Genomic DNA, 72,089 nt, shown 5'->3' on the forward strand with positions numbered 1-72,089 from the left:
TTTTGATTATTGGAAAATATTTGGATTGTTGAGAAAACATGTTGGAAGTTCAAGACTTCTGCTCGACACATGTAGAAAGTATTAGATCTCTTTTAACCTAAAGAAGTGCATATTTTGTGTACCTTTCGGCATATTTTTGGGACATATTTTCTGTGAGTAAGGACTAATGGTGGAACCTGCTAATGTTGCTATCATTGTGAACTTCCCTCCAGCTAAGATAGTAAGACAGCTTCGCACTATGTTGGGAAATACTAGGTATTACAGGAATTTAATCAAGAGGTATGCTAAGATCATTTGTGCTTATGGAGAAATTATTGAAGAAGGATGTAACTTTTCAGTGGAATGAAGAATGTAAGACAAGCCTCGACATATTGAAAGAAAAAATGGTAGATGCACCTATACTAGTGTTCCCTGATTGGAATAAGGAATTCCATGTCCATGTGGATGCCTCTTGTATAGATTTGGGAGTCATACTGGCACAACCTGGTGCAGAAGAGATTGATCATCCTATAGATTTTGCAAGTAGAAAGCTATCTAAAGCAGAAAAGAATTACACCACCACAAAAAGGGAAGGATTGGTCATGGTATGTGATTTTCAGAAGTTTAAACACTATTTGCTTTAAAATGTTTACAAATCATTCTGCACTTAAGTATTTGGTTAATAATCCTATCTTAGGAGGAAATATTTGCTAATGGTTACTGTTATTATAAGAATATGACTATGAGATCTTTTTTTAACTAGCGAGACTAAATGCAAGACCTAACTATATGTCAAGGCTGGAAATAGGGGAAAAACCAACTAGCATAGAGGATAATCTCCTTGGTGCACAATTATTTGCAATCAGAGTGGAAGATGAACATTTCACAGATATCATTCAGTTTTTTACCACAAGAATGGCTCCTGCAAAGTATAGTATGAAACAAAAGAAAGAATTAGTGGTTAAGGAAGTTGACTTTTCATTAATAGCAGGACAGCTATATAAGATGGGACTATATGAGATATTGTGCACATATGTTCCCGAACATGAAAGACATATGATTCTAGTAGAGGCTCATGTGGGCATAGATGGTGGACACTATTCAGGAAAATCTATTATGCAAAAGAGTTGGAGAGCAGGATTGTGGTGGCCTACACTACATAAATATGTGAATGAGTACTATTCAGCATGTGATGTGTGTCAAAGCATAGGGAGGCCTTCTAGAAGAGATGGGATGCCATTAGTACCACAAGTCATATTGCAGATCTTTGATAAGTGGGCCATCGATTTTGTTAGACCCATCAACCCACTTGGAAAGAGGACTAGTGAAAGGTAGATAATTACAGCGACTGATTACTTGACAAGCTAGGACGAAGCACAACCAGTAAGGAACTATAGCGCAGAGACTGCTGCAAAGTTTATTTTTGAGTACATATTATCTAGATTTGGATTTCTGAATATTTTGATGAGTGACCAAGGTTCACACTTCCTAAATAAGGCTATTAAATCATTGACTAAGGAGTTCCAAGTTTATCATCAAAAGAGTACCCCTTATCACCCTTAGGCCAATGGAACAGTTAAGCATTTAACAATATTTTGGAGAATGCACTTAATAAGGTATGGAATATGAATAGAGATGGATGGCACATTATAATTCCAGTAGTTTTATGGGATTATATGACCACATGTAAAAATTTGACAGGTCAAACACACATCTAGTTAGTTTATGGGCAAGAAGTTGTGATTCCCATGGAGTACATCATGCTTAGCTTGAGGATTGCAACTTTTATAGACATGGGAGACCCTAATATAATGGAGGAAAGATGTCTTAGTTGCTTGATTTGGAGGAAGATATATTTATAGCATGATTCCATTAGCAGGTACAGAAAGAAAGAAAAAAGGTCTAGCATGACAGAGATTTTAAGCAAAAGAATTTCTAGGTAGGAGACCTTGTTCTCCTTTATGACAGTAAGTTTGTAAAATTTCCAGGAAAATTCAAGATGCATTGGTTGGGCTGTTATAGACATTTTTGGGCACTGCAACCCCAAGCATAAAATGTCCATAAACCAAGGGCTCCTAAGTCCCTAAAAGTGTTGTTCTAACCCCTAAAGGAACAAGGTCAACTTATTACAGCTTCTCCCAGAAGTTCTCCATTAAAAACCACTCATAACTGGTCAAAACAGGATCATTTCACCTGCTCCATAGGAAAAGTGCGTTGCATCTCACCTAAGTACACCCTGTGGGTGCGTTGAATTTCAAAAAGCCCTTCTATGGGGTGCGATGGGCGAGAAGTGACAAATGGCAGTGTCAATCCGCGAGGTGGAGAGGCATGGAATCTTCCAGAAACTTCTCCTGTGACACTTTCCTCTTTGAATTCGACCAAGGATGAGTAAGAGATCATCAATCTCCAAGTGGAAGCAAGAACTATCAGAGGGAAGACACTAATCAAATCACAAGCTGACTCATCTCCCTTACAGATATCTATATATGGATCCCTCATCCCAGAGATCCAGAGGCTGGAATTTTGCATCTTGTAAGGAATTGTTGTTGGTTTCTTGAGGCAACATCTTAGTGTTGGGTGATCTAAGCTTTTCATGAGGTGAAGAAGGGCTTACTTGCTGAGAGGATGATGTTGGGTCAGAACAACTGGTTGTAACTCTCTTGGCTCTTTTTTGATTATCAATAAAGCTATTCAAGTTTTCCTCCATACTCTTGTGTCATTTATGTTTTATGCATTTGCATGGTCAATTTACATCTGATCCTAGATTGTTTATGATTATAGATCCATGTTCTTGCATAGTGTTATGCTACTTTGATTATACAGGTACTTTGTGAATTTGGGCGTACAGGGAAGCAAGTAGCAAAGGGCTATCAGGAGAGAGAGGAATCGAACTAGGAACCAAGCGCAAGACAGAGGTTGGTCTCCTTTATTCTTCTTTCATCTAAATTTCATAAAGGAAAAACGAAAGCAACTTTACTTTGTTTGTTTATAAGGTAGCTACCACACCTTAGTGGGATTAGCAGTTCTGCATAGACACTTTTCCCTGTAACAAAATGGCAACTCCGCTGGGGAGCGACTAGGTTGTTTGTTTATCTACCTTGTTGTTTATTTTATAAACTTACAAACAGAGCCTGAAGTCGATCCAGGTAGCTTTCGAACTGCATTTGCTATGTGAATGCAAAGTAGATAAATGTCGCTTCAGTCAATCTCTGGGTTTTGTTTATGAATTAAACAACTGATTTACAAACTCTCTAATTTCCCTTGTGGTGGCTCTAGTAACCTCCTCAGATCTACCCCCATTGTTGATTTACTGATTACCACTTGCTCGGCCAAATCCCTGAACTGAACTGCAAACTGTGACCCAGAACCCAAGCAAAGTCTCGTCTATGGCCCAGCGTAGTCTCTGTTCTGTGAATCTGAAATTCAGCGCACTTCTCGAATGTAGTAGGTGCGCTGCATTTCAAGTTCACTGTGTTACAGGTGCACTGATCAGACTAGGCATTGTTCCTCATTTTTGGTTTCTGTGTTCATTCTTTTCAGTTCTATTCATGAATTTTGCTGCCTGTAGTCAGTATACCTCTGTTTGAAACCCCTTTTCCTTACTTTTATTCTGCCTCCATTGTGCAAAGAACTGTAAATGTTTTTGTGTATTTTTTGAGTCATTCTCAGTTCTCCTTTGCAAAAAAGTAATGTAATTGTACTGTCGTTTCTTGATTTGAAAGTGTCGCAAATGTCGTTTTCAGTCGTAGAAGAGAGTCTGATTGCTCTTGATAGTCGATTACTCTGTTACTGTTGTATTTGATCTGGATTTATATTTTTTCTAGTGTCGAAAGCAAGTATTCATTTCCAAATCGCAAAGTGTTGTCATTATCTTCATTTTTTATTTTGAAAAGAAACTTGTTAGTAATTGTCGCTTGAAAAGCAATTCAGATTTGCACATTAGCTTTCTTTTTATCATTCACATATTAAGAAGGCTGAAAACAAATACATGCATGTGCATTTGCATTTAGACCGTTTGATTGGTTTGATTTAGGACAGTGCATATAGTGTGTGCTCTTTGCTCTTTGTGAAAGAATATTGTCTCTCTTTCCTTAGTAGCTAGGATTTTCATTGCACAAAGAAGATAAAAGATTGTTTATCATCTTAGATTGCATTTTAGGAATTGTACATCTACATCACGTGGTGAACCTGAAAGGAAAATTTCTTAAGCAAGATCAACTATAAAATAAATTTAATGAATCTAACAACGCTTTGGAACCTAACGCACAACATCTAGAAGTCTAGGCTAGAGACGTATTCCGGCGTCATAAAGCCTGGTAACTGTTGTTCTCACTGTTGATTGGGTGATTCCTCCACTTTGAGATGATAAGTGCCAGTACGGACTTGTGCTCCCACGTACCGTCGAGTATATTTTGGGAGACCACAATAGGCTTAATCCTTTATCCATAGGAAGTCGTGTCTGCCAGCCTATCGATCGCAATGCACTGAACACAGCATTCGGGAAGATTGACTGCCGTACCATAAAAAGTATTCTACAGTTTTGCGATTAGTTCAGTAATCCCTCTGCCTAGATTTCCAGATCAGTCCCTTTCATTCCTTTTCAGACTCCTTAACAGAAAAGGTCCATCTGAGCACTTGTCACTTCGGGCTCATTAAAAATCGAAGGCGACTAGGGTCATCTTTTGTTTTTTCTCGACTCTTAAAAATTGAAAAAACAAGTTGTGTCAAAGCATCTAAAATTTATTTTAAACGGAATAATCATCACCCTTTCCTACGTTGATCTTAGGTCGAGAAAATGGAATCCACCAACCAAGGAATTCCCCTTGGAGGAAATCCTAGTCCCTTCTCCTCTTGGGGAGATGTTGGTGCACCCCATATGGCCACATTGTCACTTCTAGGACTGACAATCGGTTTGCCCGTATGGCTCTTCTCAACCTTTGTCGTTCAGAACACCGCAATTCCTCAGCAATCGAATCAGCAACTAGACGATTCCAAAGTTACCCATCAACCTTCTATTTCCTCCAATTCCTCCTCTCCTCATTCCTCTTCGCTTGATGGGGTTGGTAAAGCCAAAAATCAAGTACCTGAGAAGAAGAAGGAAAAGAAGAAGAAAGAGAAGAAGAAGAAGGAGCCAAAAGCGAAAGGGGGCAACCAAGCGTCGTCTAGCGAAAATCCACACACTGCACCGACCAGGCCTAAATCGCCATGTGTCATTTGCAAAGGGGACCACTATCATCGAGATTGTCCCTGCATCCCTCGGATCTTAAGGGACTAGTCTCCTCGTTTGCACAACCCGGTGTCATCAACCTCTGATGATCATGTTGAAAGCACACCATCGACTAGTGAAAGTGAAGCCCCAGGACAAAAAGGAAAATATAGATTTCCTTGTAAACTGTGCGAAGGCGATCATGTCGTCCATCGTTGTCCCTTCTTAGACGAGGCTAAAATAGTTTTGGAAAATCGTCCGGTTTCACCGTTACGACTGCCTCCTGGATATAAAAAACTCTTGTTGAGTCCGTCACTAGTTGAAAATCTGGCTGACCCGCCCAGGTGGTCGGCCGAAGCGTCTATCATTGAAGACAAACCATCTGAACCCATACTAGACGAAAGTCAAAAGGTCGAGGTAGCAGTTGACCCGGTCTTGCCTTCAGAGGTTCCATCTTCAGATGATATAGTCACAGAAGAGAATAAGGATAACACCGTCCAAATTCTTTTCATAAGCACAAACTCCGATGAACATGGGGGCAATTTTTGCATTCCTTTACCATAGGAAGGAAGTTCGTCAAAGTCGTACCTAGTCGTCTATTCGGTCCCACCTCCAAGCAACCTAGTTTTTTCCTTTGACTGGAATCAACTAGGCAGACCCCGCTTACCGGCTAGTGTACCATTCCGAATCATTGCTCAAATATATAGAATGGTTATGGCTGGTACCATCATAGATGAAGGGGCTTCTGTGAGTATCCTTTCCTCTACTACTTGGAAAGCACTTGGTTCACCATCGCTTTTGCCTGAGATGAGAAATCTAACAGGCTTTGACAAAGGAACCAGTCGACCGTTAAAGATCCTTCCCAATGTTCCCATAACATTGAGAGGGAAAACCGTTCATATGAACGTAATGGTAGTCCAAGGACCCCTGGATTATAATCTACTCCTTGGACGAGACTATATTTATCGCATGGGAGCCATTGTCTCATCACTCTTTAAAGTAATGTGTTTTTCGCACGAAGGAAGAGTGGTCAAGCTTGTAGACCATATTTCATTTCCCGGATCACACATAGCAAATAGTCATATACCATCCCTGAATGGTCTTTTCACACAAGGAATGTCTCATCAATCCCCAGTCCTTCCACCCGATGAGCGCGAGTAATTTGGGGGACATGACTGAAACCCAGGGGGCATGCACCTTGGTCTACTTCGGCAGGAAAACTTCGGGTATAGGGTAGGTTTCTACGAGAGATATATGACTGGTCTGTACTCTCGTCCGTGATTGGAAGAGGGGGTTAGACTGGAATAAGATTCCCTCGTCAAAGTTATGTAAGTGGAGGCGTCTGCACCGCTCACCTTTATCTATTTCGGTAGACATCTCCGAAGAAGTGTTTTGTTTGCGCTGTGAATAGAACAATCTTTCGTAACCTGAAAGAGGTAGACCTTTCCTGATAAAACAAATGTTTTGTCGGTAGAATAAAAGGTGACCTTGAAGCTTTATTTTATACCTGGGGGCATGCAAACCTTTTGGAGTGCAAGAGAAGAGCGACCATTTATTTTTTAAATTTGTAGGTCCTCTAACCCTTTAAACTCATAGGATTGGTCGTTTCCTAACTTGCATAAAGAAAGGATGTGGGGCAAAACTCTAAAAATTGCCGTTTTCATATATGAGACATTCTTATTATACGACTGGATTAATCGAGCAGTTTTAGCACATAGTTCAAGCTCGTTAAAAAATAAACATAAGTCATGAGCAAATGTTTCTCCCCGCGTTTAAGCTCATTAAAAAATGAACTATTTCCTGGTAAATAACCATCGTGAATGTAGTACTTTAGCCTTTAAAGCCTTGGTCGTGTTCCCATCATCACCTCCACTCTGTATTGGCCGATCATTCACCTCCATTTGATTGTTTACCCCTTTTGAGGAACAGCTGCGAAGAGTGATCTCGCTAGCCATCCTTGTAACACTGCCGTGATTGGAAAATTCCAAACCTTACCTGGAATCAGCTGCTACCCAATTTTATCACTCGTTCCTCAAAAGACAAGTCTCCTTTAAGCTCTTTTCAACTGACTCGTAAAATATGAAAAGATTGTCGAGCCATTGGCTTCTCCAGCTCGTTAAAGGGACCGGAAGTGTTATCCCTCCTTTAGATTTTAATCTTTTTGGACCTAAGGGATTATTACAAAAAAAGATCGAGCGCTTGTTTTGTTCAGCTTGTTAAAAGTATCGAAAATTCATCCCTTCTGTATTGTTTTATACATTTTCGGACTTAAGAGATTAGATGACGAAAAAGGAATTTTGGGAGTTTCCTTTACGTCCCTCTTCAGACTCTCTAAAAATGAAAAGGACCGAGTTATCTTTGTCGTTAAACTCGTTAAAACCTAATAGCGACAAACTTGTCCATAGCGGACAAGAACAAGTTTCACTGTCGCTAGGCTCGTTAAAACATAGCGACAAATTATAGAACAAGCATATTTTATCCTCCTCAAGCTTGACAAAAATAAAGAGGTACTGGTCAGCAATGAATGGGGAAAAATTGGGAAGAAAACTTGAAGAAACTTTGTTGGTAGCAAGTCGCTCTTGAACATGACACTTTCACTCTTGGGTTGTTTCATTCATCGGTCACATCACCATGGTCCCATCAAACCATCCACATTTGGGGTTAATGCTACCAATCCACCACGTCAGTGTCGCCGATATGTTCAAGAGAAGTCATTCAGAGAATTCACCTGTGTCTCACCCGCTGCAATACATTTATGCTCCATTCTTTCATGACCACCACCCTGAACCTTATATCACCAGATCGTTTTCACCTCCATTAAAATCATTTGCTCCGTTCCATGTCATTGATGTGGGATTCATTAAGGCCCTCCTATGACGGATCACTTCTTGTCGACATCAGCTCATTATCCAAGAAGTCAATCTAGGAACACCCCGTTCATTACTTTGAAGCTTGCATGCCTCAATGGCAAGTTTCTCACTTCCGGCAATAGGTTTACATCAATGGCCTTCGACCGAAAGATTTTGCGTGGTGTTCGACGCCAAGTCCTTTATTCACACCATGTGAATTTTACTGCAGTACCTTGAGGGTCATTATCATTATCGGTGATTCCTCTCGCGCCTGTTAACAGCTTACATCATTGGCTAGTAATGAGGCGATGTCTTTCCATGTTCGACTCTAGAACATCTCTCACATGGATCGACTTGTACTTCGAGTGAAGATCGAACGAGATTGAAGACCCCGGATCTAGTTTCATCCATCAGGGCTGCGATATATATTAAGTAAATAAAGACATCAAATTTACATCGTTACTGCACAGATAATCATCCAATCAAAGGGATGATGGCTCTACCAGAATCATCAGTCTACACTCAGACGATTGTCTGTCCTATGTACATGAAAATGAATTTATAAAGCTGAGCATGGGAATGCCCGCCTCAGCTAGATCATGAAAATATTATGAAGATAATGTATTGTATTGTATCTTATTACAGGTCTCCTCCCAGCTTGAAAGAACTTCGGATCCTCATGATAAAGCATTTCACCCGACATCAAAAAAAAAGATTAACGACCTCATGCTTTAGGGGGCAACTCTTATGGACATTTTTGGGCACTGCAACCCCAAGCATAAAATTTCCATAAACCAAGGGCTCCTAAGTCCCTAAAAGTGTTGTTCTAACTCCTAAAGGAACAAGGTCAACTGATTACAGCTTCTCCCAGAAGTTCTCCATGAAAAACCACTCAGAACTGGTCAAAACAGGATCATTTCACCTGCTCCATAGGCAAAGTGCGTTGCATCTCACCTAAGTACACTCTGTGGGTGCGTTGCATTTCAAAAATCCCTTCTATGGGGTGCGATGGGCGAGAAGTGACAAATGGCAATGTCAATTCGCGAGGTGGAGAGGCATGGAATCTTCCAGAAACTTCTCCTGTGACACTTGCCTCTCTGAATTCGACCAAGAATGAGTAAGAGATCATCAATCTCCAAGTGGAAGAAAGAACTATCAGAGGGAAGACACTAATCAAATCACAAGCTGACTCATCTCCCTTACAGATATCTATATATGGATCCCTCATCCCAGAGATCCAGAAGCTGGAATTTTGCATCTTGTAAGGAATTGTTGTTGGTTTCTTGAGGCAACATCTTAGTGTTGGGTGATCTAAGCTTTGCATGAGGTGAAGAAGGGCTTACTTGCTGAGAGGATGATGCTGGGTCAGAACATCTGGTTGTAACTCTCTTGGCTCTTTTTTTATTATCAATAAATCTATTCAAGTTTTCCTCCATACTCTTGTGTCATTTATGTTTTATGCATTTGTATGGTCAATTTACATCTGATCCTAGATTGTTTATGATTATAGATCCATGTTCTTGCATAGTGTTATGCTACTTTGATTCTACAGGTACTCTGTGAAGCTGGGCGTACAGGGAAGCAAGTAGCAAAGGGCTATCAGGAGAGAGAGGAATCGAACTAGGAACCAAGCACAAGATAGAAGTTGGTCTCCTTTATTCTTCTTTCATCTATATTTCATAAAGGAAAAATGAAAGCAGCTTTACTTTGTTTGTTTATAAGGTAGCTACCACACCTTAGTGGGATTAGCAGTTCTGCATAGACACTTTTCCCTGTAACATGGGCCCATACATTATCAAGCATATTATTGATGGAGGCACAGTTCAATTACAAAAGTTAAATGGAGAAATGGTTCAAGGAAGAGTAAATGGTAGCAGGTTGAAGTTGTACAGGGACCACCATACCCCTACAGCTTCGCTCTGAAGAAAGGAGAATATTATTAATGCCACTTGCAGTTGAAAGTGGGAGCTGGACTATAAACTATGTTGCAGAGAGAGCTTCAACGTAGGAAATTACTTCACTACATTCAGGATTATGTCAAAGCTCATAAGAGCCTTGACATAGGAGGGGTTTCTTTGCTACAATATGGGATGTGTCGAAGTTCGCTGGGAAAATATGACTATTAAAAAGGAAAGTTGTCGTTGAAACACATGGAGTGATGCATTTATGAGGACAGATTGCATGGATCTAGCGATAGATATGAAATTAATGAACACAATCTAAGCTAATGATGGGGTTAGAAATTTAGATTTTTTATAAAAATTCATGTCCCGCCCAGATTTGGCACTTTGTTGTCCTAAAAGTTTGAGTATTGCTATTGCGGATAAGTTGCAGAAATTTTTTTTGTCGTATGACACCTGAAGAATTTATTCATATATTTAGTGATAAGGGCATAGCCGGAGTCATGGAAGAATCAGCTGATATGCTCGTTGTAGCACCACCGCATGCAGCAGCATCATCACACATGCAACAGAGATCTCTACCAAAGAAAATGGATAGAGAGAAAAGAACAAAGAATAAACAAGAAAAGGGACATGTTGAGCCTCAAAAAGAGCCTGAACATGTGATAGATAGTGAGGAAGAAGAAGAGCGAGCACAAATGGAAATGGATGGCACAACATTTCCGTCACCTCACCCACCATATATTCCACCAAGGAAACCAGATACAAAACTAGTGACAGAGTCGAAGGATGCAAAGCATGGAACCTTCATAGCTTTATTACCAGAGTCAGTGTGATTTACTACAGAAAACCTTGGAAAGATTTCGTAGTTGAAATTCATGGACAGTGATTTCAATCATAGAAATAAATAATTGTGGTTCGCACCAAACAAATACTTAAAACAAGTGTACTACCCTGAGAGTGTTGCGATAAGGTTAGAACCATAGCAGTGGGTGGTTGAATTGGTGCAGTCAAGCTTGTTGAATATGTTGAATGTGTCGCACATCGGTAGAAGTCCAAGAAGCACAACTTGTGTGAGACAACTGCTCGTTCTAGTGCATGATGGATGCATATGGATGGGGAAGAGGATCCATATCAATCCAATGTTAATATGGAGAATCAAAATACTTTGTTATCAAGGGCTAGCCCACAAAAGAGTTTGTTGGGAAATATCGGGACAGAGCCATAGAAGAAAACATGAAGAAGAGGTTTGCACTGATGAAAGGGAAGCGAGGTTATGATATCAACTCGATCAATTACTAGGGAGTTCACTTCGTAGCACATATGTTGGCTGGAAAAATCACGAGGAAGTGTCAAGCTAATGAAGTCTCTGCATCGATGGTTTCATTAGCTGGAAGTGATCTAATGAGGTTCAGTAGAACTGGGCCACATATATATGCCAAGAGTTTCTGGATGACTACTTTGAGGCTGAGGAGAAAGGTACTTTGTTTCACTATGCATGGTTAATTCTAATAATTGTGATGCTTGCATGGATGGAGCCGGAAGATTCACATTTCCCACCACTACCCTCAGATGTTTGTGAATCCACGCAATGTGCCTCGCTTTGGTATACCAATGAACTAGCACAAGCACAGGATAACAGAATGTTTTTTTTTCTACCATATGGATTTACACATGTTGGTGAACCAGCACCATCACCTTTCGCTGAACCTATACGAGCAGTATAACTTTGTCGTGAAGTTTAATGCTAACTTCCACAAGATTTACGTACATGCTCATAGGGACACAAGGAAGACATGGCATCCCCTGCCATATTTAGTGACAAAATATGATCTTTTAGCATAGATACAAAAGTGGCCCGTGGAGTGGATCACTGCATTGGAGACAGATGGAGGATACTCTTACAGAGGAGGACACGACCTAGTTTGTTGATGCGAGTTGAAAGGATAAGCATGAGAAAAATTCAGAACAAGAGAAGCAATATGACGAGGGTCTCCAAGATCCTCTTAGAAGTGATGAGCAAAACAGAGAATCTGGAAATACAAAGACAAACCCAGTTGTATTAGAGAAGAGGAAGGCATGTGCTGAAGCTGCCACAAGAAGCACAAAGAAGTATAAGGTAGACAAGACAAAGGATATAATGCCATTGGTCCTCACTGATGGGGACTTAGACCATACTGGGGACAGAATTTAGGAAGCAATGGTAGAATCATGGAACAAGCTAGAGGATCGTTATGCCGAACTTCTAACAAGCGTCGAGGAGCACATGGAAAAACTAAAGACATTGGCAGAGACAGTCAGACATCCAGTGCAGGTAGAGGAGAATCTTAGAGAGGAAAGATCAATAGAGCCTACAATTGGGTCACAGATAATGCCGATACCTATAGGAGCCTAGTTTAACCCCAGCGAGGTATAGTAGCAGGCCAAAGAGTGGAGGTATGTGAATATGAACATCACAGCAGTGCCACTTCAGATATTACACAAGTTGCATCAAGAGATCATAGATGAGCTGAAGCAGCGTGAACAACTCACTTTGAAGTTAAACATTCAAGTAGAGAGAGAGCGAGTTTCGCTGAAGCAGAAGCTTGACCAGGCGATCTAGGAGAGGGACCAAGGAGTACAATAGCAGCAGAAGCTGAAGGAGGTGATCGAAGCAACATGCCGTGAAGTTTCGTAAATTGATGTCCAAGAAGAGGAACCAGTGGAGGACAAGGTTCTGAAGCTCAGCCTTGTAGGAAAAGGATCCAAGGATAAGATCGCAGATGTGAAATTTACATATTAGATGAAGATCAGCGAGCGACATATTAAGCTACAGCCAATCACATGAAAGGAAGTGTGAGAGCAGAGGGAGGACGACCTGAAGGCTACAATAGTCGTCATCTCCAAAATAGTGGAATATTATGGGAAGTTATTGGATGAGAGCTTATAGATTTTGACTTAGCTGTAGGAAGATCCAAATGTGAAAAAGCTACAAGAGGATATTCAGCGGTATCTGGAGGAGATTCGGGCAACTATGATAACCTTACCAATTTCACAAAAGCTTGCAAAGGTCAATGAGGGAAATTCCCTCCAGAAGAAGATAGAGGAGATGAGGAAGGAAGAGAAGACTCTTAGAGAGAGAACTCAGCTATGGCAAGATGAGGCTCTCCAACTATCCGAAGTAGTGGATGAGAAACTTCAAGAGCTTCAACAGAGAGAAGAGGCAGTGATGTAGAAGGGTATGGGACGAGCGAGAGAAGCACTACTGGAGGAAGTGTGCAGTGAAGAGAAGTAGGTCACAAAAATTTTGCAATAGTTCAGCAGTGCCTACAATAGCATTGCAGTGAATATCAAAGGTAAATCAACTAAGTGACTCATGACGAGTCACATGTGAGTGTTGGGGGCCTATTGGGTGTAGCCCAACTTGGCCTATATTTTGGCAAAGACTCTACATTTAGTGGAGCGAAGCACAAAGTGGAGCACATATATACCACGCGGTGTCGTAAGGGCTTTGAGGTGGGTTGAAGCCCCTCATTTTTTGTAAAAGTGTGCGATTTTGTAAGGGATTAAAGGGTTTTGGGCCATAGTTGCTTACTTTAAGGATTCCATGGTATTTTGATGATGTAACCCTACAATTTAATAGTATATATAGGGTAAGATAAGAAGAATAGATATCAATCAGTTTTGATCCAAATCAGTCTTATGGGTGAATTATTGTGATCTATAATTTGGTTGTAAAGGAGAGGTTTTGTAGTTGATTATGCAAAGACCTGGAGAAGAGTCTACAACTGAGTGCATGAAGACCTAGAGAAGAGTATGCAACTAAGTGCATAGAGACCTAGAGAAGAGTTTGTAGCTGAGTGCATAGATACCTAGAGAAGAGTCTGCAGCTGAGTGCGCAGAGGCCTAGAGAAGAGTCTACAATTAAGTGCACTGACATCCTGTAGCTTCGTGCACGGACCAAGAACAGGTTGTTGTTCAAAGATTTATTATATTAATCAACAATTCTTATGGATGTAGCCCTACACTAGGGTGAACCACGTTAATTTCGTGTTTTGATGTGTATATTTTCTTATTATCTATTATAGAGTAGCATTTATTAGAGTTGCATTTTACTTCAGCATAGTGATGGTTTATGGTTTTATAAGGCATGCTTAGGTGATTAATCTAATGAGGCGAGGTGATTTATAAATGCTAAGAATAAGATAACATAATAATACCACATCTTCTAGTCCTTCAAGGCTACAGAAACCTAGTTCTACATCCTCCCATAGTCACTTCAGGTGATACTACGGTCTGCTTGCAAATCGTTGCTGAAAGGGCCAACGATCAAGGGTTTTTTTGGTGTGCAGTATAGATTGAACCTGGGTAAACCCAAATAAATCCAACACTACTAGTTGTTGAATCTTTAATTCAAAGGTATGGATTCCCTTCACTTCTTGTATCCTCTGTTAGGGATTACATGATTAGAGGAATGTTTCGATCACTCATTCAAGTTGTGAGGAGTTTGCTAAAAAATATTTTTTTAACGCCAAAGTTCATTTTGTTGAACAATTAGGAAAACCAGGGAGGAGCATTATGAACAAAAATTGCCTTAAAATGTCATTTTGTATGACGTTTTTCAAATGATTAATGTTTGTAATTTTTTGGGGGGGTTTAGAGCTTCAAATTTAATTTTGAAAAGAGGGGCATGGACATAATATTTTTGTGATTTGTCAAAGGGACATGAAGAGTCATGAAGACATGTTTTTGAGTATCAAAAGTTGTTTTTTCTCTTGATATTATGTTTTGAAGCTTATGAGAAGTTTTCAATGTTTATGAAGAGGTTTCATATATATGATCAAAACGAGATATGGGAAAGATTTTATGATTGTGGGTTGATGAATAAATTGTGATAGCATTGGTATGGTCAATTTGGAGATATATATTGCATTGGTGATTATGGATCTAGTCTTAAATATTGTGAAAAGTGATCCAAATCAGTTTGAAGAATGAGGTGAGTTCCTCCATTGAGGTTGATGCCTCAATCAAGTTGAAGTCCACTACAATTTAGTGCTTTCACATTTTCAAGGTTGGTGCCTTAATCAATCTGCATCCTATTACAAGTCGTTGCTTCCACATTTTGGGGGTTGATGCCTCTAGCAAGTTGGTGCCTGAAAATTTACTTTTTGGGGTGGGTGCCTTTAGAAGGTTGGTTCTTGCAAATCTACGTAGACAATTTGAAGAAGACAAAAAGAATTTAGGGTTTTCTCTCGTAAAGGTTGGCGTCCTCTTGTGTTGATGTGATGATTGTTACTCTATGTGTAGTTTTAAATAATGTTATGATGCTTGAAATTTACTAATGTACTATTATATATTTAGTTATTGTTGAAATGGTTTTGAAATATTGAATTTTCCATTACAGTGATTCAACCCCCCTCCCACACAACCCCTCTTAGTGTAATATTTAGTCTCACAATTGGAATCAAATCAAGTTCCTTCAGGAATAGTTAATCACTAGAAGGTTGATCGAAGCAGTCATGACAATCGAATTTCGAGAATAAGATGTGGATATATATGAAAATTTGGTTATGATTTGAAAATATAAATGGAAGAATCCAAAATAATGAATTATATTTTGTCAATGTTTTTAAGATAATACAAAGAAAGAAAAAAATCCTCCTCAAAAAAGAATCATATGCAGCAAAACAATCAGCAAGAGAACCATCTTTTGACTAGTTTAATCATAAGAAGGAAGGCAGCAAGGCTAAAATCAATAGTAGGAAGCAATCATCTAGGTAAAAAAAAAACTATGCTATGGATATTGTTATGAATGCTATAAATTTGATACTAAGGAAACCAATTGTAGAATTTATAAAAGAAGAGAATTTATGAATAACAACTACTCAAGCACCATCTCTAGAAGTATGTATGGTGGAATAAACTCTTTTAATCCTCTATAAATTTAAGTTGAATGCTTCATGTGCCATAATTTGGACACAAGGCTCGAGATTGCAAATTAAATCAAGGGAAGGAAGAATGCCCCCTTAAATCGAATGTATGGAAGAAAGGTGTGGTATCATGTTGTATGCTCAAAAACAACAAAATAAATGGTATGTTTATAATCACTACTCAATACACATGACAAGGTATCAAAGAAACTTCATCAAACTCAAGGAGATAAATCTAAGGTAATTCTTAGAAATCATGCATCTACAAAAATAACCAGAAAAGAAACTGCAAACATTGATAATGGAAGGACTAAAGCCCAATATGTCTTGTACGTGGAAGGATTGAGTGTCAGTCAAATGTGTGATTAATGGTGTGATCTCATGTTCAACTCTAAGAGATGTGAAATTATAAATTAATATTCTAGAAAATTGATAACTAGAGCTAATAGGACCGAAGGTAACGTACACATCCTTGATGGATATGAAATTGAGAAGCTTTTTATTGGATGGATAAACGGAAGTTTGTTATGGCACAAAAGGTTGAGACATGTTAGTTTTTATAATTTGATCAAATTTACAAGAGCACAAGTTCCTAGTGACATGCCAAAAATATCAAAGCCTCACGATGCCAACTACAAAGAATGTCAGTTTGGGAATCAAACTAGAGTATTCTTTGAAACAAAAGAATATTCAACATCCAGGACATCATAAATCATTCACAAAAATCTTGGCGAACCAGCCAAGATAGGAGAAAGGTATTTGATGTTGTTTGTAGATGATTTCACAAGAATGACTTGGTTTAGTTTTCTTAAGAAGAATTTAAAGGATTTGAAAATTTTAAGGCTTTCAAGGATCTTGTTGAAAATGAAATTGATTTGAATACTATATGTCTAAGAACTAATAGTGGAAGAGAATTCACCTCCCACTAATTCAATTCTTTTTGTGAACATAATAAAATTAGAAGGCACTTCACTATCACAAGGACTCCTCGGCATAATGGTATAGTTAAATGAAAGAAAATAACAATTGAAGATATGGCAAGATCTCTTCTTTTTGAAGCACAACTACCATATCATTTTTAGGGAGAATAAATAAATATGGCAATATATATCTTGAACAGAGCTCAAATCATGGTAAATAACACCAAAAAATCTTTGCGAATTATTGAAAGGAAAACTAGCCATAATCAGACATTTCAAATTTATTGGAAGAAGTTATATCAAAGAGAATGAGGATAAACTAGCAATATTGGAATCCAGAGCCAATGAAGGAATCTTCTTAGGATATGCTTATCAAATCAAAGGGTACAAGTTCTATAATAAAAGAACTTGAGAAGTCAGTGAAGTTAGATGAAGTGTTTCCCTATAATGAAGTTCTTCCCCAAGCCCAGTCACATCCTTCTAACTCTGAAGAATGAACATCAAATGAACATGAGGATGAAGAGTATGAAGAATATTGAAGACATGAATATAAGCCTTTAAAACAAAAACTCCATCCATATATGTAAAAAATAATCATCTGAACAACAAAATTCTAGGATACAAATATTCAAGAGTTCAAACCATAAGAAAGCTCATCAATGCATCGAATAAAGAAAACCTAGCATTTTTATCACTTGTGGAGCCCAAGAACTTCTCTCAAGCTAGTCAAGATGGTCATTAGATTAAAGAAATGAAAGAGGAACTTGATCATATTGAGAAGAAAGAGACTTGGGAATGTGCCAAGACCATAAGATAAAAATGTGATTGGAAACAAATGAATCTATAGAAACAAACTCAGTGAGGATGGAAAGGTTGTAAGTAATAATCTGATGCTCGTTTGCAAAGGATATGAATAGGTTGAAGGCATGGAATTAAATCAAACATTTTCTCCAGTATCCTAACTTGAAGCTATCATAATGTTTTTTTTCCTTTGCTTGTTTCAAAGGTTTCAAGGTTTATAAAATGGATGTGAAATCAACATTTGTGAATGGGGAACTCAAGGGAAGTTTATGTTGAGAAACTAGAGGGATTTCAAATAGTAGAAGACAAATATTACATATGCATACTAAAGAAATTATTTTATCCCTTGAAAGAAGCACCTAGGAATGGTATTCCAAATTGTATAGATATCTTCAGTAGTAGGGTTTTGAAAGAGGTACCATAGACAGTAATATTTACATTAAGATTGAAAAAGGTAACATGTTGATCATTGTTGTCTATGTAGATGGCATTATATTTGGTAGTGATGATGATTCGATGAGAAGAATATTTGCAACTAGTATGTAGAAAGAGTTTGAAATGTCCATGCTAGGGGAATTATCCTTCATTCTAGGATTGTAGGTTAATCAATCTAAACAAGGAATTTCCATATCTCAATCCAAGTATCTTAAATAAAATTTGAAATAAATCAGTATGGAAAACTATGCCTTTGTGAGCACTCCCTGCATGGTTACAAGTTGCAAACTCAACAAGGATGATGAGTCTCTAGAAGTAAACCAAACTATATAGGTTAATGATCAACAACCTGATTTATTTAACATCTTTAAGGCCAGACATCATGCAATGAGTAAGATTGGTGAGAAATTTTCAATCATGTCTAAAGGAGTCTGATGTAAATTTTGCTAAAAGAATATTCATATATTTTCAAGACAATATGGATTATGTCTTATGGTATCCAAGGGGAATAGATCTTGATATTAAAGCCTATATAGATGCATATTGTTATGGAAGTGTTGATGAAAAAAACATCACTAGTGGAGGAGCATTTTTGAAGGTGAATGTTTGGTTTCTTAGATCAGGAAAAAACAATATTCAATTTCTTTATCCACAGTTGAAGTAGAGTATATTGTGGCAACCTCTTGATGTACTCAAGTTATATGGATGAAGTAAAATCTAAAATATATTCAAGAAAGTTATGATCAACTTGCCTCTATAAAGTGGGATGATACTAGTGTGATTAATATCTCAAATAATCTTGTCATGTAATCTAAAACGAAACATATTCCCATAAAGTATCACTTTCTTCGAGAACAAGTTATGGATCAGACAGTTAGACTGGAATACATTCCAACCAAAGAAAAAATGATGATATATTTACTAAACCATTTCCGAGAGAAATTTTTTAATTTCTCAAACAGAATATGGGAGTGGTTTCTTCCTCATGGGAAGGACACACTCACTAATTTCAGTCAAGGATCATAGGGTTGTCCTCCACCCTTTGATAGGATGAATATGTACATAGAAGGAAGTATTTACAATAAGGGAGCATACTAATAGGTTCACATCACAAGGAGCATATTCTTAGGGTGAGATTTCATTCACAAAAGGATTAGGTCCACGGGAATATTCAAAAAAAAATATGGTAAGCAATCATCATTAGCATGTCCCTTTGCCATTTATGTTGAAGGGGGGGAGAAAGAAAACACTAAAGAAATAGACATTGCCAAAGAAAAGAAGGAACAAGTGGAAGGAGATTTTCATGCAACAATTTTTTGTTTACAAAGGGAATTACCCTATAGCATGACAAAGAGAGTTTTGTTATTTTCCATCAATGACCCTAAATGTTTGGTGGTGTTTTCATCAATAATAGGGGGGGAGATTGTTGGACATAGTGTTATATTGATGACAACCAATGTCATAATTGATGTCAAAGGTGGAATTGTAAGGAAGTAGTAACGTTATTGATGAGTCAAAGGAAGCAACATGATAGTTCGATGGCTTGTCACGATCACATTAAATGGTACCAAAATGTTTTGATATTTATTCATTTTTTTAAAGTTATAATATTAAAATGAAGTTATGGATGGCATGGTCGAATAGTTCTCTCTAAGACCTTTCTAATGGCATATCACACTTGGTAAAACTCTTCCTGAATGAGAAGTTATGACTTTTTAAATTTCCTCATAAATAAAAATCCCTAAACAAGGGGTCAAGACCCTCAAACCCCATATTTTCTAAATATTGTGCAAGTCTCAAAGCAGATGAAGGTTCTTTGGAAAATCAATGTTAAGTAGCTCTCCAACATGCATTATGCTTAATTGGTTAAAATTTCTACACCCTTTTGTATATTACATAGATTTTGTAGAGATATAAAGGAATAAGTGGAAGATGGCATTTCAAAATACATGATTGGTATCCCAGGGGTTGGTCCACCGCATGGGCCTATTCTATCCAATCAGAATTAAACACGTCAGTAGTGTGACATGGTACCACCAAGGGCCACCACATTCTAGTATGACATCTCGATGACATCATCACTTCGACACCCTCTGACCCCTAAGGGCTAAGTCATGTGGTGTCATCATATGGCATAAATCTTCAAGCCTAAAGGACCAAGGTGTTGAGAAATGTAACTAGTTTTGGTATTCATAATAGTTGTACTCATTTCAATATGTATCCTATGTAACAAACAAGAAAAGAAGAAAGAAAAATTGTTATTATTAAGACTACATCAATCTCACAGGAAGGGTGTGAACCGATCAAGAAAATTTATACTTGGAAGACATCAATCTTGGAAGTCGTTGTAGAACATCTTTCAAAGGTGTCATCAAGGACTCTTCAAAGGTCTTGAAGTCGTCAAGAATGTGGGAGACATCATAAAAAGATTATCAAGTAAGTACTTTACTATCTCATAATGGTTGAATATTCAAGTCATGTAAGGTCTTCTACAAAGACAGCAACAATCTCATTGGGGTAGTGAACTATCTCGCAAGGAAGAAGAGGATTGACTTGATACAGATATAACAAGAAGTGATGGAATATGTCACTGGAAAAATCATTGAACCAGCCATAGAAAAGACACAAGGACTAGTGAAGTAAAATAAAGGGGAAGTAAGGGCACAAAGGATCATAATCGAATCAATCAAGGATTCTCTTGTTCCATTTGTGGAAAATCTAAAGACTTCCAAGGCAATGTATGATAAGCTAGTGAATTTGTGCTCTATAAGTGCAACTAGTCAAAAGATGTCATTATGGAACAAGCTATATAGAATGAAGAATTTGAAGGAAGAGGATATGGCATCCTTCCTCATGAGAGTCTCTCAGTTGAGGGACCATTTACAAGGATTTGGGGATATGATCATTGACTCATAGGTGACCATATGTGTTCTCAATGCATTTCTACTAGAATGGAGCAACTTTGCAACATGTGTATACTCCAAGAAACATTCAACTTCATTGGATGAGTTTTGGGTACAATGCATTCTAGAAGAATCAAGGGGATCAAGGTCAAGGATGACATTGGATCAGAAGAGCAGTCTCAAGCCTTTCTAGCCTAAGTCGAGAAGATGAAGAAAGGGAAGGCTGGAAAGTCCAAGAAGAAATATATGTCGAAGGTGCAATGTTTTGGATGTAATGAATTCGGACACTTTAAGAGGGATTTTCCAAACAAACAAAACAATAAGAGAAAGGATTGTCAAAGTAAATCTAATGTAGCCAAAGTAGTGGGAGAACCTAAAAAGAAGGAAAAGAAGGAAGAAGTGAAGAATATTTACTACTAAAGAAGGTTCACTAACTTCTAGGTTCTCTATGATGATTTAAGCATCATAGGAATCATATGATGATATAATGTTTGAAATTTATTATGTTTCTTAATAGAGATCATCTAGGATAGAATGTTAGGCCATTTTACATAATGTTGATCTAGATATTATCTAACACTATGTTAGAGGGTATCATATTGCTTAAATGTATCAATGTGATCTGGGAAGGACCATTATAGCAAGTCCTTGAGAGGAGAATTATGAAAAGAATAGTATTTATCCTATGTAATGTGGAAACATGTCGATAAAGGAATAAAAGGTTCCAATGGGTCAGAATGAAAACTTTTTGTTAGAATATATGGATAGCTAGATGATTTGATGAAAGCATAGGAATGTATGGATAATATTCATGTGTACGAGAATCTTGTGAAATAAAGTTGGGTATGCTTAAGTATTTGTGATGTTGGAAAAGAGTATAATTTAACTTTCTAAAGAATGTATGAAAGATTAGGACTTTCTCTAGAGTATATATTTTATATTGATTAACATCTAGTATGATCTATGGAAGAATAAAAGATGTAACTTGGTAATCAAGCTCAATCCTTGGGAACTTTGATGGAAGAAGGAAAGTAGAGATGGTCGATAAGGATGTTGATGGAGTGAGAAGGTCACAATGGTGAGGTAATTCTATTTCACTTATGGTTTGGTTATCCAATTAACATATTATTTGTTGCAACCTGGGGGGAATGTTGTAAGAAATCATGATGAAAGTTGAGGATAGGTCAATTTTATGGATGAAGAGTATTGAGGGAATCTCAATACCTAGTACCTAGCAACTATGAATTCAAGATTCCATCCTAGATGGAAAATGTAGTTGTGCAAGAAGATAACCTGAAGGTCAAAGAAGATCACTTTCATAAAGAAGCCATGATTAGTTCGAAGATTGGAAGGCTCAATGCAACTCCTTCATATCAAAGATGGAAAGTGATGAGAGAGAAATATGACCCGAATCTTGTCAAAACAAAAAAGAGTGGAAATGGTTCCATGATACCTCGAAAAGAAGCAAACTCGATGCAAAAGATGTGAAGCAAAGAGGGAACCATTTAGCTATGAAGTAATAGTACTTGATACTCTAATGAAGACAAGCAAGGAGGCTTGTGACGTTGGTTTCCATTAGTGAAATAAAGAACCCCCTTTGGTTTAAGAGGGAGAAAAGGAGTCTCCTTGAATAGGAGAAAGGTTCTATTCTCAGGGTTAAAGCAGAATAGGGATGTACTCTTTGGTATGAGAGGGAGTGATGTTAGACATCACATGTGCATTCTCTTCTTCAGATGGTGAATAAAGAATGGAAAAGTATTGGATAAGAATATGTGGTTTCCTCAATGATACAACATCCTAGAAATGAAAGGGACCGACACTCTTTGAGGATGGGATAGGAATCCAAGAGAAGAGTGGTCGAAGGGGACCAATATTATTTGAGGAATTAGGCATGGAGATCCAAGATAATAATAGTCCTAAAAGGATATGCCTTGTGGACATCTAGATCGTGTATGTACCTTAGAGAGGTAGAGTGGTATCACACTGTTGGGAACGAGTCCCCTAGGGTCATTTCTGGGACAAAAGCCTAAGTTTGGGGTAGAAAGCCTGAATTTTGTATAAAGGAATGTAAAGCCCCCGCATTTTGTGGTCGCAGAGTGTGAAGATATCAAGAGTCAAAAAGGTTTTCCGCCCTTAGTTTAGATATCTCGTGTCGGCTTTAGAAATCTACCCTTGGTCCGTGGACCATGGGATTGTATAAAAAGGCAGTCTTAGAAGATTCTAAGGAAAAGTGGAGTTCTAACTAAGTTTGCGTCTGTGAAGAGCTAAAAGAGAGAGTCTTAGCGTAGGAAGAGGCTCTACAGCTAAGTGCATAGAGGCCTAGGGTAGAAGTCCATAGCTGAGTGCGCGGACCCCTGCAGCTATGTGCACAGGGCAAATAGATTCTGTATTGGGAATCTGAATCATCAATAAAAAGAAGTATTCTGAAATTACTGTGTATTTTGCCTCTATGGATCGCATGTGATAATGTTATGTTATGTCCTGGGTTTATGTTATAATGTTAATATGATGCACGAATGTATATGTTTCTATCTATTATATGAATGCAAATAAGGATATCTGTTTACCCGAAGATAATATTAATTGCATGGTAAAATTGTTGAACACTTAAGATAATTCAGGAAATTATACAATAACGTAGTAACAAGGGTGCGTAAGTACCTGAGCCACTAGTTAGGGTTGTGTGAAGGACGATCATATACCTTCGCGGAGGTTCTAAGAGATGGAAGAGAAAGTACATCGATAAGCCCTAAAGGCTTATCGTTCCGCGCGAAGGAAGGGTTTAAGGTATAAAACCAACATCACAACCATATGAGGGGTGGAAACATGGTTCCTGCATCCCCCCATACTGCTTTGGGTGAGACTTCGGTCCGCACTTCATGGATTGATGCCGAAAGGGCCAGTAGTGTAGGGATTTTGTTGGCTGACTAACGTTGAACCTCGGTCAGGGCCCATCAAGCCAACATAATTTTCTTATGTTCCTTCCCAGTCAAACTGTATGAGTGGATTGCAAAGTTGGAAGATGGCCAAGGGAGGTGGAGGCTTGACAATCTAGTTGTCTGGACCTCGGAGTTAGTGCGAAGATTTGAAGCCTCTAAAGATAAGATCACGTATGTTGTTTATCACTGGCTCGACCATATCATAGGAGGGTTTGTGACAGAGTTCGTAGTTGATACTTCAGTCAACTACAATGAGGCAGAGTGCCGCTTCTTCAAGGGGTCACAAGGTAAGTATTTGAAATCATTAAATACTTGGATTAAGATGCTCTTGTGTGAAAAGAGGGTCATGCAGTTTCCTTGATTTTTGGAGCTACACGAAGTGGAATGTCTTTCAGGGATGGAGGGAGAAAAGGTCCTGAGTATAGCCCGTTGATTGAGCCTCCTTTGAGTGACGACAAAGGAGCAACGCAGGCTTCTCTGCTGAGCGCTATTCAGTTGATAAGACAAGGGTTCCCATGAATACCTACACCACCTCCATCCTCATCCCATCCATCCACACCACCTCCATCCTCACCTCCGCCACTTACCCCATCACCCACACCACCGCCACCTCCACCACTGTTCAACATGGCGAACTCTGTAAAGCTACCTGTGTTCAAGGGCATAGGAAATGAAGATCCAAACCAGTTTTGTTTTGTCGTGAAGGCTTTATGGGAATCTCAGGGTATCACGAACGATCAAATGAAGAAAGATACATTTTTTAGTGCCTTGGAAGACCACACACTAATGTGGTACATTAAGTACAGTACTAATAACCTGACGTCCGCGTTGGAAGATATCCATACTACGTTGAATATGGAATTCAGCAGACCTAAGTCTCAAGCGCAATCCATTGTGGGATTCAAGGAGATCATCATGAAGCCTAGGGATACACCCTAGGATTTGGATCAAATATTGAAGTGTATAATCCGTGAAGCAAACATGAACCTAACTGATGGGAAGCACCGCAAATGGTTTTTGACCTCGCTCCTACTCCACCTAAGGGTTGCGCTATCACAACAGAAGATTGGGACCTAGGCAGAATCTCTGCAAATCGTGATGATACTACATGAGACACCAATGTAGGATGCTAATCTAGGGGTTCAACATACTCACATGTAGTTGTAGAACCTTTGCCTTGAAATGCAAAGTCTGAAGAAAGACAGAATAGCTCGGCAAGAGGCATGCGAAGAAGTCTGGTGCCTAAAATGCAAAGGTCAGAGGCATGACAAGGATCATTGTCTAGTTTTTGTGAACTATGTTGCAGCAAGGGGACCAATGACTCTAATGTTGGAGGCTGCGGTAGGGCCATGTACAGGGCCCGCACTATGGTGTGTTATATGCCAGGTAGCTCAGAAACATGCGACCGACAATTGCCATTTGCTAGAGAAATTCATAAAGACACAATAATAGCTCTTCTGCAGTTTATGTCAATTAGTAGGTCATGACGAGAGCAATTATCGTGGTTATGAATTAACGATGGACTGGACACCTGGTTACAAGGTGCAGGCAGAAACGTGGCCTCGGGACCAAAGCGCTGGGGGAGCGCGAGGTGAATATCAAAGGCGCAACCGAGGCCGAGGTGGAGGAGGGCCTGGTAGAGGCTGAGGACAACTTATTTGTTACAATTGTGGAGGACCAGGACACTACGTGAGAGACTACCTAAATCTGACGCGACTGTCATGCCACTACTATACTCAGTTTGACCATGTGACTGAGGATTGCCCTATATTATTGGCTAAGATTTGTGAGAATGGGGCGTAACCTCCACGGCCGACTCAGAACCTACATATGATGAGGGCTGAGCTTCGCGAGGAAGACCTTAAGGTAAACATTATGCTATGAGTGGAACAACGACTAGTAAGGATAAAGGGAAGCAACCTACAGAAGGTGAGTGGGTCCACAAAGCACCAAAAAAGGAGACTGGGTTTTATCTGGAGCATGCAAAAGAAACATTTATGGAAGCAAAGAAAAGCTTCGCTGAGGCCTCTAACTTACGAAGTCAGGAGAAACTGGTTGAAGAAATGGACCCATCCATGATTACCATGTTCATGGAGACCTGCATGAAACTACTCCATGATCATAAGGCTGTGAATGGACTACAAGAACTAATCAACTGGTGCACTGGCAAGGACAACGCTATTAGCGAACTGCACATAGTCAGAAAGCTTGGTATGCATAAGGTGAGGACTAAACCTGAGATGAGACTCACATCATAGATAGGGGAATACAAAATGGACAAAGTTATCTTGGATCTAGGGTCTGACACAAATGTTTTGCCAAAACAAACATGGGAAAGAATTGGGATATCTACGCTCTAGTGGTCTCTGATCCAGTTAAGGATAGCGAATCAATAAAAAATAATCCCAATGGGGAGGCTGGAGGGGGAAACAGTTGACATCGAAGGCGCGAGCACACTAGTGGATTTTGAAGTAATATATATTGTGGATGATAACAATCCCTACCCTGTGCTACTTTGGATCGATTGGGCCACTAACATGAATGGGGTAATCAACTTGAAGAAGAGAAATATGATATTTGAAAATAAATCGCTCCACGTAGTGGTACCACTAGATCCTACAGAAGGACCGTGCTATACAAAATTGGTCCGCAATTATGAAAGTGATGACGATTTGGACCATATTTATAAGATAACAGTGTGAGACCTGGATTGGCGAATCCAGCAATAGACAGGCGTATTGCATGGGACTGCGAGACCTCCTCCACATCAGATTCAGATGAAGAACTAGAGCACTGGCAGAACTGATTACATGAAGTATCTACGCTGCGTTGTAATATGATTACCAAGTCATTGCATTGCGTATCATTAGAGGTAAGGAATCTGCCTCACTATGATGGCCTAACTAAAGTTGATTTCTTTTTGGATGCATTCGAAAATGAAGTGCCCGAGAAGCATCACATCCAGGAATTATACTGGGTGTTGTGTGCTACACCTGCAAGATGGTGGGGTAAGCACAAGGGTAGTTTCAATGATTGGCGTGAATATAGGAGGATGATGAGGATATGCTTTGGCCACTTGAAGGTACGACTAACAGAAAAGTATGATGGGAGGAATGGTTCGCGCGATAATTTTTCCAAATGGACTGAAGCATACAGAGCGAAGCCTCAGCCAGAGTGGGTCCATCTGTTTTGTCATACTTTGGAGGTTGTACCAATGAATTGGTACTTGGAGATAGAACTTCATCATGGCACTGAAGAATGGGATGTTTTACGCCAAGGATTTCTGATTACATTCAGTTTTGAGGTTGGATTTGAGTCCATTGATGAAGAGTTGCAGGAGGTTAAGACAGTCATCTTTAGGATACCGCAGGATCCTCTATACTTGGTTCAACCTAATTGGACCTCCCAGCTGAGCCATGCATCAGAATGTTACAATGTAACAGCTGAAGAAGAAGACGAAGACCCAAGAAAGATTAATATCCCAGAGACTGAAGGTCATCGTGGAGTTGAAGGACCACAGCTAGAGAACCTATACATAACTAAGACGCTCAAGACCAGGTAGGTGAACATTGCCACGCAGGCAAAACCAAAGTTTTCCAAGATTGGGGACTATTGGGACGAAACGAAATTAGATAAGGTCTCTAAACTGCTTCGCGAATATCAAGACTTATTCCCCACAAATTTTCCTTATCTGGAAGGAATAATAGGATACCTGGGTGTCATGAAGATCACCCTAAAGCCAGATGTAAAACCTATGAAACAAAGACCGTACCACCTCAACCTGAAGTATAAGGAAAGGGTCCACATTGAGTTAGATAAGATGCTCGTGGTAGGTATTATTGAACTGGTGGAAAAATCTAATTGGGTAAGCCCAATAGTGGTTTGGGAAAAGAAACATAAGGAATAAATAAGGATATGCATAGATCTTAGGAAATTGAATGACGCTTGTGTGCATGATCCTTTCCCAACCCCTTTCACCAACGAGGTCCTGGATAATGTAGGCGGCCAAGAATCATACTCTTTCACTAATGGGTTCTCTGGGTACCATCAGATCAAAATTGTGCCTCAGGATAGAAGCAAGATGACCTTTGCGACTGAATGGGGATGTTTTCAATACACCGTAATGGCTTTTGGGCTGAAGAATGCGCCAAGGATCTTTTCGGGCATAGTCATCGCAACATTCAAAGACTTAACTCATAAATTTTTGGAGGTATACTTTGACGATTGGATAGCGTTTGGATTGGTCAAGCCCCATGTGGCAAGTCTGTGCTTGATGTTAGATACATGTAGGAGATACCATATCGCACTCAATCTAAAGAAGTGTTTGTTTTGTGTCCCTTTTGGGATCTTGCTGGGTCATGTGGTATGTAGACAAAGATTGATGGTAGACCCCGTGAAGATCACGAGATAATCAACTTGGAGGTGCCGAGGAGTGTGAAACAGTTGTGCGCAACTCTAGGGCATACCGAATACGATAGGAAGTTCATCAAGAGCCATGCCCAGATCACTGCACCTATGGAGAAATTGCTGAAAAAGGATGCTACGTTCCGTTGGAATGATGAATGTCAGAAGAGCGTGGATGTGTTGAAAGAGAAAATGGCCACCACACCAATCCTAGTCTTCCCGGATTGGAAGAAGGAATTTCATGTGCATGTGGACACATCATGTATTGTACTGGGAGTCGTGCTAACACAATCCGTTGTGGGAGAACTGAATCACCCTATAGCATTTGCCGGTAGGAAGTTGTTTAAAGCAGAGAAAATTTATTCCACGAAGGAGCACAAAGGATTAGCTATGGTGTATGTGCTCTAGAAGTTCAAGCACTATTTGTCGGGCAGACACTTTAAGATGTATACGGATCATTCCGTATTGAAGTACCTAGTCAACAAGCCTATGTTGGGGGCGGAATATGTTGGTGGTTGTTGTTGTTCTAGGAGTATGACTTTGAAGTTATTTTGAAGCTAGGATGACTAAATGCGAGACCTGATCATCTCTCACGCATTGGAACTAGAGAGGAACCTATTGATTTAGAGGAAGGGCTGCTTGACGCATAGCTCTTTGTAGTGCGCATCGCAGATAGTCACTTTGAAGATATTATCCACTTCCTGATGATAGGAACGGCTCCGGAAGGTTATACAAGTCAACAGAAGAAGGAACTGGTAGTGCGCGTTGCAAAATTTTCTATCATTGCAGGGCACTTGTACAAAATGCGATGAGACGAAATATTTTGATGCTATGTGCCTGACTTTGAACGAAGCAGCATCCTTGCTAAGGCTCATGGAGGAGCCACGGGAGGACATTATGCAGGGAAAGAAACAACACAGAAGATTCTATGCACTGGGTTGTGGTGGCTGACCCTGCATAAGGATTCAAAAGCATATTGTAGGGCATGTGATGCATGTCAAAGGATTGGCAGGCCATCGTGAAGGGATGAGATGCCTCTGATACCATAGGTGATGTTACAACCATTCAAAAAATGGGCAATTGACTTTGTGGGACCAATTCAACCTCCAGGAAAGAAGATGGGTGCATGGTACATTAGCACTACGACTGAGTATTTGACCAGATGGACGGAGGCACAGCCTGTGAAGGACTACACAGGCACGACATCAGCAAAATTTATTTTTGAGTATGTCCTGACAAGATTCGGGTGTCCAAAGATTTTGATGAGCGATCGCGATACGCACTTTCTTAATGAAACAATCAGCGCGTTGACAGAGGAATTCCATGTGTATCATCAGAAAAGTACGCCTTATCATCCGCAAGCTAATGGGATGGTGGAAGCGTTCAATAATATACTGGAGAGCGCGCTGAAAAAGGTTTGCAAAGATTAGATAAGTGACTGGGTTGTGCGCGTACCCGGAGTGCTATGGGCCTACAGAACGACTTGCAAGACGCTGACTGGACAAACACCTTTCAGACTCATGTATGGTGTAGAAGCTATGATGCCAATGGAATACATTATACCTAGTCTGCGCATAGAGGCATTCACAGGAATGGCAAATCACGAAGCCCTGGAAGAGAGGCTCGCACAACTAGTGGAGCTTGAGGAAGACCGATTTCTAGTTGGATTTCATCATCAAGTTCAAAATGAGTGTGAAAAGGCATGGCACGATCGGCACATCAAACTGCGTACCTTCAAGGTAAATGATCTAGTCTTGTTATATGACAACAAATTTGATAAAATTCAAAAGCATATTGTAGGGCATGTGATGCATGTCAAAGGACTGGCAAGACGTCGTGAAGGGATGGGATGCCTCTGATACCATAGGTGATGTTACAGCCATTCAAAAAATGGGCAATTGACTTTGTGGGACCAATTCAGCCTCCAGGAAAGAAGACGGGTGCATGGTACATCAGCACTGTGACTGAGTATTTGACCAGATGGACGGGGGCACAGCCTGTGAAGGACTACATAGGCACGACATCAGCAAAATTTATTTTTGAATATGTCCTGACAAGATTTGGGTGTCAAAAGATTTTGATGAGCGATCGTGGTACGCACTTTCTTAATTAAACAATCAGTGCGTTGACAGAGGAATTCCATGTGTATCATCAGAAAAGTACGCCTTATCATCCGCAAGCTAATGGGACGGTGGAAGCGTTCAATAATATACTGGAGAGCGCTCTGACAAAGGTTTGCAAAGCTTAGAGAAGTGACTGGGTTGTGCGCGTACCCGGAGTGCTATGGGCCACAGAACGACTTGCAAGACGCTGACTGGACAAACACCTTTCAGACTCATGTATGGTGTAGAAGCTATGATGCCAATGGAATACATTATACCTATTCTATGCATAGAGGCATTCACAGGAATGGAAGATCACGAAGCCCTGGAAGAGAGGCTCGCACAACTAGTGGAGCTTGAGGAGGACCGATTTCTAGTTGGATTTCATCATCAATTTCAAAATGAGTGTGAAAAGGCATGGCATGATCGGCACATCAAACTGCATACCTTCAAGGTAAATGATCTAGTCTTGTTATATGACAACAAATTTGATAAATTTCCAAGGAAATTTAGGATGAACTGACTAGGGTAGTATGTCATCAAGGATATTACCGATGGTGGAGCAATTCAGTTGGTCAAATTGAATGGAGGAGCCTTTCCAGGGAAGGTGAACGGCATTCGATTGAAACCATACACCGTTGATCCAGCTAGGTGACTATATGATGGAAGCACAGTCTTAGCACTCCAGGCAATTGAAAGGAAGCGCGGGACTATAAACTACACTGCCCAGGTCGGAGAGCTGCGCAATTCGGGAACTACACGGAACGAAGAAATTTCACAAAGCCCGCAGAAGTACGTAGGCAGCTGCACTACCAAAGGAAAAACTGCACAAGACAGCCGAAAAGTGACTATTAAAGTCATTGTTCATGATTTGACGATGAAAAAATGACCAAACAGAGCAGGGGGGGTGGCATTTAAGTTGGAATTTATGGACCAGATCTTTTAAAATCTGCCACCAATCTAGCATCAATGAACCGATTGTGGGGGGAATGGTCGGATTTGAACTCGAAAATGCCTATAAATTACAAAGGGTTGCCCAACGAAAAACGCTTGGCATTTTTAGAATTGAGGTGTTGAGCTCTTAGGCGTGCATGAACCGTGAAAACTTTTTGAAGCTTTGATAGCAAGTTCAGCATTTGAGAACTTGTCAAAGGAGACACAGGACTTGTTGAATAGCATCATGTCGACGCTGGCTAAGATTGTAAATGTTGGGGAAGAAATGACAGCCAAAGGATTTGTTCCAAGGGTAGCCATGACAGCTAAGGGAGCTACCCCTGACATTGTAACTGCAGAAGTACCAACTGAAATACCTAAGTCACCATGGTCGCCCAGGCTGAGGCCTACCCCGACCAAGGAGGGTTCAAATAACAAGAAAGGAAAGCAGGTCGCAACACCCCAGCTAGTGCGTGCATCACCTATAAAGCACCCACAGAAGGATAAGCCCACGACGCAGGAAAAGGACAAGGTGGATGACCTAGAGCTGAAAGAAGAGGTCAAAGAAATCCCCATGGATGATGACGATATTATGGTGGAAACAGAGGATGTTGAGGTTGAGGGGTCTGACCCCATTTCTAAGCTACCTGCGTACATTCCTCCGCATAGGAGCAAAAAGAAGGTGTTGAAGGATATTGATGAGAGTAAGGTCACCCCACACACACCCCTACTACTAGAGAAAATTTTCTTTGAGGAACCGTGCTTGGGGCGTGTCCCCCTTCTAAAATTGGAAGATTGGGACTTAGCTGACATGGAGCATTTCCCTCATTTAGCGACAGACCAACTTATGCACCCTATCTTCCACAAAAACATTAGAGTGACCGCTTTGGAGCCGAGGAAGTGGTTGAAAGGCATGGACAACGAAGGCCTGCTAAACCTGTTGTGGGTGTCACATTACAATGTGCACCCATCATGATGAACGTGGTCAAGCAATTGTTGTGCTTGGTGCACGATGGGTGTATATGACTGGAGGAGTTGATACCCATCACTGACAAGCTGATCCATAGGATCACACGGCTGCTGCACTCAGGAGAAAAATTTTCCATGGCGTTTGGCGGAAAGGTCGGCGAGCATGCCATTGCTGAGGCGATGAAGGAAAAATTCAAGTTAGTAAAGAAGTCGTGCGGCTATGCAATAAAAAGTATATGTGACCCTGCGGTCAAAGTGGTGACACAAATCTTGGCAGGAAAGGTCACGAGGAAGTGTCACACAAATGGAGTGTCAGTACCAGTGACAGCCTTGGTGGTCCAGTGCACAGATGGCGTACAGTTTAACTAGGCACGCTACCTCTGCAGTGAGTTCCTCGCGAACTTGCGCAAGGTGTAGGATCATAGTAAAACATTCTACTATGCATGGCTATTGTTGTCCATAGTGCTGGTTGTGTGGGAGCTACCTGAGGATAACCAGTTTCCTCTGGTCACGCCAGGTGTACCAGAAGTAGTGAAGTTCGCTTCTTTGTGGGCTACAAAGGATCCTCAGTCGATCAAGGCCAGCAACATCTTCTAGATCTTGATGGAGATGAGCATCCATATGGTCATCAACCGCAAGCCGCGGTTGTTAGCAACTAATTTTGATAAGTTGCAGGAGTACGTGGAATTCAAGGCCAACTTCCATCATGTCTCAATACGTGTGTGAAAGGACCCTAAGCAGAAGTGGCATGACTTGCCATACTTGGCCACAGATGATGTGATTGTAGCCATCCTCGACCGCTAGCTGGAATATTAGCACACTGCCATGGACTTGACACCGGGATCTAGCAAGTCCACTGCACAGTGAAAGAAGGAAGAAGCCAAGCTTAATATGGAACAGTTGGCCACGAAGAAAATAAAGGAGGCCAAGGCAGACCACGCTGCCATGAAGCAAACGGGTGGGCAAGCGGAGGAAGAGGAGTGCGGCTCTGACTGGAGTCAGAAGTCGCCTTCCCCGGAGATAGAAGAAGAGGATGAACAGACGGAGCAGGGAGGAGCGAACTCGGAGACGACTCCGTTCCGCATCAAGCGCAACAAAGATCCAAAAAAATTAGGGTCGCGGAAGAAGTCCAAGGCTAGCAAGACGTCTCTCTACCTGATCATGCTAACGAAGGGGGACTTGAATGACATAGGTGATACGGTGAGGGATGCCATAACGGAACTACTGTAGTAGTTTGAGCAACAACAGTAGCAGGCTTTGGGTGCTATCCAGACAAATCTACGTGAGCTACAGATCCACACATCACAGGTACAAACTGGCACAGCGTCAACCAGTTTCATGCCTGGCACCTCCAAAGCTGCAGGGATGCTACGCACATGGGATCCTCGGGCATTAGTGTTGCCGGATGGAGCATTGACTACAAAGATAGAAGTTGACAAGCCTACTGTCAACACCCTCAAGGGAGTTGGACTTAACTTGGCCGTGCTTTCCCATGAGGCGCTTCACCTTTTGCAGGATGGCATGATCGCAGAACTATGATCCTTTGAACAGTGTGTGTTACAGGCAATCAATGAAGAGACGATCAACAATGCCCACATGGTTGTATAACGAGACTCCATCATTGACCTCATGAAAGACCTTACGGACAAGAGTAAGTGCATGGCTAAGGTCATGGCTAAGGAATGCAGATCTGTCCTAGTGCTGGACATTCCCGAGGTTGAGCCAGTAGATGTTGGGGTTCGGATGCTCGCTGCTGGAGTACGCGATGCACGCATAGAATTGGCAAAGGCCTAGTTGGAACTGAACCTCAAAATCGCAAAGTTGCAGTTGAAGGCCCACGCTTCGAGTCCGCCAGAAATTAGAGAACAACGCAAGTCAGCTGTGAAAGATGTCGTAGCAGTAGTGGACACCGTCGTAAAGGACTTCATAACACTCTTTGATCAATCGCTCAAGGTGGTCACTAGCTTGCAAGAAGACCCCATTGTGTGGAGGCTTGAAACAGAAGCACGGAAGCCGCAACAGTGCTACGATGAAGTTAAAGTGACTGTGCACACTGTCACCATCGCGCAGAACCTGGAAAAGTTGCAGGAGGCCAAGGCTTTGAAAGAGTGAGTAAATGCAACTTAGCACAAGGAAGCAGTGATGAAGGCTCGCTTACAGCCTTGGTTGGACAAGGCCTATTTGATCACGGCCACTATTGAAGGCAAGTTGGCTAGTCTGTAGAAGACTCAGCAGAAAATTCAGTCAAATGGCGTAGGGCCAACAATGAAGCAGCTGGTCGAGGAGATGAAGTAGGCAACAGCACAGTGTACCGCCGAAGTTGTAGTAGTCCAAGTTGAGCTAGGAGGTCTTTGCGACAAGATCTCCATGCCATCCGAGTGACTCAAGAGCAAGTTACCATGTTCGTGTTGGGGGCATGTTGGGAACGGGTTCCCTAGGGTCATTTTTGGGACTAAAATCCTATGTTTGGGGAATAAAGCCTAAATTTTGTATAAAGGAATGTAAAGTCTCCACATTTTGTGGTCGCACAGCGTGAAGATACAAGAGTCAAAAGGGTTTTCTACCCTTAGTTTAGATATCTTGTGTTGGCTTTAGAGATATTCCCTTGGTTTGCGGACCATGGGATTGTATAAAACAGGAGTCTTATAAGAGTCTAAGGAAAAGTGGAGTTCTAACTAAGTTTGAGTCTATGAAGAGCTAAGAGAGAGAGTCTTAGCATAGGAAGAGGCTCTACAGCTAAGTGCACAGAGGCCTAGGGTAGAAGTCCGCAACTGAGTGCGCAGACCCCTGCAGCTGTGTGCGCAAGGCAGATAGACTTTGTATTAGGAATCTAAATCACCAATAAAGAGAAGTATTCTGAAATTACTATTTATTTTTCCTCTGTGGATCGCAAGTGATTATGTGATGTTAAGTTTTGGGTTTATGTTATAATGCTAATCTGATGCGTGAATGTATATGTTTCTATATGTTATATGAACGCAAATAATGATATATGTTTACACAAAGATAATCTTAATTTCATGGTAAAATTGACGAACACTTAAGATAATTCAGGAAATTATACAATAACACAGTAACAAGGGCGCATAAGTACTTGAGCCACTGGTTAGGGTTGTGTGAAGGAAGATTGTATACCTTCGCAGATGTTTTAAGAGACAGAAGAGAAAGTACATCGATAAGCCCTAAAGGCTTATCGATCTGTGCAAATGAAGGGTTTAAGGTATAAAACCAACATCACAACCATATCAGGGTGCGGAAGCTTGGTTCCTACATCCTCTCATACTGCTTCGGGTGAAACTTCAGTCCGCGCTCTGCGGACTGATGCTGAAAGGGCCAGTAGTGTAGGGATTTTCTTGGCTAATGAACGCTAAACCTGGGCAGGGCCCATCAAGCCAACACACACATAAATCCTCTCAGCGTAATTCTCTTGATTAAAGAAGAGCTTGCCCAGTTAGGTCTCAGAGACAGTCCTAGTTATAATGATGATGCTTACAATATGGCTTATCAATATGACTCCTCTTAAGAACTCTTCAATTTGAGATATGATGTTGTACTAATTGTACAATTATTAATACCTCCCTGGTTAAGAGGGAGTGTTGAGAAATGCAACTGGTTTCGATTTTCATAATTCTTGTACTCATTTCAATATGTATCCTATGTAACAAACAAGAAAAGAAGAAAGAAAAATTATTATTATTATTAAAGCATGGGTTTAATGCTCATTGTTGATGATATTCTAGGTAATAGCATGTTCTTCATGCTCCTAGGGTTTGTTAGGTCTTAAGATTTATTTTCATGATCAAAGAAGTCAACATAATGTTTATAAGACCCTTTTGAGAAATTCGTAATTATAAAGAGGATTTTTTTTTTTCTAGAATGCCACGGAATCTCCAAGAGTACAAGTTAGTCATGGGATCCTTAAGTCAGCCTAAAGGAGGGAATTTAGCCCCTTGAGAAGGCTATAAAAGGAAGCAGTTCGACCTCATTTGGAGACACTCAGTCACAAGTTCAATTTATCAAGGAAAGAGTTTGATATGTAGCTAGGAAGCTGAGAAAAGGAGAGCGAAGTTTTAGAAGAAGTTGGGAGGTCGAAATGTCTTGTCATTTGGCTCTATATCTCTCTCACATACGAAATTATAGAGTTGTTGGGCTACAGTAGAATGCTGAAATTGTAGGTTTGAGTTGCTAGAGGACGAAGTGCAAGATCTATAGCTAGAAGAGGGAAAACCCTTGTCTAGACCTCGTTGAACTTGGGAGAGTTGTCTTGTTCTAAGTAGGTCTTAGAAGGAGGTTATATCAGGGTTTTCAAGAAGCTGTAAGGACAAAGAATCTAGTTCAAAGTTGCAGGTCAAGTAGTAGTAGCTGGTAAATTGAATTTGTTGAAGTTTGCAGGTTGAAGTTGCAAGGAAGAAGAAGTTTGATATAGAATCAAGGAAGGAATTGAGGAAGGGTTGACTTGGTTTTGGGAGAAGGAATTGGTACAGGGATTAGGTCAGTGTATCTCATTTGAATAAGATACTAAGAAGATAAGAGTTTCCAAGTTCTCCCCTTGGAGGGTTTTTTCCCTGGATGAGAGCCTATATCTATGTCTCATTTTATTGTTGCGGTTTCTTGATATTGTTTTATGAACAGATCTTAACTAAAGAACATAAAGAAGACAACTAAGATTTACAAGCAAGTATCAAGGTTAATAAAATAAGATATAATAAGATGCCACTTTACATTTTCTAACACAAGGATTATGGTGTAAGGGCTAATTCATGTGGTGTGTTCATATGGTGTAAAGCTTAAATCCCTCAGGACCGGGGATCATGGCATAAGGGTTAAGTCTCATGATATGGTCATATGGAATAAAGCTTCAAGCCCCAAGGACCGAGGGTCATGGACTAAGGGTTAAGTCACATTTTGTAGTCTTATGGAATCTTATACACAAGCCAAGGTGTCATCCCATGTCTCAAATTCATGTCATCCTCCTCTAAGTTAAAACACACCCACACATATATATGTGCGCATATGATACAATTGAAGGGTTTGATCAATCATTAAAATGTCATATGATTATTGTTATGCCCAAAGGCATTTATTTTCTGTTGCATTGGCATGCTCAAAGGTTATTGTTCTCCACTGCATTGGCAAGTTGGAAGATGTGGTTCTCTAAGGTGTTCATAGGTCATTATCTCTAAGGAAAACTTAGGGGCTAATATTCATAGGTGGGCTAATTTTCCATGTTTTTTCCAAAAAAATATTCGTCAATTTCCATCTTTTCTAAAATGATTCGCACACATTTTATAGTATAAAATTAGTTTACCTTAAAAATTGCGAAAATTTTATATAAACTAATATAAAATCATTAGAAATCTAAACAATTTTAAAAAAATATTGCCAAAAATTTTACAATTTGCATATTAGGGACTAGTAAAATTTGTCAAGGTTTCTAAACTTTAAGATAAACTTCCATCCTTAAAATTTTCCTTCTTTCTGTAGTGCCTGAAGGAATTTGTTGTTTGTTGTGTTGGCATGCCTGAAGGGACTTGTTCTATTTTGGTGAGGATGAATATGTGGTTCTCTAAGGCATTTTTTTGGCATGCCTAAAGGAATTGTTCACTCTGGAATCGGTGTTCCCAAAGGTGTCTGTTGTTGTCACTAAAGGAATATATTCTCGTTGTTTTGGCATGCCTGAAGCCATTGTTCCACTATGGCATCAACGTTCCCAAATTCATTTTTTCTTGTGATTGAAGGCATATATTCTCGTTGTTGTTGGATGTCTGAAGACATTGTTCCACTCCGGCATCAGTGTGCTCAAAGGCATTTGTTCTTGTGATTGAAGGTGTTTGTTGTTTTGGCATGCATGAAGGCATTGTTTCATTGTGGCATTATGAGCCTGAAGACAGGTGTTCTCTATCTTGGTGTATTATCAACAGGTTCCCAAACATGATTTGGCAAGAGCCCGAATGTGTTGTTATTGGCATGTCAAAAAGCATTTGTTCTCTAAGGTTGTGTGTTCGAGTCCTTCTTGGTTAAGCCTAAAGGATTATCCTTTTCTTCACCATTATGATCACCAAATTTTAATAATCCATCGAATGGATGACTTGAATGACTGATATAGCAGCCCAATTGGTTTTTATGTAGTTTGGTTTGAAAGAGGACACAGGTTTGAGTTTGGAGGAGTTCACGAGAACTTAATTTTTTCCATCTAAAGTTCATTTTTTCGAACAGTTAGGCTCACAAGAAAGAAGCATTGTAACAACCCCTAGTTAAAATTTCATGTAATAAAAGTTAATAAACGAAAAATAAGACCACGGTTAAGGGACGCGTATTCCAAGTTGAATGATGGGCAAAGATATCCTAGTGGGCATCACTAGATGGGTTTATGGCTAAGGAAAATTGGCAAAGGAAATGGCTAACACATTAAAAAGGGAAAAAAGGTTTTTTTCGCACATTTATTTATGAAAATAAAGGAAAATAGGAGAAAAGGAAGGTGAAAGGTCACAGGTTGCATGTGAGGAGGAAATTGAAGGGAAATAATGGAAAATGAAGAAAATAGAGGCCTTATTGATAAAAAGGATTTTTAGGATCAGTTTGTAACCTTTTGTCAGTTGATTTTTAGAGCTCTTTCATTATTCTCTCTCTCTCTCTCACTCTTGGACACTTAGAGTTTTCTTGGAGAATTTTAGCTTTGGAACAAGGAAGGGAAAAGAAAGCAAAGGAAGGAGAAGGAAAAGAAAGCGAAGAAAAGATCAAGCAAGTAATAGTAGGATCAAGAAGCTTCAGCAGGAATACTTGCAGGTAACATATTGCATGTGTGATTCCTAGCTAGTTTTGACATGCATGGCTTTGCATGTTGGTATATGGTTCTCTTGTTGTCAATTTCATGGTTTTGTCAAGTTATGACAATGGTTTTTAGCCTTGCCTTTCATCTCTCTAGATAGACATGGTGTGATGGGATTGTTTTCTCAGTTTTGAGCTTTGGAATTTCTAGATGGTTTTAGAATCCAAGGTGGAGGTGGTCTCGGGAAAATTCCCAAAGGCATAGGAATCCCTTGACCAATTTTGGTGTGATACACAATAAAGCCTAAGAGTGGAGACTTAGTTTAGGTCCTAGTGATCCCACGTGGATTGCGATAGATCTTGAGAGACAGGTGTCTCAGTTTAGGTCCTAGTGATCTAGTGTGGATTGTAGTAAATGTTGAGAGACAAGGAGATAGAAAATTCCTCAAGGATAGTGATGGAGCACGAAGGCATTCCTAGCTCGGTTTGGTTTTGTGATCTCGATGCCAGTTTTGGTGAGATCACTGTTTGGTGAGGGTGGAGGTGGTTTAACCTTCGGATTCCCTTGGTTGTTTTTTGCATTGGTTTATCCATGAGATCCCACATTCATGCTTGGAATATGGAACGGGGGTGATTGGTTGAAAGAAAGATTTGGTTCAGCCATGTGTATGGTCGGGTGGTATGTGGAAGTCCCAAACCTGGTCGGCTTGCCTGTGTTCAATAAAAAGTAAGTTTTCTTGATTTTATACTTGTTAATATGTGGCTTTAATGGTTGTTATCTCATTGATATTTACATGGTTTAATTCTGATTATAAGCATGGTTATATGACTAGTTATTGTCATGGCTATTTCATGTGTTTACTTGTAACTGAAAGGATAATGGATGCAAGACCTAATTAATGTCAAAACAGTTAAAGGAAGAGGGTGGTGATCCTTCTTGTAAAGTCACATATGATTTATCAGTCATTTTTGCTTTATCTTGTATTCATTTACTATAGATTGCACTAATGCCAAGTGTTTGAAAAAATGTCAGTCCCGGTTGGTGATAGTCAGGCCTAGTCCCGAAGTCATTTTTTGATTTGTAAGTCTTATCATCATGTAATTCATGGATTCTGAAAGCTACAAGGGTTTATGGCCAGTGACCTGGATTCTGGGCTTAAAAAGTGGCATCATAGAGTCGCAGGCACAGGTCTGAGCAGAGAAGTCCCCAGACGCATGCATACCCATGGTGTGCATGCATCTGGAGATTTCCAAATGCACCCTTGTCCATATCAAGGGAGCATCGGGGGGTTTAGTTATCTAAAAGCTCAATGGGACCCAGTAGCTGGTCAGGGGAATGAATGGGATGCATTGTAGGATTCCTGTAGTAGGTGCAGAAGGTATGATATGGTGTGTTTCCATCAGTTTCACTTCATTAAGGTCACTTAGGAGGTCAAATCATATCATAGTAACTTCTCGTCACATGTTTACCCCGGTTGGTCGGTTACTTGGGTAGATGTGGGAGGAGGGTCGTTACATAGTGGTATCAGAGCATGGTTCACCCCTCATACTAGATGACATGTGTGTTGATCATGCATTCATGTCGGTTGCATGTGTGTTAATCCTCCTTGTGGTTTGTATGCTTGTTGCATATTCATGGCATCGATCATGGTTGTAGTGATGTCACCATGTGAACAAGGATTTTGTTGTTGTGAAGTGTTTCATCATGAGTGTATAATTGGTTATGCATTTTTATGAGTGTCAAGGGTTACATGCTATCAAATGTGCATTGATATGGTTGTTGTTGTCATGCATGAGGGCATGGTATGTGTAGTTGATATGGTCATGCATTTAACACTGGACTCTAGCCAAAATGATGGTTATATGGTTGTATTCTTATGTGTTATATTTCTATATGATGTCATGATTATGTTATACATATATTACACTGATTTTACATATATTACATTGATTTGATGACCTTGCAGATGAGGTATCCTCCCAAAATTATGCTAAGGTATGTTTCTTTATTCTGATTTGGTTTAGCTCACATGAGACAACTTGTAGGAATAATATCAAATATGACTAAAAATATGGTAGACTATAGTTCTCGAGACTCTCCCTATGGATCGGATGAGTAGCGTGGTGTTGGTCACTCTTCTGATTTGGCAGACACACTGAGAAGCTTAAAGGCAGAAATAAGGATTTGTAAGGTAGACAATGACAGAATCATACATGAATAAGAGAAACAAGTAGAGGTAAATGTTGTGATACTTCAGAGTTTGTCAGAATTGCAATGATAGGGACCACTTCAGATTAGACATGAGCAGGAGGACAAATCTAATGGGGCATATGGCATAAGGTCTTATGGTGAGTACAAGTTGGATAGAGATGACACAATCATAGATGGTAGGTCCTTGGATACTTTGGATAGGAGGGGTGATAGACACAGGTACTATTCTAGTTCAGGTTTGAACATGCATTATGATCGTCATCATTATCATCATTACAAGAAGAGTGACAAGGAATATTTTCTAGATGAGTTTAAGAAAGAAAAGCCACCTACATTTGATGGAGAGATGAATAAATCATAGGATGCAGAGGCATGGTTGCTTGGTATGAGAAAGTTCTTCAGATTGCATGATTGTTTATAGAACATGAAAGCAAAGATAACCACTTTCAGTCTTAAAGGGAAAGCAAATATCTGATGGGAGGATGTGAAGAATGTTAGAGGTATTTGGGAGGATGACTTGACTTGGAACAAGTTTGAGAGGCTCTTCAAGAATAAGTATTTGTCAAAAAGGTACTATGATGACAGAGCTCAGGAGTATTATGAGTTACAGATGGGTTCCATTACAGATGATGAGTATACTAGCAGGTTCTTGGAGCTATTGAGATATGTGCCTTACCTCAAGGAGGAGAAGGCCAAGGTTCAGAGATTCATCAGTGGACTGCCAATAGCATATAGAGACTAAATTGAGTTCGATGAGCCTAGATCATTGGAGGAGGCCATCCGAAAGTTGAAACATTGTTATGAGTAGTCAAAGCACAAAGTTGAGCCTAAGCGTGACTTGAAAGGAAATGAGAAATTTAAAGGAAAATGGACACCAAAGCAAGGAAGACCTCAAGATGCAGGTGAGAAATAAAATTTAGTCCCTTACAAGAAGTTCAATACAATTGAGAAGGGACATGGAGAGAAGTAGACTAGAGGTGATGGTAGAGCACCGTTGCAGTGTTGGATATGTGGCAAGGATCATCGTAAGAGGGATTGTTCGCAGTATCAAGGTGGTAGACCTCATATCTATAGTGCTCAGGAGGCACATATAGTTGGGGATATTGGTCATAGCATTCCTCGGATTTATGCAGTTGTGGACAGCAGGCAGACGAATCATCAGGCATCTATCATTGAGATGGATGGTAAGCTTTTTGATCAAGTTGTCTCTATTTTGACTGATCCTGGATCTAATGATAGCTATATCAATCCTGACCTAGTAGATGAGCGTGGTATGAGAAAAGAAGTGCATGTATAATCTTTGTTGGTATAGTTGGCTAGAGGTACAAAGAAGAGAGTTCACCATTGGGTAAGAGCTTGTGCATTTGAGTTAAATGGTATGCCTATAATAGCACATTTGAATATGTTTCCATTGGGATCGTATAACATGATTTTGGGTATGGATAGTCTGTACCTTCACAGGACCAAGGTGGATTACTTCAACAAGGCCGTTGAGTGCCTTGATGATAATGGAGAAAAGAGAATTTTGCAGGGAAAAGAAGAAGCCTACATTAGTGAGGATGGTTACTGCTATGCAGGCTAAGTGTAGTTGCAGAAAAGGTGGTGTGATGCTTCCAATGCATATATCTAGTGACAAGGGTAAAGATGTTGAGGATGCAGAAATATTCAAGAGGTACCATGTATTGCAGCAGTATCAGGATATGTTTCCAACAAAGATTCTAGAGTTACCTCCTCACAGGGAAGTAGATTTCTCTATTTAGTTGGTACTAGGGGCAACACCCGCATCGAAGGCACCTTACAGGATGAGTACCCCAGATCTAGTAGAGTTGAAATTGCAGTTAAAGGATATGTTTGAAAAGGGATACATTAGTTCAAGTGTATCACCTTGGGGTGCGCTAGTGTTGTTCATAAAGAAGAAAGATGGTACTCTTAGATTGTGCATTGATTACAAGTAGTTGAACAAGGTAACGATCAAGAACAGGTACCCATTGTCGAGGATTGATGATTTGTTTGATCAATTGAAGGGAGAAGTAGTGTTCTCTAAGATTGACTTGAGATTAAGATACCATAAGGTACGCATCAAGGAAGAGGATATCTACAAGACTGCCTTTAGAACCAGGTATGAGCATTATGAGTTTTTTGCAGTTCCATTTATTTGATTAATGCTTCAGCTACATTAATGTGTTTGATGAATAGTGTGTTGCGTACTTATTTGGACAAGTGCGTTGTTATATTCATTGATCACATCTTGATATACTCCAATAATGAAGGAGATCATGTTGAGCATTTAGCAGCAGTGTTGAGATTTCTAAGAGAGCATCAGTTGTATGCCAATCTTAGAAAATGGAATTTCTTTTAAACAGAGGTGCATTACTTGGGACATGTTATTTCCAAGGAAGACATACCAGTAGATCCATAAAAGATAAGTGCCATCATGGAGTGGGAAACTCCTAAGAATGTGAATGAGGTGAGATCATTCATGGGATTGACAAGTTACTATAAAAGGTTCATTAGGAACTTCTCATGCATTACATATCCTATGACATCCTTGCAGAGGAAAGGTAAGAAGTTCGAATGGAAAGAAGAATGTGCAACTAGTTTTGAGCAACTAAAGCAGTCATTAACCAATGATCCAATCCTTAAGATTGAAAATCAGGATAAAGAGTTTGTAGTGTGTACAGATGCATGTAAAAGAGACTTGGTGGAGTCCTTATGCCATAGGGACAGGTGGTGTTCTATGAGTCCGGGAAGTTGAATGAGCATGAGCAGAACTACATGACTCATGATCTTGAGTTGGCAACTATTATTCACACCTTGAAGATGTGGAGGAATTATCTTCTTGGCAGGAGATTTGTAATTATGAGTGATCAAAGTGGGTTGAGGTACGTGTTTGACCAGCTGAATCTAAACGTCGGGAAAGCTAGATGGTTGGCTACCCTTAGTGAGTTCGACTTCGAGATCAGATGAATTAAGGGAAAGGAGAACCGGGTTGCAGATGCTCTTAACAAGAAGGTATAGTAGAATCATATAGCAGCTATGAGCTCATATGGGACATAATTACAAGATAGGATCTCGGAGGTAGGACAATGGGATGATATGTATATGGAGATTATGTAGAGGTTACAGTAGAGTATAGGTACAGGTACATGTGTAGGAACAATTACAAGTACAGGTGCAGATACAGGTACAGGTACATGTTATCAGGATGCAGACTATCATCTCATGGTACATGGTTTGGTGAGATTCAGGGACAAGATCTATGTGTTGAATTGCAGTGAACTCAAGAAGCTTATCTTGATGGACTTTCATGTCAAGCCATGCTCGGGTCACCTAGGATATCATAAGATGTTGATGGCGGTGAAGAAGTTCTACTATTGGTCGAATCTGAAGAAGGAAGTGGCAGAGCTTTTGGCTAGATGTTTGCATTTTCAGCAGGTAGAGGAAAATTGTAAGCATTCAAGTGGTCTACTACTGCAGCCTATTCTGATTCTAGAATGGAAATGGGAGGTCATTCCCATGGATTTCATTACAAGTTTTCTGAGGATAGCGAGGCAACATGATTATATTATGGTCATGGTCGATAGGTTAAGCAAGGTAGCTGACTTCATTCCAGTGAGGACTACATATCCCACTAGTGAGGTGGCATAGGTTTTCATCAAGGAGATCGTGAGATTACATGGTGTTCCGAAGAATATTATGTTGGACTAGGACGTGAAGTTCACTTCCAAGTTTTGGAAGGAGATATTTGCAAGTTTGGTTATAGAGTTAGCCTTCAATATAGCTTATCATCCATAGACAGATGGATAGATAGAGAGGGTCAACATGATCTTGGAGGATATGCTGAGGATGTACGTGACGCACCAGCAAAGAATGTGGGAGGAGTATCTTCCATTGGTTGAGTTTGCATATAACAACGTGTATCATGAGTCATTGAGGATGAGTCCTTTCGAGGCACCGTATGGGCCGAGTTGTAATATTCCCATCAGCTGAAGTGATATAGTGAACAAGATACTTATTGGATCAGATATCTTGATAGAAATGGAATAGGAAATGCAAGCTATAAAGAAGAATTTAAAGGTAGCACACGATAGATAAAAGATTTATGCGAACTAGCACAGGGCATTCAAGGAGTTCCAGTTTGGGGAGCATGTGTATTTGCGCATCAAGCCCAAGAAGAAATCTTTGGTGATTGGATCATGTGCCAAGTTGGCATCATGATACTGCGGACCTTTTGAGTTCATTGAGAGGATTGGACGAGTGGCCTATCAACTTGCACTACCTCCAACAGTGAAAGTCCATGATGTTTTCCATGTTTCATTGCTTAAAAGGTATATAAAGGATGTTGATCATGTTATTGATTGGTTTGTATTGCAGGTGGAGCAAGAAGGAGAATTCCAATCTGAGCCTCATTGCATATTACAGTGGAATCATCTCATGCTCAGGAACAAAGACATAGAGAAAGTTAAAGTCTAGTAGGAGGATTTTGGGCCAAAAGAAGCAACATGGGAGATGGCGGATCAGATGTGGGCCATGTATCCTTCTTTGTGGCAAAGTTGTTTTGGTATGATGTTTGGTATATGTTTTGTGATGTTTTCATATATGTACATATTTATATAGATGTAAATACTGCCACGAGCTAAATTATAAAGATCCAATAAGCGGTATGGTTGTTATGTTGTCATGTTGTCATGATGTTTTTCTCTTGAGCGAGTCTTTCATTGTAAATACTGCAATGAGATAAGTTATAAATATCCACAGGAAATACATTTTCTTTTTAGCGGTTTTATTGAGGTCTTGGTGCGGTTTAACACCGAGGATGGTGTTCCCCAAGGGGGAGGGGTTTGTAACAGCTCCTAGTTAAAATTTCATGTAATAAAAGTTAATAAAGGAAAAATAAGACCACGGTTAAGGGATACATATTCCAAGTTTAATGTTGGGAAAAGATATCCTATTAGGCATCACTGGATGTGTTTATGGCTAAGGCAATGGCTAAGGCATTAAAAAAGGGAAAAATGTATTTTTGGCACAATTATTTATGAAAATAAAGGAAAATAGGAGGAAATTGAAGGAAAATAATGGAAAATGAAGAAAATAGAGGCCTCATTAATGAAAAGACTTATGAGAATCAATTTGTAACCTTTTTTCAATTGAGTTTTGGAGCTCTCTCATTATTCTCTCTCTCACACACTCTTGGACACTTAGAGTTTTCTTGGAACATTTTAGCTTCGGAGCAAGGAAGGGAAAAGCAAGAAAAGGAAGGACGAGGAAAGGAAAGCAAAGCAAAGATTTTGCAAGGAATAGCAGCATAAGGAAGCTTCAGCAGGAATACTTGCAAGTAACATATTGCATGTGTGATTTCCTAGATGGTTTTGACATGCATGGCTTTGCATGTTAGTATATGGTTATCTTGCTATCAATGGCATGGTTTTGTTGGGTTATGATAGTGGTTTTCATCCTTTCCTTGCCTTTTTCCAGATAGCCATGGTGTGATGGGATTATTTTCTCAGTTTTAAGCTTTAGAATTTCTGGATGGTTTTAGAATCTGGGGCAGGGGTGGTCTCAAGAAAGATCCCAAAGGCCTAGGAATCCCTTGACTGGTTTTGGTGGGATACACGGTAAAGCCTGAGGGTAGAGTATTATTTTAGGGCCTAGTGATCTGGTGTCGATTGCGGTGGAGCCTCAGAGGCTGATGTCTCGGTTTAGGGCCTAGTGATCTGATGTGAATTGTGCTAAATCTTAAGAGACAAGGAGACGGAAAATTCCTCAAGGATAGTGATGGAGTTCGGAGGAATTCCTAGCTCGGTTTGGTTTTGTGATCTCGATGTTGGTTTTGGTGAGATCATGGTTTGGTTATGATGGAGTTGGTTTAAGCTCTAGATTCCCTTGGTTATTTTTGGATTAGTTTATCCATGAGATCCTGTATTCATGCTTGGAATATGGCACATGGGTGAATGGCCAAAAGAAAGATGTGGTTGAGCCATGTCTACGGTTGGGTGGTATATGGAAGTCCCAAACCTAGTCAGCTTTGCCTATGTTTAATAAAAGCTAAGTTCTCTTGTTTTTGTACTTTTTAATATGTGGCTTTAATGGTTGTTATCTCATTGCCATTTACATGGTTTAACGTTGGTTATAAGCATGGTTATATGACTAGTTATTTTCATGGTTATTTCACGTATTTACTTGTAACTAAAAGGATAATGGATGCAAGACCTAATTGATGTCAAAACAATTAAAGGAAGAGGGTGGTGATCCTTCTTGTCAAGTCTCATATGAGTTATTAGTCATTTATGATCTGTCTTGTATTCATTTGTTGTAGATTGCATTGATGCCAAGTGTTTGACAGAGTGTCAGTCCCGATTAGGGATGGGCAGTCCTAGTCTTGTAGTCAACGTTTGATTTGTAAGTCTCGCCATCATGTAATTCATGGATTCAGAAATCTACAGGGGTTTCCTGGCAATGACCTAGATTTTGGGCTTAAAATTTGGCATAAATCCTAGAGTCACGGGCACAGATTTGAGAAGAAAAGTCCCAAGATCCATGCATACCCATCTTGTCTATGCATCTAGAGATTTCTAGGCACACCTATTTCTATATCAAGGGAGCGTCCGGGGATTTAGTTGTCTAAAAGCTTAGTGGAACCCAAGGGTTGATCACGGGAATGACTGGGATGCATTCTGGGAGGCTTGTAGCAAGTGCAGAAGGTCTAATATGATGTGTTTATTTCGGTTATACTTCCTTAAAGTCCCTTAGGAGGTCGACGCATATCATAATAACTTCTCGTCACAAGTTTACACTGGTTGGCCAGTTACTTGGGTCAATGTGGGAGGGGGGTCATTACAATCATTTTGTAGAATGACCACTAAAAATGTAATTTTGTATAACACACCCTGAATAGGCCATTTTATTAAACAATTAATGTTTGTAATTTTGTTTTGGATTTTCTTAGCTTCAAATTTAATTTTGAAAAGGGGAAACAACCATGATATTTCAAAGGGACATGAAGGCTCATGTAGACATGTTTTTGGGTATTAAAATATGTATTTTTTGTTGATATTATGTTCCAAATATTATGAGTAGGTTTACAGATTTATGAGCGGGTTTCATATTTGTGATCAAAACGATATTCGGGAAAGATATTATGATTGTAGGTCAATGAATGGATTGTGAAAAAATTGGTATGGTCAGTTTGTGGAGATATATATTGCATTTGTGATTTTGGATCTAGTCAGAAATATTGTGAAAAATGGTCCACATCAGTTTGAAGAAGGAGGTGGGTGCCTCAATCAAGTTGAATCCCACTGCGAGTCGATGCTTTCCATGGAAATTTTAGGGGCTAATATTCGTAGGTGGGTTAATTTTCCATGACTTTTCCAAAAGAAAAATCACCAATTTCCATTTTTTTCTAAAAATGATTCGCTCAAATTTTACAATATAAAACTATCTTACCTTAAAAATAGCCAACATTATATAGAGAACATATATAATATCTTTATAAATTTGAATAATTTTACAAATACATCAATAAACATTTTATATTTTTCATATTAAGGACTACTGAGATTCGCCAATGTTTTTAAACTTCAAGATAATTTTTTGTCCTTAAAATCTTCCTTGCTTGCACATTTTTGAGGTTGGTGCCTCAATCAGGTTATAGCCTATTGCAAGTTATTGCTTACACATTTTGGGGATTAGTGCCTCCATTAGGTTGATGCCTGCAAATTTACTTTTGCGGGTGGGTGCCTCCAATAGATTGGTGCCTACAAATCTGTGTAAACAATTTGATGAAGACAAAAAAGATTTGTACTTTTCTCCAACAAAAGTTTCCATGTAAAAGCTAATGTCTTTATGTATTGATGCGATAATTATATATTGATGCGATAATTATTACTTAATGCACAATTTTATTTAATATTATGATACTTGACATTAACATTTACTGATACACTGTTATATATTCAATTATTGATGAAATAATTTTAAAATGTTGAATTTTCCATTACAATAATTCACCCCTCATATACCGCCCACACCCGTCCTCCTCACTCTAAACTTTATTCTTAAAAAGTTCACACGTGTTAAAAAATAATTTAAAAAGAGAAATATCATATAAGTTTAGTTATTCTAGTTTTTGTTGTGCAATGTTTTAATCCGTCTCTATTTTTATGGGAGCTATTTTTAATGTGGAAATTTGCAAATGATGTAATGTCATTTTTAAATGTGTATTATGCAAGATATTATAAAGGTTATCGTTGTTTGAATTTTACACGTATATGTTAAAGATTACAAATGTGTTATAGTTTCGCTGATTTTGAATTAATTATAGGATTACACACCATTCTAATGACAAAAAAAAATATTTTCATATTTAACAAAATGACAAAACATAATTTTAATGTGATAAAGTTTGTATTTCCCTAATCAACCGGGGAAAAATAATTTAAGATAATGATTAATTACTTTGTAGTTATTCCCCTTATTTATTAATATTCTTTATTTATTTGTTTACAAAATGCATTTCCATCAATTTTAATTTGTTTTTTCATTCTAAATAAATGGTAAATAATTTAATATATTATTTATTTCAATTATGTTTATATTTAAATTTGATCACAATTTATGTTCATAAAATTAATCATTTTTTATTAAATTTGTTTAAATTTATTTCAATTTTGAATCTACTAAGTATTGGAAGGGATCAAACCTCTTTTCACTCTAAAAATTGTTTGTATCAAGGGATTGATCTTTCTAGACGCTTGAAAGATCCAAGTTAAGATGAATCTAGGCTAGTTTAATTATTAATTATAATTATACTAGGTTGGAGACAAAAAAAATTACTGAGTCAAAATGTTTAACAGGGCATTACAATATCTCTACCATACAATGTTGGATAGCGCCTCTTCATGCAATAGAAATAATAACTAATATATTATTACAAATATTTTTAAAAAATGAAAATATAAATAATATCATGGTTTTTTTGGTAATTAGAGAATCAACAACTAGATTGGTGTTGTACTCGCATGATATAAGGTTGATTTCAACCACTACCACTATAACTTATAGTTGATAGCTATGCTAGTGGGGCACTCATAGGTTTCGAGTTGCTAACTATTGCACAAGAAGTGATTTGCTAATGTACCCATTAACTAATTATTTACACATCTTTTTTTAGTTGGTTGACTGAAGGGGGATTTAAATTTGGGATACCATGAAACATAATACTTCATTATTAACGAAATCACCAATTTGAACTAACCCATGGACTCTTAATTTTACATATCATGGAATATAAATATTATCATATTATTATAAAGAAAATTAAAAAAATTATTATTTTATTAGAATAACAAAAATAAAATGTTATATATTCCAAAATCAAGGTTCTATTTATTCATTAAAAGTAGAGTACATAGATATCAAAAAGCATGTAGTCTCACCCCGACCGGGTTTGTTGACTAAAGCTAGCAGCATATGACAAATAAACAATAGAAAAACTAAAGGAACAATCCATAGCTTGATAGACCAAAAGCACCAAAAGACAAACAAAACTAGAAGAACACCTATAACCATGCTCAATCGTCAAAAGTAATAGACACGAGGTTGTCCGGTCCAGTCCAAGAGGGGGAGGGGGGACGATAAGGACACTGAACATGGGGTTCGAAGTGAGCCATCCACGTTTCCATATTTTCCACCTTTTCAGATAGCAAATGTTATCCTTGCCAAACCACCATAATCCTTTCTCAAACATGGCATTGAAATTAATGCAGTTTTTTGAGCATGGCAATTACAACCTCATGGTATTCCTTCTTGTCCTTGCCGTAAGCTTCCAAGCACTCCAAAACAGACTGGAACAATTCACAACAGGCCTCAGAGCATCGTTGTCGACCAACAGCCCCTGCACGCCTCGGCCAACGATCCCGACCCCACATGCCTGCTCCAACCCCATGCGCCACACCACTCTTCTTTCCATTCCCAACTACACGACCACCCCAAACTACTCTTGCACCACCCCTGCTGCCACAGGCCCCCGACGCCTCCATGATCAAGCTACCAGCAATTTGACTACCCCGATATGCATGCTCAGAAGCCCGTTCTGCCACCGCCACCTTAAACACTTTATTGCACCCGCCCATGCTGGCAGAATCTTCCCTCAACTGAGGTTGGGAGCGAAAGATACGCGACACAGTTCTCATAGTGAGGGCCCATGGATTCTCCTATAAGACAAGAACAACAATAAGTCGTAGCACCTCCTGACGCACCGTGAACCACAGTGGAGCATCAGGAAGCCCTGAATTATCCACCAATCTTCTGCTTCATGGAAATATCGACCTTCTCTTGCCAGCTCATGGAGTTGCAAGAGAAACCACAGATAAGAAATACAACAGCTCGACTGAGAAATTTTTGTCGCCTCTACCAAAGGAAGTGACTAGGAACAAAGTCGTATATTGAAAGACATGACACTCAAATACAAACACATGTGGGGCGAACCCAACCTGTAAACCAGTGATCGCAGAAACCTTCAGGATGTTTTTCCACCACCAAACCCAATTTCTTTTGTCCCAGTGATGGGTCTAAGGAATCCACAGAAAACCCACAAAGATAGGAGGACCCAAAATATATTTGATTTCCAGGAAACTCAAACATCCTCGCAAGCATTGAGAATAATCAGGAAGAGGACGAACAAGCAGCACAAGAGTGGGCTCTAGAGATGACCAAATAACAATGTAGAAATCACTCAAATGTCTAAAAAAAATGAGAAACCATGTGAAGGAAGAGAAACTTGTGGCTTTTGTGAGTCGGGTGTGGTGGAGAAGGCGACAATGGCGGAATCTCCTCCATTCCCAGACTGACCAAAGACCATAGAAATCACTCAAATCTCTAAAAAAAACGAGAAACCATGTGAAGGAAGAGAAACTTTTTGCTTTTGTGAGTCGGGTGTGGTGGAGGAGGCGGCAATGGCGAAATCTCCTCCATTCCCAAACTGACCAAAGACCATAGAAATCACTCAAATCTCTAAAAAAAACGAGAAACCATGTGAAGGAAGAGAAACTTTTTGCTTTTGTGAGTTGGGTGTGGTGGAGGAGGCGGCAATGGCGGAATCTCCTCCATTCCCAAACTAACCAAAGACCAGAGAGACTCATCAGACTACTAGAGCTCAAACCACAAACATCTATCCACCAAACTACCACAACATAAAAGCAAGCCTGAAACTCAATCGGCGCCATAAACCCACGTCCCTCTTCCGCTCTCAATCTCGAAGAGAGGAAATGAAACATCGTATGTTGCACCATTAACTTCTCTGTATACTCTACGTAATAGGAGGATAGGGTGAGTGTCCTCCTTACCACATGTTAAATGTTCACATTCATGACACACCCGTTTGCCTGACCTCGGTGTTCATCACCCCCATCGAGGAGTTATATATTCCAAAATTAATATTAGTAAATTTACATCTTTTAAATTAATTTTGATTTTATGCATTGAATGTTTTAAGAAATTCCCTAAAAATTGGCATTATTACAAGATATTATAAACATTGATATTTTGGTATTCAAATAAAAGAAAAAATTTAGATAATATCAAATTTATTAAAAATATTTTGTATAATATTTGTTTACTATGTTTTAATAATTTTTGTTTTAGAAAATAAAGGAATGTGATTATTTTTTTCAAATTATTTTCACGATGACATTTAAGATAAAATTGATGTTGTAAAAGTTTAAAGTTTTGTCATTTTATAAATGGGAATAGAATTTAGGTGGAGAAGATAACATTCTATTATATGGTCATTCAGTTTAAACTAAACATAGAAAATAGAGTTGAACATAAATATTTGTTATGTTCAATATTTTATTTTACTTTTGGTTCGAGAGGTGGGACTACCTAAGGATTTTGAAGCAGTGGCCTTAATATCAAGGATTGCCTTAACAGTACACCCAATCACTATTTATCCAAAGCCCCATGAGCCATTGTTATATATTTTCTTTATGAAAAGTTTATTGTATTTTAATAGAATTTGTAAATATAAATAGTGTTAAAAAGATAATTAAGAAACACATAATACCTTTATTGCATTTTATTGTTTGTAAATGATTTACCAATGACATAATTCTTATAAATAATTATTTGATAACGAAAAAGATTGACACTATTATTAAATTTAAACTTTAAAATGATTTTTTAGTGATTGGTGTGAATAAAAAAAACAATTATAACTACTAACTTCATTGGAGCAAATTTTATGCAACAATGTGATCCAAGTGGATATCAATGGCCGCCCACCTCTTCTATTGACTCTATGGTTCTCTATCTTCTTGACATTTTCTATGATTTTTTGGATCCCAAACTTCCAAGGTCATTTTGATATCTTAAATAATGTTTTTGGTCATTTGGGGGGCTAAGCGTTTCCATGCTCTAGCCCTAGGTGAAAGTTGTGATCTCCATATAAATTTTTTCAATGATCTAGTGTGTTCCCCAAAAGGATATTGTATGTAAAAGTTGCACTATTGGGAAGTTGATGTACCAACTAACCACCTTGGGGATCATAAACCGTTTGGTTCTTCATCTCCTAGGGTTGGAGTTTTGGACCTCTTGGGTTCATTATTTATGTTAAAAGAACATTCTTTTTACCTCTTATAATAGCCTTTAATTAAATGCTTCTAGTTTCCATCCCTCTCCCTTTAGAAGTAAATACCATCATTCTATCTAATTTATGTTTTATGGTATTTTGTTATACTTTTCTCTCTATGTGTTTGATTTACTTTCCTACATTTCATTTCATTCCTTGTACAACTTGGATTAGTGGTATTAGAATGATGTATGCCCTTTTGTTTCTTATTGCATGTTCCCAACAAGGTCAACATACAAAAATTTGAATCTCAAGCCAGTTTAAATGATTGCTCTCGCCAACCCAAGTGGTCGTCCATGGCAAAAGAAAAGAGAGATGATGGAGAACGAAATCCTATCAATTTCTTTGTCAAGGAAGGACTAGCATGAAAAAGGAATGAAATGATGAATGATTTCTCCCAAATCCTTCAACCACTACCAACAACAGCTAAGCTACCTTCAATAAATAACAATTGTGTAAGTACACCACCCTTCAAGGTATAAGTTAACTTTGATATCCCCTTATTTGAAGGCCAAATAGATGGAGATTATTTGGAGAAATGGTTAAATCTATCAAACGGTTTTCCAACAATGAAAATATCACCTTCATCCTCCTAAAATACCTTCCCCATGTCAAATATTAGTGGGAAGGTTACTAAGAGAGATACAACAAATATGAGTTTGTAATATTCAAGTAAAGACCCACTTGGGCAACTTTTCTTAATCCCCTAAACAATAAATTCAACCTTTTAGGGAATTATGATTATCAATACATAATATGGACATCTCGATGATATGAAAGAGACCAAACGATGCTGAAGTATACCAATATTTTCCATACCTTGCACTCAAAGTTGGGTATCAAAGACTTCAAGCAGCATCTAATTCTAAATCACCACAGTGGCTTGTTGATCTAGATTGGATAATTGTATTATTTTTCATCCATATTGATCCTTCGACACTATAGAAAGTCAATGAATCAACTCGCAGGAACATTTGTGGTGGGTCCCAGTTTGGTGAAATGGGTTTTGAAACCTTCTAAAAGCATTTCGAGGCATAAAATGGTCTCTTTTGGGGGGTAAAAGTTGCTTCAATGCGGTATCCCATAGTGCTATTCTACACATAAATACCTTTATAATAGTGCAATAATCACCTCAATCGGAGTCACTATGCAAAATGTATACACCTAGAAGTTAACCTTCCTATTTTTTCCACCGTGATTTGAGAGGATGCCACATCGACCCCCATTATTCATGGAAGAGGGGCTATTGACATGATCATGATGAAGAATATTCTAGAAGAGTCAACATTGTAATTCTAGTTAAGACCTCAAGGATTCGAACTTAACTACTAGTAGGATATTCGCTTGTGTTATAGTCCGACCACTGAGAGGACGAGGGGTTTCATTCTATTCAATTGCATTTTGTAAAATAAATATCACCATTCTAGCTAGTTTTTGTTTTACGATATTATGTTATTTTATTTATTAATAGAAGTTGGGTTTTCACGATATTAATGTGCTCTCTTCTATATTTCTCTCTAACATATATTGTGTTATTATGGTTGTGAGTGATTGTATTATTGTAGGTTTTCTATTTTCTGCATTTTTTGTATTGCATGCATAAAAATAGTAAATTAATAAATCAAGAACTCTAAGTAAAATAACCCTCGGTATTATTTTGGATTTTCAATATAAATTTATCAAATATATTGTGATGAACTACCAAGTGGAATGTCCATGGAATTTTACAAATCACTTGCATGGGTACATCCAAATGGATATGTATTTCTTAGACATCTCCTCACTTGTAGCCACTTATAGAAATGTTGTTAAACTTGACTAGAAATTGAAGCAAAGGAATAAGTGGGATTTCAGGTCTACAAATATGCCACAACAGAGGCCTAGAAAATGTGGTTGTAAATCACAAAAAAAATGGACAGAGAAAGGAGATCCAACCTCAAGACAAATAGCCCAAATAACAAGAAAATAAGGGTAATTAGAATCCAAAGAAGGACATTGAGTGGTGTGAGTTCCACAAAATGCCCTAACACAACATTGAACAAAGTCAATTGAAATAATAATTGTTCGCTAAGCTTAAAGAAAAAGAAGCATACCTTGGTTATGATCCTAATTCAAAACAGGATAAAGGAAATTAGATCATTAATGATTAACCTATTGCTACTATCATGACCACAAATACCCAACTAGAAGATTCAAAGGAGCCAAAGGAGGGGAGTGCCTCTTCCATTCACATATGTGGGTATAGGGGACCCCACTACATTTCATTTTCATCAACAAGAGATAAGAGAAATCAATCTCGATTAAGGTCATCAGAATATTGAACCTTTCAATAGTGCCACACCCCAAACAATAAACCATTGGTTGGTTGAGCCATGAAAGAGACATATGCTTCTACTAGAAACGCCACCTATCCTATGACATCAAGCCCTTCAAAGATGAGGTATTGTTTGATGTTTACCCACTCAAATTTGGTGATGGTATTTTATCAAAACCCTATATGTGGAAACACCATGTCATTACGAGTCTCATCTCCATAGTGTCATTGTTACTCTAGGAGGCCATCTCTACAAGGTACCAAAGGTAGTTCTCACTACTACAATTTCATAGACCTCAACAAAACAATGTTGAATTTCATATCTCATAATGTAATGTTTTCCCTCTTCATAGTTCAATCCTAAGGTGAAAGCAATTCCATTGCAATCACCATATCCCTAGCATAATTCCTCTCTACACAACGAAAGAAAGTGAACAAGATTATAGAGACACATAGAGAGATATCATTGCTTCAACTATGGGTGTGTCTTTTCATTTCCAAGTCAAGTACTAAATTGACTTGATACTTAATGCTCTAGTTATTTTTTGTAGCATCGGAGGTGTTCTAGTCTTGAAACTTTGTGGAGAGGCTACAACATAGGATTTCTCCATAACCCGAAAATCGTTCATGGAAATTCCACCTAGAAGTGTCTCAATTATATTATTAGCCTATTTTTAAATATTTCCTAAGTATAAACTTAGGAAAAGGGGTTAACAAGTTAGTATTAATTGAGAAAGGTGTGAATCATCTAGAAACTCACATGGATCGATCTAGAAATGGTCTCAGTCATCGATTATGTTTTAATCTTGGTTGTTGGAGTTCCAATTGGAGATTATAAGAGGAGTTTGATGGGTAAATAGGTGAAAAACACACTTGAGATTGATTTCCCTCGGCAGTTCAATTTTCCAGAGAGTGACAGCAGTTGCCGAAAGAGTTCGAGATAGAGAGGGGAACCAGAGAGGGGCATAGATAGTGAGTACGGAGGAATTTTTCCAGTTCTGGAGAGTCAAAAAGAGGAGGCCGAGATTTTCTCCAGGAGACTACACAGAGGTAATGCAGAGCCTCAAGAAGGCAATTCAATCCAGATGAAGAAGAAGGAATGTTCAGTTCTATAGGCTAGGAAATTTTTCCTTACAACCATAGAAGCGCTTTTCCAGTTAGCAACAAAAAGGATGGAAAGATTGGAAAATCGTTTTTCCAGTCAGTGGTAGGCAAGACGACTAGGTTGGAAATTGATTCAGGTAGAGGGTTTGAAGGACTACACTAGGGTGACACAAGGCCTGCACAAAATTGGTTGGACAAATAGATTTTCATAGGTAGTCAAGTGTTGGGATTACTTGGAGTGAGGGTAAATTCCCTCAAATAATTTTTTCCATTATTCCTCTTGGATAGATTCACAAATTTGGCGATATTTATTGTACTCAGAATTTCTCACTGCTGCTTAATAATAAAAACCATTAGTTGTTGCACTAGTTTTCCCAAGTTGGGGTTTTTCATGGACATTTGTCCAAACATAACTGTGTCATATTTTCGTGTGTGTGTGTTAGTATTTTCTCAAATTCCAGTTTATCTTTTGTAGTATTTTTAATTGTGAAGATTGTAGTGTGATTTTTTTTGTTGTTATAGAAAAAAACTATTAAATTAATTTAAAGTTAGAAGAAATAATTCTAGTTTTTGCAATACAATTTCATTAGTGAAATCTTCACATGGTATCAAAGCAATCTTGTAAACAGGGAAGCTCAGAAGCGGTGACATAAATTCATTGTTCAAAGGGAGCAGCAAGATGAATTTCTCGAGGTTGCGTAAAACCTAAGCTAAGCAGTGTGAGTTGCTTGAGAAGTTCAATTTTTTAGTGTAGGTAGGAAAAAAAATTTGACTTTCCAAATTGAGTGATTCCAACATGCAGAGGGAGAAGTAGTCCATTATTTTTGTTGGCCAGATTCCTTGTTTGGGCGCAAAGAGGGTTATGCAGTATTTTGTAACAGTATAATCAACGTCAAGTGGAAGAGAAAGGCACACACAAAGAGATTTTCTCTTAGAGGGTTTCTAGTCTAGAAGTCTGATTTTCCCAATTGAAGTTGGTAGTAGTTGTAAGCAGTTTTTTTCTCACTACAAAAGGGAGTGTGAATAGTAGATTCAACATCCAAGCAGAGGAAGAGGGATATTTTCGTCCAAATTTGAGATGGCCACAACTAGGCTTAGAGATCAAGATAGGTTGGAGGGAGCCTCCAAAATTTTCGTCTGGAAGGCCAGGATGTCCTTCCTTTTGGAAGAATATGGCATGAAATCCTATGTGGGTAATGTGGCAGAAGTTCCTCGAGATGTAGATCAGTTAAAGGTATACATGAAGGAGATGGTGAAGGCAAAGCGGATGATCTTGGATGGAGTTTGGGACCATGTAGTTTCACATATATCTGGCAAAGGCACTACCAAGGAGAAGTGGGACGCTCTCGTTTGGCTATATCATAACACTTCCAAACATCGAAAGGTGTTCCTGCAGGAGAAGGTGAGAAGCATCAGGATGAAGAAGGGTGAAGGCATAGATTCCTTCCTCACTAGGATTCAAGAGGTCCTTGATCAACTTGCAGCCATTGCGGAGGTACCTCAACCAACATAGCTTGTACAATTGGCACTAAATAGTGTCTCATAGAAGTGGCAAGTCTTTGTCCAAAGTATCTTGGGCTAAGACGCATTGCCTAGATGGGACAAGATGTGGTCAAACCTACAGCAGGAGGAGTTGAGGCGAGATCTATTAAAGAGTACCATCAATATAAGCAATAGCAAGGGCATGAAGGGTGAAAAGGAAGAGGATAATGTGGCCCTAGGATAAAAGGGTCCTAATCACGGGCAAGGGAGAAGAATAAGAAGGACATGTCTAAGGTCAAGTGCTTCAGGTGTGGCGTGTTTGGCCACTACAGTACCTAGTGCCCTCTCAGGAAGAAGGAGAAGCAGGAGAAGAAGGAACAAATGACAGCGTCTGTAGAGATAGACAAGTTTTCCACCAGGATGGAGGAATATTATTCCATTATAGCAGTTATACCTCCAAGAGTGAGGTGGGGAAATATGGAGCTATAGTCCCAGAGCAGTGCAGAAGTTGGGCAGGGTCCATTGAGGTGTCATCCTCATGGATAAATTCCTTGCTACAAGGGCCCATAGTATTCAGTAGCAGGATGGATCAGTGTCAGTTGATGCAGTCAGATCTGAATTAATAGTTGTAGATTAGTTACAATCAAGTGATGAGGAGCACAGAGTAGTGTTGACAGCAGAGTAAGAGGCTAGTAGTAGAGTTAGAAACAATGCAAATTCCTTAGCGGATAGTGCAACGGCTAGTAGTAGTCAGATGCTTGGGTGATAGATGCAGCAAAAATACACAATTGATTCATTATTTCAGATGCTTCTCAGTTGCAGTAGTTGCAACTGCAGTAGCAATAGATGAGAGGGAGTTGCAGTGCAAATGCATAGTTTCTAGCAGTACAACAATGTCAACAACAGCACAGATGCATCATCAACGTTGTGTAGTAGTTGGTGGGAAGTGGCAAGAAATCATAGTGGCATCAGCAGCATGACAAAGGGTGATACAGAGACAGGGTGTTGTAGCAGTAGTAAAGCACTAGAACAACTTCCTTGCTAAGAGGGAGTGTTACTTTTTTGTAGCATTAGAGGATTTCTGGTAGAAAAACTCTATGGAGAGGCTAAAACATAGGATTCTTCATAACCCAGAAATATATTTCCTATGTCTAAACTTAGGAAAAGGGATTAATTAATCAGTATTAATTGAGAAAGGTTTAAGTCATCTAGAAACTCACACGGATTGATAAAAAATGATCTTATCCATTGATTATATTTTAATATTAGTCATTGGAGTCCCAACTAGAAACTATAAGAGAGGGTCAATGGGTAGATGGAGCACACACACTCTTGAGATTGATTTCTTTAGGAAGTTCAATTTTTTAGAGAGTAGCAGTAGTTGTCGGAAGAGTTCAAGCCAGAGAAGGGACGCAAAGAGGGCTAGAGATAGTGAGTTCGAAGGAATTTTTCTAGTTTCAGAGAGTTACAAAGAGGAGGCTGATATTTTCTCCAGGAGGTTGCATAGAGGCAATGCAGAGCCTCAAGAAGGCAATTTGATCTAGCTGAAGAAGAAATTGGTTTTAGTTCCATAGGCTAGGAAAGTTTTCGAGAGGGGCAAAGAAGATTTTTTCCATTTAACAGTAGGTAGGACGACTAGATTGGCATATGATTTAGGAAAATATTTTGAGGGACTACGCTAGGGTGACTTAGGGCCTATGCATAATTGGTTGGAAGGCTAGCTTTTCAGAGGAAAACAAGTGTCGAGATTTCTTGGAGTGAAAGTAAATTCCCTTAGATGATTTTTCTAGTATTCCTCTTGGATAGATTCTCCAGTTTGGTGATATTTATTATACTCATAATTTCTCACTACTTCTTAATAATAAAACCCCTCAATTGTTGCACCAATTTTCCCAAGTTAGGTTTTTCCAGGGAAATTTGTCCAAAAATAATTGTGTCATATTTTTGTGTTTGTGTTCCAGTATTTTCTCATATTCCAGTTTATCTTCAATAGTATTTTTTATTTGTGGATATTTCAATGTGATTATTTCGTTGTTGTTGTTGTAGTAATAAACTATTAAATTAATTTACAGCTAGAATAAATAATTCCAATTGTTGCAATATAATTTTAGTAATGAAATTTCCACAGCACCTTTACCTAATGGACTAACATATAGATGCTCTCTCATAGAGAATGAGGAAATAAAACATTAGATTCATGAAGTAAACCAAAAGGGACACATTTGGCTGAGCTCCTCACCTTGTTGGAGCCCAAGTGCGTTGGTGCAAAAGAAGGATTGAACATAGAGAAATCGTATTGACTATAGACCCCTAAACAAAATCACTATCAAGAAAAGGTATCCAATCTCTTGGATTGATGATATTCTTGATCAAATTAAGGGTGTGAAGTTATTTAGTAAGATTGATCTTGATTCAAGCTACCACCAAATTCCAATTAAGAAAATTAATGTACGGAAGACACCTTCAAATCTAAAGAAAGCCTTTTTGAGTGATTGGTCATGTCCTTTGGCTTAATTAATTTTCCAATCATTTTCAAGAGGATCATGGATGATATCATGAGGTTGTTCAAAAACTCTTTTTTGGTTATATATTTGGATGGCATCCTCATCTTTAATAAAACCTGGGTAGAACATTTGCAATACATTCAATAGGAAGTTAGCACCCTAGGACAACACAAGTTGTATCCTAATAAGGAGAAGTGCTCATTTAGCATGTAGAGAATTCAATACTTGGGATACATCATTGACGCACATGGGTTGCATGTGGACCCAACTAATATCTAATTCATTCAGGATTGGCTAGCCACAATGACTCTAATGGAGCTTCACAACTTCATGGGCCTTGCTAACTTCTACCGAAGTTTCATGTTAGGGGTTCTCTCATATCGCTTGGACCTTAAGTAAAGTGACCAGGGGTGGAGATAAGAAAAAAAACTTGGTCTAAATACAAATAGAAATCATTCGAGGATATGAAACACATCCTTTTCTCTGCATCAATCTTCACCTTCCCAAACCTTTAGAAACCATTTGAGATTGAAACCAATGCCTTTGACTACGTTATCAGTACATGCCTCACTCAAAAAAGACATACTATGGCCTATCATAGTGAAACACTCCCTAATATTTTCTAAAGATAACCCACTTGACTCTAGGAGATGTACTCCATTGCGTAAGCATGTCGACAATGGAAGCATTATATTCTAGGGAAGGATATGATCATCCACATTGATCACAGGCCTATGCAATTCATGTGAACAAAAGGAAAGTTATAGAATGGTTGTCATAAAAAATTGTCCAAATACCTACAAAAATTCTGCTTGGGCATTAAGTACAAGAAGGGTAGCACTAATCATGTTGTAAACTGCCTTAGTAAGCACTCGATTGTGGCACTAACCATATTTATTAACACTTGTGGGAATGATACCTCTAGGTGGTCACAATTATACAACAATAACTCTAACTTCATTGTTACATACCAATCATAAATTACAAGTTCCAAACTTCCACCTCCAATATTCACTCTTGTGCTAACTCAACCACCTTTACATTCCTTCAAGGAGCATTCCAAGCTAACTTGGGAGGCACATTACAATTGGTGGTAGGGCACTTTAGTGTGGATAAGATAGTAGAAGTACTTTAGAACTATTTACACTAAACAAATATTTGACAATAATTCCACCTATATTCTAGATTGTCCACTACCTAATATGGCATTGTTAAATCATCCATCAAGAACAAGGAAAATTTTAAGGATGGAAAATTTTCTTGAAGTTTAAAACATTGGCGAATCTCACTAATCCCTAATATGCAAATTATAAATGTTTATTGATATATTTGTAAAATTAATCAAATTTATAATTATTTTATATATAGTCTCTATATAATGTTGGCGATTTTTAAGGTAAAATAATTTTATATTCTAAAATTTGGGCGAATCGTCTTTTATAAAATTGGAAATTGGCGAATCTTTTTTGTGGAAAAATCATGGAAAATTAGCCCACTGGGCGAACATTAGCCCCTAAAATTTTCCATGATCAAGAAGTAGGGTCTATGCACTCCTCTACCTACCCCAGATAAGCCATAGGAGTCAATATCCATGGATTACATGTAATTTTTTCTCTCCACCAAGAATGGTAACAATTATGTGTTTGTGGTTTTTGGTCAATTCTTTAAGATGACACCATGAACGAAGAGTATCATAGTCAAAGTCATCCCTAAAGTCTTCTTTGAACATGTTTGGGTTTATTTCAAGCTACCTCATAGGGATAATTGATTCCTTAGTACCTTCTGGTCTAGTCTATGGTCATTGGTGGATTCCAAGTTAAAAAAATAAACAACCTTGCATCCCCAAATAGATGGACAAATATAACTTGTCAACATGATGATTGTGGATATCTTGTGCATTTATACCTCCAAGCATCCATGTAAATGGGAAAAAATCCTTCCATGTGTTCAACATAGCTATAATAGATCCCTCCACAACTTTATTGGCCATAACATGTTTCAAGTGTGCTTGGCATTCCAAGCATTGGTCCAGAATAGTGTAGCTTTGCCTATTTCATATTCACTGGCAGAGACCTCCCATGCTGAAACCAAGGAAGATAGGGCAGCTAAATTTGTTGAACAAATCCAACACCTCCAACAATAGGTTCATGATATCTTGTAAAAATCTAGTTGCAAGTACAAGTAATGACATCACCAGCATCAAGTTCCACACAAGTTTCAAGTTGGCGATAAGGTGTGGTTGCATTTATAGAAAGAAAACCTCAAAGCCCCCATGGAAAGTTCAAAACCACTCTGATATGGGCCTTACATAATCACAAATGTCATTGGTGAATATGCTTTTGAATTGAGTATTCCCCCTTTCCTTGGCTTGCAACTAGAGCAACTCACAAGCCCCCACGTGAAGCTCACACCAATTCGATATGGGCCTTACACAATCATAAAGGATGTGGGTGAAAATTCTTTTTGAAATGAGTATTCCTCCTTTCCTTGGTTTACACCTAGTATTTAATGTGGGGTTGCTTCGACTATATTTTTCACCTTTTTTGAACACCTTAGAGATAGTGGAGCAATTAGCCCATACATAAATCAATCTTGATCTCGTTGAACATGTTACAGTTGATTGGATCGTGGACACCAAGATGAAGGATACTCACTAGTAAAACAAAAAACTTTAGTGGATTATCAAATGATGGAAACTTCTTCACCAAGGCATGTGTCTCACCAAGAGCCAAATTAAGAAAAAAATGTCCCCATCTAATGAGGGAAATTGATGCAATGGAGACCAATGCTTTCTAATGGGGGAGGATAGGTTGATATTTATGGCCTCCCACATCTTCCATTGACCCAACAATTCTATATTTTCTTTGCATTTTTCTATGATTTTTTTAGTCCCAAACTTTTGGGGTTGTTTTGAGGCCCTAATTGATGTTTTTTTTTTTTTTCATTTCCAGGGTAGTGTTATTGTGGCACACTTTGGCCCTGGATGGAAGTTGTAAACCTTGGATAGTTCTTTCAAAAAAGCTAATGTGTGCCACAAATGGAGATTGGATGCAAAATTTGTTCCCCCAAGAATTTGATGTACCAAATAACCACCTTAGGGCCCACACACAATTTTGGTGCTTCATCTTATAAGGTTAAGCTTTTGGACCTCTAGGGTTTGTTTGTTTTTTTAAAAAGGTCATTATTTCAGCCTCTTGTAATATATTTTGTGAAGCGTGTAGTCACCATCTCTCTCATTTCATAAATAATTACCACCATATTAGTGAGTTTGCATTTTACAATATTTATTTATTTATTTATTTTATTTATAGATAAAAATTAGATTTTCTCTATATATTATGCTCTCTGTTATTTTTCTATATAAACATGTTTTATTTCCTTTTATACCTTTAATTTCATTCCATATACTACACATATCACAATGAAGTACTTTTTAACGCATCTAAAAAATAGTATAACTCAAAGTGAACATAAATCCCTCATTATAAGAAAACAAAGTCTTTGAGGTAAATTATTAGATCCCATTTCTTAAAAAAACAAATAAAAAAACTACAAACTAGTTTAAAAAAAAATAAAAAATTAAAATTAAAATTAAAATAAATTAAAATTAAATAAATAAATATTTAAATTTCAAAATTAAAATAATAATTATAAAGTAAAGTGAACATAAATCCCTCATTATAAGAAAACGAAGTCTTTGAGGTAAATTATTAGATCCCATTTCTTAAAAAACAAATAAAAAAAACTATAAACTAGTTAATAAAAAAAATTAAAATTAAAAGTAAATAAATAAATATTTAAATTTCAAAATTAAAATAGTAATTATCTATTCTACTAATGTGTAGCAGGTTGCTTTCAAACTAATGGAAACATATTATAATAATTTAAATTATTATTAACGTAATACTCATTTTATTAAATTTAAATATATAATGTGAAAAATAAATATAAAATTGTGAATCGTTGGATTTGAAAGTGAGAATATTACTTTTCAAAAGTGTGAATATTGAATATGAAATTACATTTAGTAAGTGTTAAGAAGTGTGGATATTACATAGAAATTGTGCATATCCTATTAAAATAGTGTGTCAATGTCAATGTTCAATATTATTAATGCCAAACATTTAATTACGTGTGAGTCTACATGTCAATGCAACTACATTCGTTAGTCACTGCATTTAGATTGCACATGTTAATCTTGTGAATAGGGTTGGGAACTTTGGGGTGTTTTCTCTTTTTTCTTTCCCTCTATATACACGTTCAAGGTCAATGGTCTCATCGCTTAATGTGTGGATGTTTGTTCGTTAGCTCTGGTCTCGAAGCATGGGGTTGGGCATATAAATACTCTGGTTGAAAATCTTTCTCCTCCAAATTTAATTGATTTCTATACTACTAATTTTGTGGGTAGTGAATTAGGGTTTTTAAGCACAAATCTTTCTCCTCCAAATTTAATTGATTTCTATACTACTAATTTTGTGGGTAGTGAATTAGGGTTTTTAAGCACAAATCATCTCTTGAATGTGTGCCTTTTATTATTCAGTCCTCCTTTTTCTTCTTGGACCATTTATGCATCTTCCCTAATTCATGGCAGAATGTTACTATTAGAAAAAAGAGTGGCCAAAGCATACAAAAATTTCTTTGTGGCCTCTTGCCTCTTCAACTTTGGTCATTAATGTTTTGGAGGCTTTGGACCCTCCTTTAGACCCTTACTTTGTGGATATTATCCCTTGGGCCCTTAGAGATTCTATGTCTAGATATTTTGTTCCCCCATGAAAATCATGTCCTTAAATATTAGGGGTTTGAGAAATTCCCAAAAGAGACTATCCTTGAGACATATGATCAAAATTTAGCGGCCTTTGGTCATCCTTATTTAGGATACCATGGTTTTGCAGGAAAAAGCTTCAGCATACTTCTTGAAATTATGCCCGGGTTGGAGGGTATGTGCCACAGATGTTGCTAGTCATTCTAGTGGTTTGGTTACATTATGGGACCATCAGTTGATTAATTTTCGGGCTTATAAATCATTTGCATGAATTATTCTTCCTAGTTTTTCCAAGTATCCAAGCTTCAAATTCATATACTAAATATGTATGTGTCATATTCCTCTAGACATGTCTTTTGGGAACATATGTATTGTTGTGGTTTGTTGAAGATAAGATCTATCATATTGGAGGGAAACATAAACTTGATGGTGGCAACCGATGAGAAATTGGGATCCAAAAGAAAAATGGATCAGTTGGGGGAATATTTTAAAGATCTCTTTGGAAAAAAAGTATTAATGGATATTTGTCTAGACCCTAAGTTACCTACCTGGTTGAATGGACGCATCGGCGTTGAAGGAATTTATAAGAGGCTAGACAAGTTTTTGGTTCACGAAAACTTAGTTTTCCACCTAGACATGATGTGTTCATGGGTTTCCCCCTCATTTATGTCTAACCATGACCCCATCTTCCTTCATTAGCATAGGGATTGCGACAGGAGGGGTTTGCCTTTTAAATTTAATAACTCTTGGCTCAAGGAAAAGGACTTTGAAAAGTTTGTTCATGACACATGGTCGAAGAATGCTTCTATGGCAGAATCCAATAGAATGGAGTAGGTTAGCCATAATGTCACCTATCTAAATAATGTAGTGAGGGAATGGGAGCGGAAGAAAAAGTGAAGTAATATTATTGAATTAATTGTCGTATACAACATTCTAAAGGAGTTATTAGGCCCAATTAGTTCAAGGTACTTCTCAGTAGATCAAAAACAAAGGGCCCTTAATCTTCAAGGCCGCAAAATAAAAATTCTAAGCCAATAGGAGGAGGAATGGTGGCTGAAAATCGTCCAATATGGGTAATATGTGGAGACAAAAATACAAAATTTTACCATAATTTTTCATAAAAAAATGAGAAGAGATAATTATATTTGGCTCTGAAGGACGGTGAGGACAAAATCATATCATCTAAAAAAGATATTCATCAAGCAGTGGTATGTTTCTTTGGTAAGAAATATTATGTCAGCGAATGGGTGGACATAGAGAACTAAATGGAGATTATCTAGCTATATCCAAAAATGTTCAATGAGGAAGAAAGTGATTTCATTGAGTGACATATCACTTCTGATGAACCACTTTAAGTACTAAAGTCCTTAGCGAGGGACAAAAGCCTAGGTCCTAACAAGTGGTCAATTGAAATTTTCATTCATTTCTTTGACATCATGGGGTAGGATCTTCTATTGATGGTAGAGGAGTCTTGAGTCACATGTATTGTCTTTGGTGCATCAAATCCCACCTCCATCGCTCTTATTCCTAAGGTATCCAAGGAATCAACCAACACATATTATAAACCTATATCTCTCTATAATACCATTTATAAGCTTATCTAAAAAATTATTGATTCTAGGATCAAATTTACACTGTCAAAATGCATTTTTTCTTAACAATTTGGATTTATGGAGAATTGACAGATTCAGGATATTGTGGCTATAGCTCAAGAATGTTTACACTCTATTAAAGTGAAAAATAAGAGTGTGTTCTTATGAAAATAGATTTGATAAAAGAATATGACTTTGTGGATTGGGGATTTTTTAGAATGATTTTGCACAAGATTGATCTTTTAGTGTATGTTGTTGATTGGATTATGGTGTGTATTTCATTAGTGAATTTTGTTGTATTATTTAATGGGGTTCCTTCTAGTTTCTTTAAGGCATTGAGAGGTTTAAGGCAAGGTTCCCCTCATATTCTTATTGGTCATTGTTGGGTTGAGTGGGATGATTTTGGAGGCTCAATCTTATGGGTTTATAACAAGACGTCAAATCATGAAGAACATCTCCATTACACATATAATGTTTGTGGATATGTTCTTATCCTAGGGGAAGTTTCAGTTTTAGAATGGAAAACATGATATCATATTATCTTATTCTTTAGAGAGGAAATTGGTCTATATATGAGTAAATCCAAATCTATTTTTATTTAGCTAAGTTGGAAGAGGCCTCGATAATAGAGGCAAAAGTAAATATTTGTTTTCAAAGTGACACAAATGGATGGTGGCTTTAGGTGCCTCAATTTCATTCTAAAACCAAATAAATAGGGAATCAGACACTGGGAGTGGTTTATGGAAAAGTATACTGGAATCATCTTGGTATACTGGATGCATCTTTATTATTTTCAAAACGCATCATTAAGAGGATTAACTCATATATATTGAAATTTATTTGGGCATGTTTCAAGGATAACAAGAAGATTCACCTAGTTAGTCTGGACGTAATTTCTATGTCGAAGGAGGTCGGGGGATGGGGTATCAAAAACACTGAACTATTTGCATGGGCTTTGTTGATGAAGAGTTTGTGGTGTGCATTAAATGGATAAGGTATATGGAAAATGATCATTAAATAAAAATACTTGAAAAATCAGTCACTTATGGAGTGGATGAAGGGAGGTGTATAGGCCCCATCTGCAGTATCTTACATATGGAACCGCTTGATGAAAGACAAGCATTGGTTGTTTGGGAACCTTTAGTGGGTGATTGAATCAAGATCACATGTGGATATTGGCTTAGATCCCATCAAATGATTCAATGGGGAACATACTTTTTTGGCCACGATCATTGGGTATATTCATAATATGATTATTTTCTTTATAAATCATTTTTTTTTGTATCTAACGTGTTTATCACAACGATACCTTCATGGAATTGAGATTGGGAAATTGGTTTAAGAGGCGAGATGGCGTGTACTTGGTATCTGTATGTTCACAACTTACCCATGATAGGTATCAATTTTTTTGTAAGTGTTGGCATCCTCTCATGGGGTAAAAAATCTACAGCAGGACAATTCTCGACACAAGAGGTCTATAAATATATCTTGGATGCTCAATTAACTTAGGAGGAGAAAAGTTGGTTCCAAAAATTCTGGAAGTGGAACATTCCCCATAAATGTAATTTGTTTTGGTTCATTGGCATGGAAAAATTGAATTTTAACTTGGGACAACTTTTGCAAGAGAGGCTCCAGTGAGCTTGGGAGGTGTGCGATGTGAAAAAAATATCTGGAAGATATGACACCTCTTACTAAATTATTCATTTGAAATTTCCATTTGGAATGGTGTATTACAAGCCTTACAAATTTTAACCAAGTGGAATTCAAATTCTATTGAAGTGTGTTTATTGGATTGGACTGCAAATAACAAGGTACATTGCTCTCTCCCATTATATATCTTCTGAGGCATCTGGAGAAGCAAGAATGACCATATTTTGGAAGATTCTTTTGTAGGAATCATAATTATCTGTAGGAATATTTTTGCATACTACTCAAAATTTGGTCCATTACGGAAAAAAGTTTCTATGAGAGTTATTATTAATAAGTGGATATTTGGAACAAATTTCCAATTGGATTTTTTGATGGGGTGGCATGCAAAAATGTATGTAGTCGTCGGGTCTATATAGTCACTGAACCTAGAATTTATTATCATTTGTGTTGGCAAAGTGGATCTGGTACTAATACAAGAGAAAATATTATTTCTCTTTGGGGGTACTTTTCTGTGTTAAATGGTTTCCCACTGAGTCTGTTGATGTCTTTGGAGATTACAAAGTGGTTATTGGTTCGGTACAAAAGGGGTCTTCTCTAGAAATGTGCTCGCTCATTAATTGAATGAAGCACATCAAATCATTGCCTGGTAGATTCCAAAGGCTGAAATTTTCACACATATACAGGGAACAAAATATTGTTGTAGATGCATTATCTAAGGAAGGATGCAATAAACATCCTGGAGAAATCCTTTTTCAGCTTTCTACAATGATTCTCTTCAAATATGGGGAAAATAGATATTTTATAGATATTTATATTATGTATGGTACATTTGTATATTCCTTATGAGCAATTTTTGTGTTATTGTGATATAGGGTGTCCTAATATGTATTCTAGACATATTTCTTTTTGTGACAGTTCTTGATTTATTTTGTGTGAAAGGAAGGATTTAGATAGTCTCAAAAGAAGGAAGATATTTTCCTGGGTTTTAATAATTGAGGTCAAAAATCCATGTTTAATCATAGAATACTTGCTCTAGATTTTGAGTGAATGGAATAGAACAAGGCTCTTTTTTTATAATGTAAACATTGTTTTTTTAAATAAAAAGTATGCTAGTTTTCTCTTTTTGAAAAAAAAAGGTTAGTCATTGCATTTAAAGCACAAGAGTAATGATACATTGAAGAAATATACATTTACATTAATATTTAAAGTACATGTATTCGACATTCTAAATGTGAATATATAAAATTCCCAATAATGTTAATTGATTTTTCACATTATATATAAGAATTATAATTATATCACTATATTTATTCATGCCCGCATCTTAGATAAAGATAGAAAAAAGCATCTTACCTTTTGTACTTAAAATATTCATGAGATGGAAGTGTTGGGGGTAGTGCCTGCCACCTCCCAGTTGTAATGTGCATTAAAATCTTAGAGGGGCATGGCCTGGCCCCACATGCAGAGGCATGCATGTCTATAGTTGTCAAAGTCTATATATGGAGGGAAATATGAAGGTTCTGGAGATTGTTGGAGAAAGTTGGAGTGGAGGCGAGGATTGGACCTCACCTTCCCTTCATTGGTTAATTATTTGTGTTGAGGTGGGGTTGAGCTTGAGGCTCTCACATGGAATTGTGTTACAGTGGATCTATGATGGTGTTGAGGATTTTTTACAAAAACGAGGCTCTAGGATCTATGTTGGGCTAATGAGGTTGATAATCGCTTTCTCTTGTGTGAATTTTCAGTCCTTTGTCTTGTGTTATTTTATTTGTTGGTATTTCATAAATTTATGGTGCAAGTCTATTTTGTTTGGATTAGTGTGTCTATCTGGTGTACCTTTATATCTTGGTAGAGGGTAGAGGTCGAAGGACCATCTTTGTCCATTGTTGTAATCATTTATATGGTCTTTATCATTGGGGTTCCATAAGGCATGAAGTTTTAGTTGTTATGAAAATTTAAGGGCATTTATATGTGAACTCTATTAGAAATGTGTCGGGTTTCTTGGTAGTTGGTTGTCGCACCACCCTATTTGTGTTTAGTGTCTAGGGTCTTGTTTTATATATGGGTATATTTTGGTGTTTCATGGTTCTAAGTTGTGGGACATTTCTCGAGGGTGGTGAGTCTCCAATTATATATTATATCATTTTAGTAGAGTCTAAAACATTTCTATGGAGATATGGGGATGATATAATTTGATTAAGGTCAGATCCTCGATTTGGCTTGTCTAGTCTCTTTCCTTGTTACTTTACAGGTAGTGAGATTTTTAGTGGATGCACAAGGTGTACCCCTTGTGCTACAACAGTGAATCTATTGATAGTGTTGGACTCGCTAACATTTAAGGAATCTCCCCGATATGAAGTCCCAACTAGAGCTCACACTGTTTGGAGTAGGAGTCCCAATAGTGGGTGGTAGTATAATGCCTTGTCCGCAATAGCGCGCAGAGGTAAGTATGATAACTTTGGGTGAGAACAAGTTTGTGACCTTGCAGAGAGTCAAGTGTGATGCATGAAGGTTCTAACACACAGAGGAGAAAAGGAAGTTTTCCCCTTAGAAGCCTGTAATAGTACACAACTTGAAAGGAGCACACGAGCAAAATGAAATCACAAGCTAAAATACAGAATAGTCCACAAATTAAGTGATGAGTTAATCTGAAAACACGCATTCAACAAGATTCTTACAAATGCATACAAAGTATTTCATAAGCATATGTGTAAGTTAAATAGCATGCATTGCCAATACAACAAGAACAGTCCTACTATATTAACAACATATGCATGAAAGCGTGTTGGCTCTAATTTTATTATTATAAGTGAAAGTTCCATC

Source organism: Pinus tabuliformis, chromosome 6 (genome assembly GCF_031772625.1).
Source record: "Pinus tabuliformis cultivar Carrire ecotype Pingquan chromosome 6, CPIR1, whole genome shotgun sequence".
Taxonomy (NCBI): Eukaryota; Viridiplantae; Streptophyta; class Pinopsida; order Pinales; family Pinaceae; genus Pinus; species Pinus tabuliformis.